This window comes from Triturus cristatus, chromosome 8 (assembly GCF_964204655.1).
Source record: "Triturus cristatus chromosome 8, aTriCri1.1, whole genome shotgun sequence".
NCBI classification, from domain to species: Eukaryota; Metazoa; Chordata; class Amphibia; order Caudata; family Salamandridae; genus Triturus; species Triturus cristatus.
This window is the reverse complement of record NC_140591.1, coordinates 569,772,918-569,845,006: the sequence shown is the minus strand read 5'-3', so window position 1 is coordinate 569,845,006 and position 72,089 is coordinate 569,772,918.

Genomic DNA, 72,089 nt, shown 5'->3' with positions numbered 1-72,089 from the left:
TGTAGTAATTAAATATGTACTCACCAAGCCCCAGGACCTCCACTCCTAGCAGGTCCAGCAGGTCCTGCTCACGGTCCAGGATGTCGGACCACCGGTGCGTCAGCTGTGCCTGGGTGCGCCGGACCCCAGAGATGCGCGACACTTCCCGGCGCACCTTCCCCCACCGCTGCCGACGCTCCCGGAGGCCGTACCCGGACCCAGGCCTGCCACCTGCTGCCAGGGTGGAGGGGAGGTGGCGCTGCACAAAGAAAATTAGTGCAGCCAACTCCTCCTCCCCAAATAAGGCCCGTGCCTGCACCCCTTGTGGGCGCCGCCTTCTGCAAGGAAGGCGGTCGCGGCTCTGGCTGCGCCGGCGAACAGCCCTACCCTTGGACATGGTTCTGGGGACGGGGCGGGAAAGAAAAGGTAAAATAAATAAAGGAGTAAAGGAAATAAATAGCAGGCAATAGAAAGAGAAAAAGTAGCTAAAAAACAAAAAAAAAGTAGACAAAAACCAAAAATATAGAAGCAGGAAAATAGTTAGAGAAATAATAAGTAATAAAGATAAAAAAAAGTGGCTATAAACAAAGGATTGAAAGGATTTTGGGAGGATTGAAAATCAGGCCCCAGAACAATGCAATAGAGTGAAAAACAAGATGGCCGCGCCCATTGCGACCACGTGCGCAAGTTTGCGCGATATTTTCTCTCCGAGCAAGCAAAAAGCAACGCGATCAAGTAAAAGCGGTCGCGAACAGGAAATTTCGACCGCGAACGGGCGCGAACATGCTTTGCGCGACCCGGAACAGGAAGTAAGCATAGCGAGAGGGCGGGACAAGTTAAAACAAGATGGCTGTGCCCTTGCGCAACCGCATGGGTAAGTTGGCGACCCGCGATCACGCAAAACATACCGCGAACAGGCGGGAAAAAAACTTCCGCGTCTTCGCGATGTTTCCGGCGTGTTTGCGGAGATTTTTAGCATTTTCGCGACAATTTGCGAATGTTAATTTCGCAAATTCCGCCCACCCCTAGTATGTGGGCCCTTTTTATTGGTCCATTTGTGGGTGTGGCTGGGTTTGAATTTGTGGTGGATGTGTTATAAGAGGTGGTTGTGATTTAGGGCCTCTGTTTGCCTGGTTGGATGTGCCAGGTCAGTCATAGAGATGTATTTTGTCATGTTGACGTGTTTTGTGGTGTTGTGAGAGTCGAATTGACCCTCCTTGTGCTGTTTTACAGTGTCCTGGTTCGGTATGAGTCTTTTTCGCGTAGGTAAGGTCCGTACATACGCGATGCTGGGTGAGGGTGCTGGGGTACGGTGTTGGGGTACGGTGCGTACAGGTACGGGGCTGGGGTACGAGCCTGGGGTGCGTCGGGTACAGGTGGGGGGCTGTGCTACGGTGTTGGGGTACGGTGCATACAGGTGCGGGGCTGTGCTACGGTGTTGGGGTAGGGTGCGTACAGGTGCGGGGCTGTGCTACGGTGTTGGGGTACGGTGCGTACAGGTGCGGGCCTGCGCTACGGTGTTGGGGTATGGTGCGTACAGGCACGGGGCTGGGCTATGGTGTTGGGGTACGGTGCATACAGGTATGGGGCTGGGCTACGGTGTTGGAGTACGGTGTGTACTGGTGCGGGGCTGTGCAACGGTGTTGGGGTACGGTGCGTACAGGTGCGGGGCTGTGCTACGGTGTTGAGGTACGGTGCGTACAGGTGCGGGGCTGTGCTACGGTGTTGGGGTATGGTGCGTACTGATGCGGGGATGTGCAACGGTGTTGGGGTACGGTGCGTACAGGTGCGTGGCTGTGCTACGGTGTAGGGGTACGGTGTGTACAGGTGCAGGGATGTGCTAGGGTGTTGGGGTACGGTGCGTACAGGTGCGGGGCTGTGCTACGGTGTTGGGGTACGGTGCATACAGGTACGGGGCTGGGCTACGGTGTTGGGGTACGGTGCGTACAGGTATGGGGCTGGGAGACGGGCCTGGGGTGCGGTGCGTACAGGTGGGGGGCTGGGGTACAGTCTTGGGGTATGGGGCGTACAGGTGCGGGGCTGGGTTACGGTCCTGGGGTGCAGCGCGTACAGGAGCGGAGCTGTGCTACGGTGTTGGGGTACGGTGCGGAGGGGGGGTACGGTGCTGACATACGGGGGTACTGTGCTGACTTGTGCGGGGTGAGGGGGGCTGTACGACTCGTATCCGGGCACAAGTTTACCCGTGTACATGTAGGCTACAGCGTTCGCTCCGTACGGGGCCTTTTACATGCGGTTGTGTATTCGGACGGGCGGTACGGATCGTCCTTGCGCGCTCGGACTTCTGTTTTACGATTTGCACGTAAAAATGTCCGGCTCCCTATCGGACACTTTTCCCGACGCTATTCGGACGTAAAAATTTACGGCTCCCTCTCGGACCATTTTCCCGACGCAATTCGTATGTATTTTTCACGTACGAATCGTACTTCGCAGTTTGTACGGTACTTGTACAATTCGTACGTGAAAATATACGGATACGAGTCGTACGCAAAAAAAAATTCCCGGATCGGAATCGGCCCCTTAATGTTTCAGTATCTTCTGCTATATCTATTTCTTCTCCTACAAACACATTTCTATAGTACTCATTATTTTTTATCAGATACCATGATGCCTTTTGCACTTTTCTAACATCCACTAACTCTTGCCAGATTTTCTTATTCTTAGTAGGAACACCATTAACTAAAATGACTAGTGGTTCATTTTCTGCATGGTCTACACCAATAGTTTCAATGTTTTTTTTTAAATCTAACAGTAAATACACAACTCATCATTTCAATCCTCTTTGTAACTCTGATGGATGTAATTTACCTGTTTTAGGCTCCATACGAACAATAGCCTGAAACGGGTGCACACATTGAATGAGAATAGACTCATACGTATTAAAATCTATCAGCTCTGGAGGAATAGCAACCAACTCTAGATTATTATGAACAGCTCTAGCAGGCATTTTATTCTCACCTAATTTGTTTTAACAATATTTGCAAATACGCTGCTCAGATCCCAAATCAAAACAAATAAGTTGCAAATTCCTTCCACTTATCATTATTTTCTATTTCACTTTTTAAATACAGATTGACACTCCTAGTCCGATTTTTATAGTGACTTCGCCGACAACAAATACAAGAAACATTTGGTCTTTCACCTGAAATTACCTTAAACTTTGTGATTTGATCTTCAAAATGTTTTGTAATCACGTGTTCTACATTGACTTCAACATTTTGTTCTACTAATGTGTCAGTTTCTGCACTCTCTTGCTGAGGACCAAAGTAACAAAACTCAATATCATCACAAACCTTTTCACGTCTGATAATTACCCACGCAAAAGAGCACTGTTCAACTCATATAACTTTAGTGCTGGACTTTTTGCATAATACAATCTTCTCACTAACTTCCGCATTTGAGTATGATGTACTGCCAACATCCTGAAATGGTGAAAAACACTTTGACAAACTTTCCTAGAAAGTCAAGCCAGAGAATGACATTGCAAACCAGTATTCTTTCTCATTCAGCAAGGGTCTAGTCCTTGCAACACCTTAATCTTTTGTTTAACACTTTTTTTTACTATATGCTCGTAAAAAACTACCTAAATTATCAATAGATTCTTGTCGTACAATACAAATACTACTGCAATCACAGGGTGTTTAGGACGTCTCTCCCTAGAACTTCGTCAGCTATCACTTCTTCTGCATTTCTTTCAACCATTTTCTCTTTCTCAATTGGACAACCATCTCTAACCTCATAACCTCGACCACTGGTGTCAACTGCATGCAATAAGTTATTGCTCTGTAAATAACTCTCTTCATTAAAGAAAGGCTCTGAACTGGAACTGTGTTTCCATTCTCCCCAAAAAACATCACAAAAGTGTGTTCTATTAATTACTCTTTTCCTCCTACTTTTGGCCTTCATTAAATGGATTGGTTTATCTAGTGGTCGAATTCTGTTTAATACTAAAATAAATAGTTTCCTTTTTACTTCAAAAGCCTTTTCAACAATGGTTTCAATATGCTTCTTCATTTTATAAAATATAGCTCTCTTTTTATATTTCTTCACATCTTTCAGCAAATTATGTACTACTCTCTTGTAAAATATTATTTTTGCGTATTTCCTTATACTGATTTTGCCTTCTTTTACCATACTTCGTCTCCTTTGACTGTCCATTTGCTTTTTTGCTTTTCCTATTATTTTGAATATTTTTCTAGTTTAAGCATTCTCACAGGTTTTACTATTCTGTACATTCTGTCTGGTCCTACAAACATTTTTAATAAATTGCATTGTGATCTTACCAGAAGATTTTTTCTTTTTAGCCACATTATGTTCAATATTTGTGGTTGATTTTTCTTCAAATAGCTCTCCTTTCTCTGTTCTTTTCTTTTTCTTTTTTTTCTGGCATGATTTCTCTATTTTAATGGTGAAAAACAGATCTGTAAAAAATAATCACAAATAAATATATATTAATAACTTTAAAATGTATACTTTTCTATTACTATACAAACACATTTTCTATAAATACTGACTAAGAAATTATAGCCCTGAAGCACAAGTGTTACGATGGTTAAAACACTACATGCATACTGCAAACTACTTTGAAGCAGTTCATGCCCTAAAGACTGCCTCACTGAAAGACTACATGCTTACTGACTGAATGATTACAGTACTATAAGGAGAGACACTGGGAGAGTGACAGGGTGTTTGCTATAAGTGTATGGATACTGACTGGGATATTGATGGTGTGAAAGACAAGTGTGTAGGTGATTTCTGACCTACATGCATAGTGGATAGGCGTTTGAATCAATCCATGTGCTAAGGCCTGCCTCACTCCAATAGTACTTAAATGCTGACTGAATGTTTTTTGTATTGTAAGGAGAGTGCCTGAATGAATTTATAAGTATTTGTTTTTTGGCGCAGTAAATACATTAGTACATGGTGCTGAATGAGTCACTGGAGAAGTATAAGGGGAGTGACAGGGTGTTTGCAGGAACTGTGTGAATACTGACTGGGGTATTGAAGGTGTGAAAGACAAGTGTGTAGGTGGCTAGAGACCTGCATGCATAGTGGATAGACGTTTGAAACAGTCCATCGAGTAACACCTGGATCATTGCAAAACTACCTGGGTAATCACTGAATCATTAGAGTGCGTGGGTGAATCTTTTTAAGTTTTTGGGTTTTGGCGCAGTGAATAGATTAGTACATAGTGCCAAATGAGTCAGTGGAAGTTTGCGATTGAAGTGACAGGGTGTTTATTGGAGTTTATAGATACTGACTGGGAAATTGAAGGTCTGAAAGACAATTGTGTTGGTAGTTAGAGACTCCATGCATAGTGGAAACACATTTGAATCAATCCATGTGCTAAGGCCTGCCTCACTCCATTAGTACTTGGGTACTGACTAAATGATTAGACTATTGCAAGAACAGTGCCTGGGTGAATTTATAAGTGTTTCTCTGTTTTGGCACAGTGAATGCATTACTACATGGTGCTGAATAAGTCACTGAAAGAGTGCAAGGGGAGTGACAGGGTGTTTGCTGGATGTAAATGGATACTGACTGGGGAATTCAAGCTGTTGAAGACAAGTGACTGAATCATAAAACTACTGCTAGGAGACTGCCAGGGTGAAACTTTTACGTTTTTCGGTTTTGGCGCAGTGAATAGATTAGTACATGGTACTGAATCAGTCACTGGAGGAGTGCAAGATGAGTGACAGAGTGTTTATTGAAGTATATAGATACTGACTAGTTAATTGAAGAACTGAAAGACAGGTGTGTAGGCGACTAGAGGCCTCCATGCATAGTGCATAGACGTTTAAAAAGTCCATGAGCTAAGACCTCGGACACTGCATGATTACCTGGGTACTGACTGAATCATTACACTAGGAGAGTGCCTGGGTTAATCTTTTTAAGTTTGTGTGTTTTGGTGCAGTGAATAGATTACCACATAATGCCAGATGAGTCACTAGAGGTGTGCAAGTGGACTAAAAGAGTTTTTACTGGAGTTCATAGATACTGAGTAGTTAATTGAAGAAGTGAAAGACAAGTGTGCAGGTAACTATAGGCCTGCATGCATACTGGACAGACGTTTAAAGCACTCCATGGGCTAAGGTGTGGGTCACTGCATGAGTACCTGGGTACTGACTGAATCATTAGAGTACTGCAAGAAGAGTGCCTGGATGAATCTTTTACGTTTTTGGGTTTTGGCGCAGTGAATAGATTAGTACATGGTGCTGGATGAGTCACTGGAGGTGTGCAAGGGGAGTGACAGAGTGTTTATTGGACTATATAGATACTGACTGGGCAATTGAAGGTGTGAAAGACAATTGTGTAGGTGGTTAGAGGCCTGCATGCATAGTGGATAGACATTTGAAGTAGTCCATATGCTAAGGCCGGGTTCACTACATAAGTACCTGGGTACTGACTGAATCATTAGAGTACTACAAGGAGAGTGCCTTGGTGAATTTATAAGTGCTTGGGATTTGATGCGGACAATGGATTAGTACATGGAGCTGAATGGGTCACTGGAGAAGTGTAAAGAGAGTGACAGGGTGTTTGCAGGAACTGTATGAATACTGACTGGGGTATTGAAGGTGTGAAAGACAAGTGTGTAGGTGGTTAGAGGCCTGCATGAATACTGGACAGACGTTTGAAGCAGTCCATGATCTAAGGCCTGCGTCACTGCATGAGTACCTGGGTACTGACTGAATCATGAGAGTACTGCAAGGAGAGTGCCTGGATGAATCTTTTAAGTTTTTGGATTTTGGTGCAGTGAATAGATTAGTACATGGTGGTGAATGAATTACTGGAGGTGTGCAAGGGGAGTGACAGGGTGTTTATTGGAGTATATAGATACTGACTGGGAAATTTAAGGTTTGAAAGACAATTGTGTAGGTGGTTAGAGGCAAGCATGCATAGTGGATAGACGTTTAAAGTAGTCCATGTGCTATGTCCAGGTTCACTACATAAGTATCTGGGTACTGACTGAATCATTAGAGCACTACAAGGAGAGTGCCTCAGTGAATTTATAAGTGGGTGGGCTTTAGTGCAGTCAATGGATTAGTACATGGTGCTGAATGGGTCACTAGAGGAGTGCAAGGGGAGTGACAGGATGTTTGCTGGAAGTGTATGGATAGTGACTGAGGAATTGCAGGTATGAAAGACAAGTGTGTAAATGGTTAGAGGACTGCCTGCATAGTGAGTAGGAGTTTGAAGCAGTCCATGTGCTAAGGCCTGGTCACTGAATGAGTACTTGGGTACTGACTGAATAATTAGGGTACTGCAAGGACAGTGCCCGGATGAATTTATAAGTGGTTCGGTTTACGCACAGTGAATGGATTAGTACATGGTGCTGAATGGATCAGTAGAGGAGTGCAAGGCCAGTGACAGGGTGTTTCCTGGAAGTGTATGGATTTTGACTGGGAAATTGAAGGTGTGAAAGACAACTGTGTAGATGGTTAGAGGACTGCATGCATAGTGGATAGGTGTTTGAATCAATGCATGTGCTAAGGCCTGCCTCACTCCGTTACTACTTGGATATTAACTGAATGTTGCAGTATTGCAAGGAGAGTTCCTGGGTGAATACATAAGCAATGACTGGCTTCTAATTCTACCAAAACTTGAGAACAGGAAAGGTTTTTAAGCAGTTATGTCTATGCAAAGATATGAAGTACCCAATTGCTTCTCTCACACTGGTTCCCAAATGCACACAGACTCACAGTGTGATTCTAGACAACCAACACTATCCCTTGGACTTTACCAAAACTCATTCACTACTCTGGAAGGGGTAAGGGGACTGCACACAATCTACATATTTCAGTACTGCACTTTAGTGTCAAAGCCTGACTCATTTTATGAATGCATAAGCAATAACTGGCTTCTAATGGTACTAAAACTTGACAACATGACAGGTTTTAAAGCAGTTATCTGTCAGCAAATACACGATGTTACCAAATGCTTCTCTCACAATGGTGACCCAAATGCACACAGACTCACAGTGTGATTCTAGACACTCAACACTATCCCTTGGACTTTACCAAAACACATTCACTACTCTGGAAGGAGTAAGGGGACTGCACACAATCTACATATTTCAGTACTGTACTTTAGTGTCAAAGCCTGACTCATTTTATGAATGCATAAGCAAACACTGGCTTCTAATGCAACTAAAACGTGACAACATAGCAGCTTTTAAAACAGTTATCTGTCAGCAAATACGTGATGTTACCAAATGCTTCTCTCACAATGGTTACCCAAATGCACACAGACTCACAGTGTGATTCTAGACAAGCAGCACTATCCCTAGGAGTTTACCAAAACTCCTTCACTATTGCTGAAGGAGTAAGGGGACTGCACACAATCTGCATATTTCAGTACTGCACTCTAGTGTCAAAGCCTGACTCATTTTATCAATGCATAAGCAAAGACTGGCATCTAATGCTACTAAAACTTGACAATATGACAGGTTTTAAAACACTTATCTGTCAGCAAATACACAATGTTACCAAATGCTTCTCTCATAATGCTTACCCAAATGCACACAGACTCACAGTGTGATTCTAGACAAGCAACACTATCCCTAGGACTTTACCAAAAGTCATTCAGTACTCTGGAAGGGGTAAGGTGACTGCACACATTCTACATATTTTAATACTGCACACTACTATGAAAGCCTGACTCATTTTGCAATTGCATAAGCAATGACTGGCCTCTAATGCTACTCAAACTTGACAACAAACCAAATTTTAAAGCAGTAATCTGCAAGCAAATACATGATGTTACCAAATTCTTTTCTCAAAAATAATTGTCCAAATGCACACAGACTCACAGTGCGATAGTAGACAACCAACTATCCCTTGTACAAAATAAATTCACTAGTCTACAAGATGTAAAGTGACTGCACACATTGCAGAACATTTTCTACTACACATTAGTACCGAAATGTTTCTCTCAAAATGATTCCTAAATGCACACAGACTAACTTTGTGATTCTAGGCAAACAACACTATCCCTTGCACTGTACCAAAACACATTTCTTAATCTAGAAGAAGTACTACATTTTAGTGTGGAAACATGACTCATTTTACAAATACATAAACAATGACTGGTTTCTAATTCTACCAAAACATAAAAACAGCACAGTTATATGTCTGCAAACACATGAAAAACACAAATGCTAATCACAGAATGGTTTCTACATTACTCACACACTGTCAATAAGATTGTAGACAAAAAAAGTACTCCCTGCACTTTAGCAGGAGACATACATTAGTCTGATTAAAATCAAAATAGACCACATACATCCCCTCACAATTAAATAACTCACCTTTCAAGTTGTTTTGTAGATTAAGAAGTATGTCAGTCACACACCAGATTTTCTCTGCACTGTGCACCTGTCAGCAAAACCAAAGAATGGCAAAGTTCCCCTCTCATTTTGCACACATATACATGTAAACATCAAATCACATTCCTTCCCACATTAATTCAAAAGCCAACACATATTTCTATTGGTTAAACATTTCAACCCTTTCCAAATGACATAAATTTGAACCCTACCCCCAAACTGCCTTCTGCCTGTTACCATAGAAACAGGTCATGGAACACTTAACTGAGCACACAGGTCACAAGTTCAGCACACAATGTTGCTAATCAAAACAGCAAGTGTGCTTGACTTTTCAACATATCAGCTTATCGTATATAATGTTCCTTTCAATCAGTTTTTCTTAACCAATAAGAATCATGCGTTTAAAAAACTGAAACATGCACCCTAGTTTTCAGTGTAGAAGGTTGTCAAACAACCAATCATTTCTTTTCTTTTTTCAAAACTGTATCTTATCCACCGTTTTAGAAAAATCTTCCTTTTCAAACTGCCATTTCATTTACAGAGACCATCAGAGTGCATCCAGACCTCCCTTCAAGATGCTTAGAGTGTGGATTGTGGGACACAGCTATATTTTCTGGAGCCAAAGGTATGCAGAAAACAAAGGCATTCACAAAGACCTGGGTTTGCCAAATGTAGACATTAAATGGATTGAACAGAGAGGGTTAAAGTGGCACCAATTAATGCCATTGGTAAAATCCTTTATGCATCTCCAACACCCTGACCTCATAATAGTGCACTGTGGTGGCAATGACCTAGGCACTTTGACTGGGGTAGGTCTGGAAGTGCTTATGAAGGACACCTTTGCAGAATTGATTTCACTTTTTCCCCAAACTGCCTTTGTGTATTCTAACATATGCCAAAGGCAGAAATGGAACTGGTCCAATCATTTTTGTCCACAGATTGAGAAAGCTAGGAAACATGTGAATAAATCTGTTTCTGCTTTTCTCCGAGACTATAGAATGGGGTCCATTTACAAAAACACATCTGCGCTTTCATATGCAAGAGATGTATAGGAGAGATGGAGTACACTTTACTGACGAAGGAAACAGAGTCTTCCTCAACAACTTTAGACTCTGTATAGGTACTTACTAATAAGTACCAAAAACTCTCAATGAACACAACAGCTCTTTTTAGAGCCACTCAAGAACAAAACACTTAAGCTTGATGTTTATCTCCCAAAAATTTCAGTTTTTTTGCCTTGGATTCGTGCACCCAACGCGCTAGCAACCGCGCACCCTACGCGAGAGAAACCGTGCACCCAACGCATGAATACTGGACAGACGTTTGAAGCAGTCCATGATCTAAGGCCTGCGTCACTGCATGAGTACCTGGGTACTGACTGAATCATTAGAGTACTGCAAGGAGAGTGCCTGGATGAATCTTTTAAGTTTTTGGATTTTGGTGCAGTGAATAGATGAGTACATGGTGGTGAATGAATCACTGGAGGTGTGCAAGGGGAGTGACAGGGTGTTTATTGGAGTATATAGATACTGACTGGGCAATTGAAGGTTTGAAAGACAATTGTGTAGGTGGTTAGAGGCAAGCATGCATAGTGGATAGACGTTTAAAGTAGTCCATGTGCTATGTCCAGGTTCACTACATAAGTACCTGGGTACTGACTGAATCATTAGAGTACTGCAAGGAGAGTGCCTGGAGGAATCTTTTAAGTTTTTGGATTTTGGTGCAGCTAAAAGCTCTAGAAAACTATCTGCCAACACCCCGAATAAAGATCTAGGAGTAAGTCCATTACGTAAATGGGTCTCTACTAAAGGCGAGGTGAAATCCCTGGTTGCCAGACTTTCCAATATCGGCTTACCTGCCAGACAGAGCCATCTATCAACAGGATCGGCAGGATCGGCAACTAGGCTTGAGAAGTCTAGCTCAGCTCCTGCTACCCCGGACTCCTCGGTAGCACTTTGCTCTCCGACAGATGACCAACTTAGCAACGACGTCACTGATGGTGTATCACCCCCTACCTATTGCGCAGAACCGAAAGTGATAGGCCTCCTGCTGCTCCCCTACAACGAAAAGAAGATCAGCTGAACGAAGCAATAGCACTACAACTTTCCTCTACCACCTTAATTACTCCCGGCCTATCACCTGCGTGTCTGGCGGCGGTCCTTGGACCAACCAAGGACTCTAGTGGTGCCGTATCGGATTGTTTGACAACCCCGCAACCGGAGCCTACTCTCTCTACTGTTCTCTCAGTACTGGCAGCTCAACATGAGGAGACACAGCAATACTTTCAACAGGCCAGTACAGACAGGCAGGAGATCAAACATGCCCTGGAAGAGGTTGTCACGAAAGTCTCTAACCTTGGTATTGAAGTAACAGACCTTCAACAACGGGTCGCTGAAGTGGAGGAGGTTAATATCGCTACATGCGCCTCAATTAAAGCTCAGGAGCAGCTGATGTTGACCATGCAATCCAAAGTCGAGGATTTGGAGAACCGGCAGAGACGTCAAAACCTGAGGGTTTTTGGGGTACCTGAGGGGAGAGAGGGAAATGACGCTCGGGCATTTATTGTCAACCTCTTTTCTAAAGTATTTACAGATCTCACTGACTGGGACATGGATTCGCAAGTACAAAGAGCGCACCGGCTCTCTCTCTCAGCAAGCACTTCCCGGTCCTCAAAATTTCCTCGACCAATCTTGGTTTATATAGGGAACTTTTTGTTGAGGCAAGCCATTTTCTTTAAGGCTAGACCAACTACTCCAATACAATATGAATCCATGTCGATTTTTGTCCGCTCCGACCTGTGTAAACAAACTATGGACAGAAGGTGGCAGTTAAGGCAGCTCATGGATCCATTTAAGGCTGTCGGTGCGTCAGTGTTTTTGCAGGATCCTGCCCGCCTCAAAGTGATCAAAGATGGTCACTCGCACATTTTCTTTAATGAACAGGAGGCTAGAATAAGTTTACTCAAGTGGCAACATCCCTCGAAGAAATGAAAGTGGGATTTGTAATGGTTAATGCATATGGGGGGGTTCTTTTTCTGGATCTCGCCCTCATGAGTTAAGATATATGTGGTACTTTTTTGGTGGGGACTCTTGTAATACACATTTAGTTTTATGTTTGGATGTCGGTTCTCGGTTGGATGCGGGGGGGGGGGGCCTGACGACAGCGGGGAGCCTCTTGGGTGTCCAGCCACTGCGGCTGCCCTTCCAGCGGCAGCTGTTACTCAAGGGCAGTTCCTCCCCGGCGGGGGTAGGAACCAGGGGGGGGGAGGGTGGGAGGGGGGGAGGTTGGGGGGTGGAGGAAACACATTAAAAAAAGGTATGCAGGCTGACGAAGATGGATTTTGTGAATTTATATCAGTTCTTTTCTTTTCTTCTCTATTTTTGTTCATATTACAAGTAATAGGAAATGTATCGGGGTATCTCATGCCTGATCTTGCGCTGGAAGGTAGGCTTTGCTCTTCTCTTAAACAATGAATGAAATAAAGTGTTTAGCCTGGAATGTAGCAGGACTGAATAGCAGAAATAAGAGATCCCTAATCACAGAAGAATTAAAATTACACAACCCTCATATCGTTCTTCTTTCTGAGACACATATAGCCGGGAAAGACAAGAAACTACTTAATCAGTTGGGTTATGATACTGTGACCTATTCGAGCCTGGGAGATTCTATTAGAGGAGTGGCTATTCTAAAGGATAAACGCTTCAGAGCTGAGGTATTACAGACTCTTAGTGACAATGAGGGTAGATGGGCGATTGCCCAGCTTTGTTTCGAGAATTTTAAATATGTCCTATGTGTGGTCTATGGCTCTAATACAGATGAACCAAGGGTTTTTGATCATTTGAATATTAAACTCTTGGACTGGGAGGGAGAACTTATCGTTATGGGTGATTTTAATTGCATAATGGATTATAAAATAGACACAACTAGGCCCGGCTCCTTTCAAAGGATGCGTAAAACTAGGTCATCTATTCTTGACCTATGTCGTATCCATAACATCAAAGATGCTTGGCGACACTTATACCCAAAATTACCAGGTTACACATATTACTCAGCACCCCACAAAATGTGCTCAAGATTGGACATGGCACTAATAAGTGATAATTTGTTAAAGATTACCACTATGATTTTATGCCCTCGCATCTCCTCTGATCACAATGCGATAATTCTTACAATTGCCAAACCACACAATAAGACTCTACCTAGACCGTTCTCTTTCCCAGATATTTGATCTCAGACTCGCAATATTTGACACAGCTTAAACTACATCTCATAGAATTCATAGACATTAATATAGACTCAGCCTCGTGCAGTACGGTATGGGATGCTTGTAAAGCAAGTATTAGGGGCTTCACTCAAGCATATACATTTAGACAAAATTTGGAACGTAAAAATCGTAACGCCCAACTTATATTAAAAATAACCACCCAAGAAGAATTATTGGCTTCAGCGCTTCAATCAAACTCACCACTGACTACAGAAGTAGGACTAAAACTTGGAATTTTAAAAAATGAAGCTAAAACTAAGCTCATTCAAAAGAGCAGCATTAATATACATAAATTTAAAATAGCACAATATGAGGGAGGGGACAAAATCGGGAAAATTTTGGCTTATAAAGTTGCTGAGGACAGAGCCCGTACTCTGATTACTGGAATTCGAGGGGATGATAATAAGATTTATAATCAACCAACAGATATAATAAAACAATTTGCTGACTATTATAGAAAGTTATATACTCCAGAAAACACCCCCAACCCAGATGCAATTAGGGACTATCTGGACAAACATATAATTAACTTACAACTCATACCGGGGATTGACTCTCTGTCGGACAGCATCACAATGGCAGAACTACACCAGGCTATATCTGTGCTACCCGCAGGGAAGGCGACGGGGGAGGACTTAATACCTCTGGAAATATACAAAGTATGCTTAGCTGAACTGGAGTGTCTCTTTTTGAAGGTATTGCAATCAGTTGGGCTCAATGGGAAAACACCTAAGTCATGGAATAGGGCGAAAATCATTTTTTTTCTAAAGAAAGATAAACCAAAGGAGGAGAGGAGGTCATACCGACCCATATCCTTGATAAACTCTGACGCAAAAATATATGCTAAAATTCTGGCACTGAGACTGGCCCCTATTCTCCCCAAAATTATCAATCCACAACAACACGGATTTATAACTGGGAGAGACACTACCATACATGTTAATATGGCTATCACGGCATTTGATGTAGCAGAGCAGGAGTCCACCCCACTCGGTATGATCCTGCTAGACGCGGAGAAAGCTTTTGACCGAGTGGGGTGGGACTACTTATGGTCCGTCTTGTCTAAGATGGGGTTCAGGGGTCAATTTCTAAGGGGTGTACAGGCTTTATATGACAACCCAACGGCCTGTATTGGATACGGGGGTTTGACCTCTTCAGAGTTTTTAATACTTCGTGGCACACGGCAGGGATGCCCTCTATCACCTCTGCTATTCGCCCTTTCATTGGAACCGTTTTTGTCTGCTCTTCAGTCCCAAACCCAAATTGCACCTTTTAATTCCGGCTTACAAACGCTTAAAATAACCGCATACGCAGATGATATCGCAGTTTACTCACAAGATATTAAGGAAGCATTAAAAGGTATTGTTTTCGAGGCTAATACATTTGGGGATATATCTGGGTATAAACTTAACTATCAAAAGACTCAGGTTATCGCTAATTACACCCCAGCCTCTTCGGTCCCCGAGATTTGCAAAAATGCTACATACCTAGGTGTTAAACTCACAGCTAAAATTCAAGAAATCAACAATTTGAATTATAATACACTTACAAAATCGACTATCTTATTACTAAAAAAATGGCACAGATTACCCTTGAATCTAATTGGGAGAATCAATTTGATAAAGATGAAAATATTACCTAAATATTTGTATTTATTTCGTTCTATTCCACTGATTTTAAATAATATGTTCTTTAAACAATTAGATGCTGCATTTAGTAGATTTATTTGGGGCTTTAAAAAAGCAAGAAGATCGCTGAATCTTCTGAAAAACAACTTAAACATGGGAGGTCTTGACTTTCCTGATTTTAAGATGTATTTTTGGTCCGCTTTTGTGTTGCGTATTCGCTCTCTACTTAAAAAAGAAGGAACACTTTTTTTTCACACTTTTATGTTAAAACAAGATTCAAATATGTTTCTGCTACGAGCTAACGACCCGAATTACTACAAAAGAGTGAAATTTAAGACTGCTAAAGCTCTAATAAAGATTTGGGGCAATATATCAAAATACTGTAAAATCACCTATTTTCATTCAAAGTTACCATTATGGGGCAACCCGGGTCTGCCGGGAATATTCAATGATAACAGTGCTTATAGCTGGGCTAGGGCGGGTATCAGTGTCTTAGGAGACCTTTATGGTACACATGGGTTTTTAGATTTTAATACCCTTAAGATGCTATATGATATTCCTGAAACTATGAGATATAAACATTTACAGATACATGACTACTTGATTAATAAAAACATCTTACGACGGTCTTAGATAGCGATATATTGAACTACCTATATTCAGCTAAAAATAAATCAGTAATAAGTGACACTTATCGTCTTCTAACCAGCTTTAAAGCAAATGACTGCTCTAAATTAGCTGATAAATGGGGAAAGTTAATAGGCGTAAATATTACACCGAGGGAGATAGAGTGTTCCTTGTCAAATATCAATAAAAGGGTCCGCTCATCTAGTTTAAGACTTCAACAGTTCAGAACGAGCTGTATGTTATATTACACGCCCAAAATAATAGCTAAGTGGTCTCACAACAATTTATATAGCGATCGAACAAAATGCCCTAAATGCTCGGCCGAGGCCGTTGATCTGGTACACATGCTGTTCTCATGCCCTACTTTTGGGACCTTTTGGGGGGACATTCAAAGAGTTTTAAAAATCAAGATGGTTCAACTACCCTCATTCAACGCTGCCTCGGTCTTGCCGGATATATATCCCATCTCTTTTCCACAGGCAGGCCTGGCCTCAATCCTCATGTCTTGCGCTAAGTTAACATTGGCAAGAGCTTGGACTCGCCCTGATCCACCTACGGTATGGGATTGGTGGACATTGGTAACTGAGACTCACTCGATGGAGTTAGCATTAGCAAATTTAAGAGGGATAAGCTCCTTGAGCAAATACGAAAAGAATTGGGGAACTTTTATGGAATGATCCGGCTATTGTGATTTGTTTAGTACTACGAAACATTCTTCTTTATTTATTTATTTTTTGTTATATTTACAAATGTATGCATCCATGTATATTGTCTCTTTTGCCTTTTGTCAGCCTGTTTACAAATAAAACAAAAAAAAAAAAAAAAAAAGGATTTTGGTGCAGTGAATAGATGAGTACATGGTGGTGAATAAATCACTGGAGGTGTGCAAGGGGAGTGACAGGGTGTTTATTGGAGTATATGGATACTGACTGGGCAATTGAAGGTTTGAAAGACAATTGTGTAGGTGGTTAGAGGCAAGCATGCATAGTGGATAGACATTTAAAGTAGTCCATGTGCTATGTCCAGGTTCACTACATAAGTATCTGGGTACTGACTGAATCATTAGAGTACTACAAGGAGAGTGCCTTGGTGAATTTATAAGTGGTTGGGCTTTAGTGCAGTCAATGGATTAGTACATGGTGCTGAATGGGTCACTAGAGGAGTGCAAGGGGAGTGACAGGATGTTTGCTGGAAGTGTATGGATAGTGACTGAGGAATTGCAGGTATGAAAGACAAGTGTGTAAATGGTTAGAGGACTGCCTGCATAGTGGGTAGGAGTTTGAAGCAGTCCATGTGCTAAGGCCTGGTCACTGAATGAGTACTTGGGTACTGACTGAATAATTAGAGTACTGCAAGGACAGTGCCTGGATGAATTTATAAGTGGTTGGGTTTACGCACAGTGAATGGATTAGTACATGGTGCTGAATGGATCAGTAGAGGAGTGCAAGGCCAGTGACAGGGTGTTTCCTGGAAGTGTATGGATTTTGACTGGGGAATTGAAGGTGTGAAAGACAACTGTGTAGATGGTTAGAGGACTGCATGCATAGTGGATAGGCGTTTGAATCAATGCATGTGCTAAGGCCTGCCTCACTCCGTTACTACTTGGATATTAACTGAATGTTGCAGTATTGCAAGGAGAGTTCCTGGGTGAATACATAAGCAATGACTGGCTTCTAATTCTACCAAAACTTAAGAACAGGAAAGGTTTTTAAGCAGTTATGTCTATGCAAAGATATGAAGTTCCCAATTGCTTCTCTCACACTGGTTCCCAAATGCACACAGACTCACAGTGTGATTCTAGACAACCAACACTATCCCTTGGACTTTACCAAAACTCATTCACTACTCTGGAAGGGGTAAGGGGACTGCACACAATCTACATATTTCAGTACTGCACTTTAGTGTCAAAGCCTGACTCATTTTATGAATGCATAAGCAATAACTGGCTTCTAATACTACTCAAACTTGACAACATGACAGGTTTTAAAGCAGTTATCTGTCAGCAAATACACAATGTTACCAAATGCTTCTCTCACAATGGTGACCCAAATGCACACAGACTCACAGTGTGATTCTAGACACTCAACACTATCCCTTGGACTTTACCAAAACACATTCACTACTCTGGAAGGAGTAAGGGGACTGCACACAATCTACATATTTCAGTACTGTACTTTAGTGTCAACGCCTGACTCATTTTATGAATGCATAAGCAAACACTGGCTTCTAATGCTACTAAAACGTGACAACATAGCAGCTTTTAAAACAGTTATCTGTCAGCAAATACGTGATGTTACCAAATGCTTCTCTCACAATGGTTACCCAAATGCACACAGACTCACAGTGTGATTCTAGACAAGCAGCACTATCCCTAGGAGTTTACCAAAACTCATTCACTACTGTTGAAGGAGTAAGGGGACTGCATACAATCTGCATATTTCAGTACTGCATTTTAGTGTCAAAGCCTGACTCATTTTATCAATGCATAAGCAAAGATTGGCATCTAATGCTACTAAAACTTGACAACATGACAGGTTTTAAAACACTTATCTGTCAGCAAATACACAATGTTACCAAATGCTTCTCTCATAAGGCTTACCCAATTGCACACAGACTCACAGTGTTATGTTATGTTATGTTACGAGGTATTTGTTAAGCGCGCGGATACTCCCAGGAGTGTCCCGGCGCTGACCACAGGACCTGTAACACAAGCCAAAGAACTGCTAGCTGAAAGGAAAGACAACCTTAAGAGAGATTAAAACAGCAGTGTCTTGAGTTCGCGACGGAAGCAGAAAAGATCTTTTTCCTGGCGCATCTTGACAGGGAGCTTGTTCCATAAGGAAGAAGCCAAGACCTGAAAAGAGCGACCGCCCTGTCGTGAAAGGTAAAACCTGGGCGTGATGAGCAAGTGTGCAGAAGAGGACCGAAGCGAACGTGTAGGAACGTAGTGAAGACAGCGGGCTCTCAAATAAGGTGCACCGATATTATGAGAGGCCTTAAAAGCAAGGACCAAGGCCTTGAAGTGAATTCTTTTCCGGATTGGCAGCCAATGGAGTGTTCTGAGAAGAGGGGAAGTGTGTGTACGTCGATCAGCAAGAAAGATCGCTCGTGCAGCAGCATTTTGGGCCACTTGAAGACGGTTAAAAAGAAATTCTGGAATGCCCAGATAAAGGACATTGACATAGTCAAGTCGAGACAGGATTAAAGCCTGGACCACTGTCCTTCTGTGGGGTTGCGAGAGCAGAGGGAGAAAATTACGTAGCATCCGGAGCAGGGCAAAACAGGTACCCACCACAGATTGTACCTGAGTGCTCATAGAAAGTTTACTGTCTAGTTTGACCCCAAGATTCTTCACAGTAGTAGCCAGTTGTGTGGGTGAAAGCATGTTAGATGGCCACCAGGCACGCCAGTTTTCATCTGGTGGACCGCCAAAAAAAATCATTTCAGATTTATCTGAATTGTATTTCAGGTGGTTGGTGTTAAGCCAGCTAAAAACTGCTGAAAGGCAGAGCTTGATCTTGTTACCGTCCAGGACTTCATCTCTGGCACACGTAAAAAGTAATTGAGTATCGTCTGCATATGAGACGATTTTGGCATCAAAAGATTCAGCCAGTGATGCCAGGGGTGCCACAAACACATTAAAAAGAGTGGGGCTCAGAATGGAGCCCTGGGGGACGGTATCAAAGGCCGCTGATAGATCAAGAAGGACCAGCACTGCTCGGCCGCCCCTGTCCATAGTGGCCTTGATTAGTTCAGAGACCTCAAGGAGAGCCGTTTCAGTGCTAAAATTAGCCCGAAAACCAGACTGGCTCGGGTGAAGGATGTTATTAGATTCCAGGAAGTCTCCGAGGATGTTATTAACATATTTCTCCAAGGTTTTGGATAGGGCGGGGAGCAGTGAGATAGGTCTGTAGTTACTTGCGATCAAAGGATCAGCGGAAGATTTTTTCAGTAGAGGGAGAATTTTTCCCACTGTCCATTGCTCCGGAACAGTCCCTGTAGACAGTGAAAGATTTAATATTTTGTTGACAGCTGGGTTGATAATCTCAGCAATAGATGCCAGAATTTTTGCAGGACATGGATCGGTCGGGGAACCGGATTTCAAGGCACGGAGAAGGAGTAGAGATTTCTCCAGAGAGATGACGGGAAAGTGAGCAAGATGATTGGGAGTGGGAGGAGGTTGTTCGAGCAGCTCATCCAGCTCAGAGACATTATTAAGACGTGATAAGTCAAATGAAGTTTGTATAGTTGAGATTTTAGTAAAGAAAAATTCTGCAATGGCGTCAGTCCAAGCCTTGGTGGGGGAGAAAGGATTTTTTATAACATTAGGGGAAGTAAAGTCTTTCACTACTTTAAAAAGTTCGGCACATTTATTACCAGCAAGCTCGATTTTATGGTTCAAATAGCTGGTTTTAGCTAAGCGGATGTTGTGGTGATAGGTTTTTAGAGCCTTTTTGTAGGTTAGCTTAGCACAAATGTCATAACCCTGACGCCATGACCTTTCAAGTTGTTTACAGTGGGATTTGGTTTTCCTAAGGTCAGCCGTGAACCACGGTGCAGTGGGTCTTCCTTTAATGGCAGCACGGCTTTGAAGAGGGGCCAGGTTATTGACACAGGAATTGAGCCAATTATCAAAAGAAGAGACATCGTCGACCAGATTATCCGTGAGTGAAAGGGGATAAAGTTTCAGAAAAGAATCTACGGCCGCAGGGGTCATAGAATTAAAAGATCTGAAACTATTGGTGCGAGATGTATAAGTTTTGGCTGTTGTGGCAGTCAGGTCATTAATGCTAAAAGTTAGTAAAAAATGGTCAGACCAGACTACGGGGGATGGGGAATCCATTTCAATAGATTTGTTTGAAAAGACTTGGTCTAATATGTGACCCTTATCATGTGTAGGATATGTCACATAAGGAGTAAGATGAAGCATATTCATGGAGTCGAACAATTTGATCGCCTCCGAGTTAAGGGGAGTATCCATATGGATGTTAAAGTCCCCCAAAACTAAGCAGTTTTCGTATTTGGTGATCATGGGAGAGATAGCCGACTGTAGGCCTTCCAGAAAACAGTTTGCAGGGCCCGGCGGCCGGTAGATTAGAACTCCAGCAATGGATGACTGTGGGGAGATCTTAAGAAGAAAACTCAGATTCTCCGAATTCTCCATAGTCAGTTTGGGGAGTAAGGAGCAGGAGAGAGAGTTATTGTAAATGATCGCAACCCCACCGCCACGTCCTTTCAAACGGTCATTTCTTATAATATGATAATTGGAAGGAATAGCATTAGTGATAGTAGGGTTTGAGCCTTCATGAAACCATGTTTCAGTGAGAAACAAAACGTCAGGTTTGGAATCTGTAAGAAGATCCAAAATTTGATACTCATGTTGTTTAACAGAGCGAGTGTTAAGAAGCATCATGTGAACTGTAGAAGCCGTGTGGAGTGTCGAGCAGGTAGATGAAACAGAAGGCCTCAGTGTGATTCTAGACAAGCAACACTATCCCAAGGACTTTACCAAAAGTCATTCAGTACTCTGGAAGGGGTAAGGTGACTGCACACATTCTACATATTTCAATACTGCACACTACTATGAAAGCCTGACTCATTTTGCAGTTGCATAAGCAATGACTGGCCTCTAATGCTACTCAAACTTGACAACAAACCAAATTTTAAAGCAGTAATCTGCAAGCAAATACATGATGTTACCAAATTCTTTTCTCAAAAATAATTGCCCAAATGCACACAGACTCACAGTGCGATTGTAGACAACCAACTATCCCTTGTACAAAATAAACTCACTAGTCTACAAGATGTAAAGTGACTGCACACATTGCAGAACATTTTCTACTACACATTAGTACCGAAATGTTTCTCTCAAAATGATTCCTAAATGCACACAGACTAACTGTGTGATTCTCGGCAAACAACACTATCCCTTGCACTGTACCAAAACACATTTCTTAATCTAGAAGAAGTACTACATTTTAATGTAGAAACATGACTCATTTTGCAAATACATAAACAATGACTGGTTTCTAATTCTACCAAAACATAAAAACAGCACAGTTATCTGTCTGCAAACACATGAAAAACACAAATGCTTATCACAGAATGGTTTCTACATTACTCACACACTGTCAATAAGATTGTAGACAAAAAAAGTACTCCCTGCACTTTAGCAGGAGACATACATTAGTCTGATTAAAATCAAAATAGACCACATACATCCCCTCACAATTAAATAACTCACCTTTCAAGTTGTTTTGTAGATTAAGAAGTATGTCAGTCACACACCAGATTTTTTCTGCACTGTGCACCTGTCAGCAAAACCAAAGAATGGCAAAGTTTCCCTCTCATTTTACACACATATACATGTAAACATCAAATCACATTCCTTCCCACATTAATTCAAAAGCCAACACACATTTCTATTGGTTAAACATTTCAACTCTTTCCAAATGACATAAATTTGAACCCTACCCCCAAACTGCCTTCTGCCTGTTACCATAGAAACAGGTCATGGAACACTTAACTGAGCACACAGGTCACAAGTTCAGCACACAATGTTGCTAATCAAAACAGCAAGTGTGCTTGACTTTTCAACATATCAGCTTATCGTATATAATGTTCCTTTCAATCAGTTTTTCTTAGCCAATAAGAATCATGCGTTTAAAAAACAGAAACATGCACCCTAGTTTTCAGTGTAGAAGGTTGTCAAACAACCAATCATTTCTTTTCTTTTTTCAAAACTGTATCTTATCCACCATTTTAGAAAAATCTTCCTTTTCAAACTGCCATTTCATTTACAGAGACCATCTGAGTGCATCCAGACCTCCCTTCAAGATGCTTAGAGTGTGGATTGTGGGACACAGCTATATTTTCTGGAGCCAAAGGTATGCAGAAAACAAAGGCATTCACAAAGACCTAGGTTTGCCAAATGTAAACATTAAATGGATTGACCAGAGAGGGTTAAAGTGGCACCAATTAATGCCATTGGTAAAATCCTTTATGCATCTCCAACACCCTGACCTCATAATAGTGCACTGTGGTGGCAATGACCTAGGCACTTTGACTGGGGTAGGTCTGGAAATGCTTAGGAAGGACACCTTTGCAGAATTGATTTCACTTTTTCCCCAAACTGCCTTTGTGTATTCTAACATATGCCAAAGGCAGAAATGGAACTGGTCCAATCATTTTTGTCCACAGATTGAGAAAGCTAGGAAACATGAATAAATCTGTTTCTGCTTTTCTCAGTGACTATAGAATGGGGTCCATTTACAAAAACAATCTGCGCTTTCATATGCAAGAGATGTATAGGAGAGATGGAGTACACTTTACTGACGAAGAAAACAGAGTCTTCCTCAACAACTTTAGACTCTGTATAGGTACTTACTTATAAGTACCAAAAACTCTCAATGAACACAACAGCTCTTTTTAGAGCCACTCAAGAACAAAACACTTAAGCTTGATGTTTATCTCCCAAAAATGTAAGTTTTTTTTCCTTGGATTCGTGCACCCAACGCGCTAGGAACCGCGCACCCTACGCAAGAGAAACCGTGCACCCACCGCGTTAGGATGCGCGACTCCTAATTTTACCGTAAAAAACAAAAAATAGCCCCTATCAGTAATTCTTATTATCCCCGGGGACCCCATCCCCGGGGCTTATAAAAACACGTTGTCCCAGCCGGCTCCCCGCGTCCTTCGGGAGCCGGCATTGCTTTTCCACATGGGGAGCTGCTGACATACAGCTCCCCCGTGTGGAAAAGCAATATGTTTGGATTTTGAAAGAGAGAGCAGGTTTCCCTGCTCTCTCTTTCAAAATCCAAATGAAGTTTGCTATGGGAGGGCGGGAGACTCCCGCCCTCTCATAGCAAACAACAGTGTCCTGGGGGTGGGCACCCCAGGACACTGTAGGAGCTGGCCCTGGGGGGTGGCGGCCCCCAGGGCCCTCGAGGGCTCCAGGAGGGGGCCACGCAGCCCCCCTCCCTCAATAAATAAAGCCCTGGGGGTGGTGGTCCCGGGGCTTGGGGGGGCCATTCAGCTCCCCCACCCTATTTATTTTGTAGCCCCGGGGATAGCGGTCCCCGGGGCTGGGGGGCCCCCCTTTTAATTTATTATGCATTTTGCCCCCAGGATTTGGCACCCCGGGGGCTAATTATTAAGGAAGCGCGAAAGCCTGCGCTTCGATTTGTTTTTTTTTACGGCCGGATCCACGCACCCTGTGCGCATTTTGCTGTTTAAAAAAAAAAGGGAGCTCTTTCACACACTTATTTCCCTTACTTCCTCAGCCTTGCTTCTACCGAGGCACAAAATGGCTGCCAACAGTTCCTGGTTTCGAATGTTGACAGACACTTGACAGCCATTTAGCATTCAGCGCATGATTGGGAGGGTGCGTGCACGGTTCGCAGAGGGTGCGCTCAGGATGCGCATAGGGTGCGGGGATCCTCCGAGGACATAGATATATATGTACTTTTAACTCTAATTTTCTCAGGAACTACTGAACGGATATACACCATTTAAGCAAAAGGCACGAGTCTGAACTGAGGACTACATCTTTGCCAAATTTGGTGTAATTCCGTTCAGCATTTCGGGCTGTAGCTGCGTCAAAACTTCCTATGGGAAATTGCATTGGGAAAACGCGTTTTGGGACCCCCCCTTTTTTCTCAGCCCCTGCTTGACGAATTACCCCGAAACTTTCAGGATAGGAAAGGACCGGAGATGGCCAAAAGTTTTGAAAATTTCACAAAGATTCATCAACCGGCGCCAGACTTATTGGGAATAGAATGTTGCGGATTTCCTATGGAAAATAGGTCCTAACTATAACTACCTAGGTAGCTAGGTAATATATATATATATATATATATATATATATATATATATATATATATATATATATATATATATATATATATATATATATTCACTTAAAAAACCATAGGTTTCACACATGTTATAGTTAGCTGGACATTTCCTGATATTACATCACTGTATTTAGACACCTATTTACCCATGTCTTCTTCCATTAATCTTTAGCTATACATATATTACAAATATTTATTTTTCAGAAAGACACATATTTAATCAGTGATGTAATATCTGACATCATCAGCAGAGGATTGCGGTCGCGTGAGTTATAGTTGCCTGCACTAACTATAACGGGGGAATTTCATTGGTTTTTTACGATGGAAATGTCCAGCTAACTATAACATGTGTGAAACCTATGGTTTTTTAAGTGAATTTGCAAGGTTTTTTAAATGCTAATTCCTAACTATAACATGTGTGAAACCTATCAACATCTCCCACAGCCCAACCTTATTATTGTGCACTGTGGTGAAAATGACGTAGGCACTTTAACTGGGGTAGGTCTGGAAATGCTTATTAAGGACACCTTTGTGCAATTGATGTCACTTTTTCCACAAACTGCCTTTGTATATTCTAATATATGCCAAAGGCAAAAGTGGAACTGGTCCAACCAATTTTGTCCGCAGATTGACAAAGCAAAAAAGCACGTCAATAAGTCTGTTTCTGCTTTCCTCAGAGACTATGGTATGGGTTCTATATACCACAACAACTTGCGTTACAACATGCAAGACATTTATAGAGGAGACGGTGTACATTTCAATGATGAAGGGAACAGAGTCTTCCTCTTGAACTTTAGACTCTGCATCGGTACTTACTTGTAGGTACCAAAAAACACTCAATGAACACAAGGGCTCTTTTTAGAGCCACTTAATATCTAAACACTTAAAAGTGATTTTTATTTCTATTTTTTTTTAAGGCTTTTTTTTGGGTGCGCGCTCAGTGCGCGCACCTCGTGATGTTTTTAAGGTTTTTTCGGGTACGCGTAGAGTGCGCGCACCTCGCAATGTTTTGTAAAAAATTAAAATCTTTGTTTTTGCCCTTCGTGGTCCTACTGTGCCCCCCTGACAATGGCTAGGGGGTCTAGAACTCCCTACCCTGCCCCCTATTCACGGTCTCCACCTTTTCTTTTTAGTGCGACAGACAAAATGGCGGCCGACACTTCCTGATTTCGACCGATTCGAATGTTTACTGACATGTAACAACCAATCACAATTACGCTCGCGCACGGCAGGGTGCGCGCACAGGGCTTGCTCAGTGCGCGCACGCTGCGCGCGTATAGATATTGATATGCTTTCAAATGCTATTTTCTCAGGAAATACTGAACAGATTTACACCAGACCTGCAAAAGGCACTTCCTTGACCCTATGGCTACCTCTCTGCCAAATTTCAAGTAATTCTGTTCAGCCGTTCGGGCTGTAGCTGTGTCTAAAGGTCCTATGGAAAAATGCATGGGGAAAACACGTTTTTGGACCCCCCTTTTTTCTCAGCCCCTGCTTGACGAATCACCCCGAGACTTTCAGGGTAGGAGCTGAACGGAGCGCCCCATTAGTTTTGAAAATTGCTTGAGGATTCATCTACCAGCGCCAATGTTATTCAAAATAGAATTTTGAGATTTCCTATGGAAACTCGGTCCTAACTATAACTATCTACTGGCAACCGCCAGTAGATAATATATATATATATATATATATATATATATATATACATCCCAAGTTGCTCCGTGAAAGGGGCCGCATTCTGCAGTGTATAAAATCCTTACACACATTGCAAAATGTACTTTTTTAATCAGCCAATTCAGTGCACACATTTAAATGTTCTATTAACCAAAAGGCAGGCAACCCATTGCACGATAATACCATTGCGTCTTTTTCACCTATAATCCATGAGCCAGAAGGGCATTTCAGCTCACCTCCCTTACTCATTCGTATTCACTGGCATTAATCTCGGGCAATCCCTTCTTTTCCAGTGAAATAGACAAGTGAGTTGGGCCTCTTCTAGCAACAAATCCATCCAAAGTTGCTCCGTGAAAGTGGAGTGGGAATAGAAACTTTTACCCCTTCGACATCCACAGTTTCCCGACTGTTGCATTTACTGTAGTGAAACTTGTAAATGTTACACCTCCTGAGTTAGACACTTTGTTTACTATTTATAAGTTGGAGTGGGAATAGTACATGTATTCATTTTAGAATTCTGTAGTTTACTTTATATTGTTTACATTTAAATTATGTGTTTGTTTATTTAACATTATCATATTTATACTTATTAATGTTTTAATATATTATTTATTTTTAGTAAGTTTTTCATTTTTATTTGTTTTTGGTTTTCATTTGTAATTACAATGGTTTGTTTCTTAAATATTTTATGGTATTGGATATATATATATATATATGTATCCATCCAAAGGTTCTCCGTGAAAGGGGCCACATACTCTGACAGGGCAGCTTAAGTGTGGCAAGCACGGAGCTTCCAGCCATAAATTCAAAATCTATCTTTTTCCCAAAAGAAAAAGCCACTGCTGCCAGGATTCGTGGAGTTTTAGAGCTGTATTCACATAATTATTCATAAGGTTGCCAGTCACAACTCAGTCTAGGGTGATGGTGTTCCAGCCCATATGACTTGTTATTATGCAAGACACTCGCTCACGGCACTTTGGTTTTTGAAGTCGTCCGCTATGAGTGGCGATACTTATAAACTGTGATGTTTCAATGTAAAACAGAGCAGATAGAAGCAAAAAAGCCTTATTTGAATAATGAACTTTGAGACATTGGGTGCGCAATCTGTTTTCACTTTTTATGAATTTGAATGTCACATGGCTCTGTATATAACTTTATTGTTTTTCATTTGCCCACTACTCGTGAACAAGTTGGGTGACTTTTTCCATGAAAATAAATTTCATGCTTGAAGCAAGTATGGGCTAAGGCTTGTTGTCTTGAGATGCTGTAAGACGACTTTGTGTGTATGGATTTACAGGGGTTGGCGACCCTTCCACAGCCCGCCGTTGTAAGCGGCACAGATCCTTCGCCACTGCTCGCGTTGGATATATATATATATATATATATATTTTTTTTATATGATTACATTTAAAAAGTATGAAAAATTATATACATATTAATTTAATGTATTTCAATTAGATATATGTAAATATGTATATATATATTATCTACTGGCGGTCGCCAGTAGATAGTTATAGTTAGGACCGTGTTTCCATAGGAAATCTGAAAATTCTATTTTGAATAACTTTGGCGCCGGTTGACGAATCCTCGCAAAATTTTCAAAATTAATGGGGCGCTCCGCTCAGCTCCTACCCTGAAAGTCTCGGGTCGATTCGTCAAGTGGGGGCCGAGAAAAAAGGGGGTCCCAAAACGCGTTTTCCCCATGCATTTTCCCACAGGACCTTTAGTCGAAGGTACAGCCCGAACAGCTGAACAGAATTACTTGAAATTGGGCAGAGAGGTAGTCCTCAGGTCAGGGAAGTGCCTTTTGCAGGTCTGGTGTCAATCGGTTCAGTAGTTCCTGAGAAAATAGCATTTAAAAGCATATAAATATCTATAAGCGCGTACCGTGCGCGCACCGTGCGAGCACCGTGCGAGCACCCTAACGTGCGCGAGCGTGATTCTGATTGGTGGTTACATGTTAGTCAACGTTCGAATCGGTCGAAATCAGGAAGTGTCGACCGCCATTTTGGTTGTTTTCAGTGCGAGAGTGAAAAATGAAGGTGGCAAACGTGAAAAGGGGGCAGGGTAGAGAGTTCCTGACCCCCTAGCCTTTGTCAGGGGGTCCCTGAAGGACCCCGAAGGCAGAAACATTTTTTTTTTAAAAAATCGCGGAGGTGCGCGCACTGTGCGCGCACCAGTAAAAAACCAAAAAAAATTAAAAATGTAATACGTAGTTTATTGTAAAATAAATATATATAAAAAAATAATAATACATACATAACTTAGCATTTAAAAAACCGTACAAATTCACTGAAAAAGCCATAGGTTTCATACACGTTATAGTTAGGAATTAGCATTTAAAAATCCTTGCAAATTCACTTAAAAAACCATAGGTTTCACACATGTTATAGTTAGGTGGATATTTCACTCGTAAAAAACCAATGAAATTCCCCCGTTATAGTTAGTTCAGATAACTATAACTCGCGCGACCACCACTCTATCACAAGGATGATGTCATCAGTGATGTCATGAGTGATGCCACTGACCATGTCATGAGTGATGTAATATGTGACGTCATCAGCAGTGCATTGCGGGCGCACTAGTTATAGTTATCTGAACTAACTATAACGGGGAATTTCATTGGTTTTTTACGAGTGAAATATCCACCTAACTATAACATGTGTGAAACCTATGGTTTTTTAAGTGAATATATATATACAATATATATGTTAATTGATACATTTTACATAAACATTATTAAATATATTTTATTTTTGATTATATTAGTATATATTTAATTAAATTAATGTTTATTATTTAAATATATATGTAAAAATTTATATTTTAGACTTCTATATTAGTGAAAACGATATTTTTTTCCCATATTTTTGTAATTTTAATTACATATATAGGGAGTTGATGTTTTTAAAATTGATATTTTTCACTCAATATTTTTGTATGTGTCAGTGAACCATTAATACAGCAGAGATGGGCAAACAGTACCTGAGATAATCCAAGCTACATGTTGACAAGAAGCGCTTAATGAGGTCCACCAATAAGGACCTGAATCAGTAGACCTCTCAGATATGGCTACCTGTAAATTATGCTTTAGAGCAAGACTTAGGCTGTTTACTGAGTGAAATGAAACAAAGTCTAGTCATGATTACCTCCAGAAGAAGTACTTTTATGGACAGGCTCGACCGCAAGAAAGCGAGAATACAAAAAAAAACAGACTGACCTGATCAGACACTAAGAACATCATGTATGAGATGTGGAAGATGACTCTACAAATCACAACAAATAATTTCTGCATATGGAACAGGTCTTAGAGGTCACAAATGCAAACAATGAAGCCTGCACTCACTAGAACAACATGTGAAGTGCATTCTAAGCTTCTGGAATCTAGAGCTATGAGTTTCATGGAAAAATAAGTGGAAACGATGCTGCAATCTATGTTCGAGGGACTTACACTGACTCCTGTGTTTCAGTGGAGCATGCTCACTGCTCCTTGGGCATATGGTCCTCTGTGTGCCCTGGCCTGCTACATCATTGCCTGGCTGTTGAATTTCACGGATTGCAACACTCTCCTGAGGCTGGTGAGAAAGAGACATCTATTATGCCAAGGTAACCGCATTGCAATTAAAATTAAAATGAAAATATTGCCTTGCTGTACTCCTATGGATCCCAGGAAGATCCCCTGAATGGTCCAGCTGGATTCCCACCAGATCACAAGGGGGCTGCATTTTGTAGCGTGGAACCAGTAAAAAGGGTAAAAAAAAAACAACTCATGTGTGCACAAGTAGTGGAGAGCCCACTACCTCTAGACACGTGAGCTTGCTTAAGTGCCCAATCCCCTACTTCACCCAGTGTCTTTCCTGTATCGAAGTCTTCATGGGTGGTCCATCTCTTGTGATCAATCAGTGAGATCCAGGCAGTCAAAGCCTTGCTATGCACAGCCTTTGCGTTGTACAGGCATCTTTATAGAGAGCCTAGTGCCTGCAGTAACCCAAGCCCCTTTAGGAGACCAAGCCCCAACTACACAAAGCATTTACTCAGCACCAGTTTCTTTGTGGTTCAGGGACATCTGTGGGCAATCAATGAGATATGGGTCGTCAAACCCATACTACACACCACCTTCACCTTGTTTAGATGTCTTCACAGAGAGCCCACTCCCTCCAGACATCCAAGCCCAATTTGGTTGCCAAGCCTTTACCACACACATCCTTTACTTAGTATTAGACCATTTGCAGGGCGTTATTTTTTTCTGGTTGTACGCACCCCTAATTTTGGTGGGGATTTCGAGGGAAGCCCCAGGGCCCCCACGGCCCACAAGCTCCCTGCAAGCTGCCCTATTCCAGGGGGCAGCTGAATAGCTTCCAGCAGTTCCTTTTTTTCATTTTTATGTTAAGGACGACTTGCTGTAGAGCCCCAGGGGCTCCACAGCAAGTGGTCCCATTCTATGCTGGATACTTTCGTTTTTACTTTGGTGTGCTCCACACTATATCCACCTTGGAAGACTGTGAGGAGAGCCCCAAGGACCTCACAACCCTGTCAGCTTCCCTAGAAGCAGCCATCCCTGGTGCTAATGGGAGTCGGTATTGCTCCCACCTGTCAGGAGCAGCTTAGTTTTTTTGCTCCCACCAGACAAAAACAATTGTATTTTTCTTTGTCTGAGAATGCAGGAAGGGGAATTGTTTGTGCTCTCACACAGTGGGAGCAGCTTTCTGACAGAAACATTGTATTTATATAATCCTTCTTGATGTGAGCATAACATTTTGCTGGTGTCTGTTTCAGCTTTGCTGGCAAATGTGACAGGTTTGCAGTGTTTATTGCCTACCGTTGCATCAGAACAGCTCCTAGGTCGATTGGCCTAGCATTAACCATCAACTCAGACTCCTTCACAGGGTTGAAGTAGGCCAAGATTGTATCTTGGAAGAGAGGAAGGCATCATCTTCAGTTTTCCTCCATGCACATGGGGTTGATGTTTTGGTGAGGACTCTCAGACAGCCTGCTAGCATTGCCAAGTTGAGAATGAACCTCCCACAGAATGTCACGAGGCTGAGGAAGCTCCTAACTTCAGCTGCAGAAGGGAGCATTGATATTGATACCCTTGGTTGGATTGACTTTGATTCTCTTGTTGAAAAAGGTGTAGCTGAAGACCACTATCTAGTAGTGGAAAAACTGACACTTTGCTTGTTTGAGGATCAATCTTCCAAGCAGCAGCGATGGCTGTCAAGTGTAAGTGTAAGTGCATGGATGAGGATGTCATAGATGACTTGGATGACTCCTTCAAGCCCCGCAAGGACTTCCCAAATCACGTTTTGAGACACTTCCGCCACTGATGAAATTCAAAAGTTGAGTCTCATGAGGAGGGCAAAATGAGTGGAAAACGTTGTGATATACTTGTTATCCTCATGAAGTTCAAGGTGATGGTAACGTCAGTTCAGGTCGAGGTTCAAGAACCAATTCGAGCAATTGATGTTGTCAATCAGGTCATCAATTGTGGGGGATATGTGCCATTCCCTCTTTATAGCGTTATTAGGGTGCCACATGTTAATGCAATATGGATTCATCCTGGATGTTTGGGTTTGTTCACTACTACCATGGGAGATACCAATGGAGTAGGACCAAACACTCTTTCAATTATACCTGCATCATCGACCTTCTGTAGCTCTGCCTCTACTGCTGGAAAAAGGTGAAATAGAATCCTTCTGGGACTGAGCATAACTGGGCAGACTGTGGGATCGATGTTAAGAGAGATTGAGAACAGTTTGGGTGACACAGGCCTGTGAAAGGAATGGGTAATTGAGAAGCAGGCCATCAATGTCACTTGAGAGGTCTCCAATAGGGGGGGCAAAGTGAAAATGTTGCAGGCACTCCACCATGTCACACTTGAGGAGCGTCTCTGAGTCTACTGAGGTGACACAGAATTTTGTCCAGATGGAGTGAGTGTCATAGGACACTGAAGCAGTGAAGGTTGCTGCCAACAGGATGGGTGTTGATCTCCCATAGACAAATGTACTGACTGTTATAGGCAGCAGAGGAGATCACTGGTCAAGGATGTTGAACTGTACCAGGCCAACAACATTCACTGATACTCCTGTTTCAATGAGAAATGTGACTGATGTGCAGCCAATCTGAATTTGCCATGTGGGCCGGGTACGTCTTGTTGGTTGTCCTTCTGCCAAGGCATAAGAAATCAAGGGGCCCGATTCACAGAACAAACTTAAGACAAAATCCTAAACTTAGTACCATTTTGGTATTCACAGAATGCACTTACTACGTCTGGTATTCACAGAATGAACTTACTACTTTTGCGATTCACAGAATAAACTTATTACTTTTGCTATTCACAGAATGGATTTAAGACTACTAACTTTACGTCCGCACTCGGGCCGGAAATTCCGGCCCGGAGGCGGAGCTTCCGGCCCGGAGGCGGGGCTTCCGGGCCGGAGGCGGAGCTTCCGGCCCGGAGGTGGGGATTCCGGCCAGAGGTGGAGACCACTGGCCGGAATCCCCACCTCCGGGCCGGAAGCTCCGCCTCCGGCCCGGAAGCTCCGCCTCCGGGCCGGAATTTCCGGCCCGAGTGCGGACGTAAAGTTAGTAGTCTTAAATCCATTCTGTGAATAGCAAAAGTAGTAAGTTTATTCTGTGAATCGCAAAAGTAGTAAGTTCATTCTGTGAATACCAGAAGTAGTAAGTGCATTCTGTGAATACCAAAATGGTACTAAGTTTAGGATTTTGTCTTAAGTTTGTTCTGTGAATCGGGCCCCACGAAGATTTCTTTATCATCTTCTTCTGTAGTGGTGTACCCTGGGCTGGTGGTGGCAGCTGTTGCACTCTCTGGTTCTGGTGACTGATCATGTGTGATTGCTCTCATTCCTTGGTGTCTGGGCATACCATCGTCGAGGGTGGTCGACGTCCCACTCAGCAGACTTAGGCAAAGTGGGTGGTGAGATGATGTTGAGCAAGTCTGATCTCTGGCTGGGCACACAGGAAGTGGATGTAGTTCTAGCCAGCAGAAGCCACAGAAGTATATGTAGAGTACACCTACGACGTTGGGTCTGTGAGCGTTTTAGCCTGGGAGCCTTTTTGACACAGCAGCTGTGGTTTCAGTCTTAAAGGGTCATGAAATTGTTTTTGCTGTGGCAGAGAGACTCTGGAATGCCATTTTGACCTGGTCAGGTCGGTCGTTAGATAGTTTATGAGCACAAGAGAACGTCAGGATTTCATCCAGTGGCATGTTGAGCCAGTGGAGGATATGGTGGTGGAGGGCCACAGACTGGCGACCCTCGATGATCAGGGCATGCACCTTCTTCTGCAGATCATCGTTTGTGCAGGTGTTGGCCAGCTCGTTGGGCTGGCATAGAACCGTTTGTTGGATTCTCCCTCATACTGAAGGGCTTGTTGCAGTTTGAAACTTTCAAAATCTGGATTCCTCTGTGGATTAAAATATGCATTGAGCACTGCAAGGCGCTGTCGTAGTCGTCATCAGAGCCAGTAGTGGAGAGGTTGCGGAAGTGTTTGAAGATACAGAAGGTGTCCTTGGGTGCAGATTATCTTTCTGCCTCAGATGCGTGCTGGGTGCATAGGCCCAGGTCTCCCAGCCCGGGCCCAACATCTGTCTCAGTGGACCACATCCCAGCGCAGGCCTGCACTCCAAGGCTGCCCCATCCGCCGGCAGTCTTCGCTAGTCCCAATCACCTCAGGTCTCCCAGGGACTGACCAACCTTTGATATTTTGATATTTGTGGGGTATTTATAGAGCGCAGCGTTCGCTCCGAAGGGAGCATCTTGGCGCTAAAGATCCTATGAGAACCAGTCCAGGAGGATTAGATAGCTGCTTTGGAATAATTGTCCGGGAGAGTGAAAATCCAGGTTTTAAGATGTTTTCTAAAAGGTTTTTCCTGGGTGAGTTGTCTGAGGGTTTTGGGCAGTTTGTTCCAGGCTTTGGTAGCAAGGAAACTGAGGGTTTTTCCACCTTTGGTTATCAAATTATATTTGGAAGGAAGAATGAGATTGTCATCAGTTGAGCGAAGGTGGCGACTAGGGGTGTAGTGGGGAAAGCGCCTGTTAAGATATTTAGGGCCTGTTTTGTTGTAGGCCCGGAAGGCTATGATCAAAATTTTAAAGAGAATTCTTTTGTGAAGAGGTAGCCAGTGGAGGGATCGGAGTGCTGCGGTGATGGAAGATCTGCGGGGTAGTCCAAGGACTAAACGCGCGGCTGTATGTAGTACGCTCTGTAGCTTCATGATCGTGCTCTATTTTGCCCCTGCGAGCAGGCCATTACAATAATCCAGGCGTGAGATTATGAGAGCCACTGTCACCGTTTTTCTGGCGTCGAGAGGGGGAAAGTCGAAAAACTTTCTGAGGGATTTGATCAATCCGATGCATTTGCCTGCGACAGTTCTGGCATGCTGATCAAAGGAGAGATCGGAGTCGAAGATTACGCCAAGATTCCTGGCTGATGACACTGTCTGGGGGGGGGCAACTGAATTATCTGGCCACCAGCGTGCAGGGCAGAAGGAGATGTTTTTACCTATCGGAAGGATCTCCGTTTTACTCGAGTTGCATTTTAGGTGATTGTTGTCCATCCATCGGAAGACTTCGGTCAAGCAATGTTTAAGGTTGAGTTCTGCTTCAGTAGAATTAGCCTCTAGTGGCACAATGAGTTGAGTATCATCGGCATACGAGGTGACAGGTATGCCGAATGATTCAATCAGGGTCAGAAGGGGGATAAGGTAAATATTAAAGAGGAGGGGGCTCAGGATGGACCCCTGCGGGACACCAGAGAGTACTGGCTTTTCTTTGGAGTGGAAGGGGCCCAGAGCGACAATTTGAGATCGGTCAGAGAGGAAGGATTGTATCCAAGATAGGGCGGAATCGGAGATGCCAATGTCCATGAGTCTACTGATAAGGATGGGGTGGGAGACGGTGTCAAACGCTGCCGTTAGGTCAAGAAGAATGAGAATGGAGTTTTTCCTCTGATCTTGTAAGGTTTTTATGGTGTCTGACAGTTCAATTAGCGCGGTTTCGGTCGAGTGTTTAGGCCGAAAGCCCGATTGTTGGGGGTGAAGAATATTGTTGTCGTCCAGGTAGCGTTTTAGCTCACTATGAACTAGTTGTTCCGATATTTTTCCCAAGGCTGGGAGCAGCGAAATCGGGCAAAGGTTGGTAAGGTCTGTCGGGGGTTTGTGAGCCTTTGTCATAAGGGGTTTGACTATTCCCTTTTTCCAACGGCTGGGTACTAAGCCTGTGCTGAGCGATGTGTTGATTAGATTGTTAATGGTCGGGTTGACCACGTCAATTAGTTGGTGAAGTATTTTGGGGGGACAAGGATCGGACGGGGAGCCCGATTTGCAAGCCAGAATGGCTTCTCTAGTTTGGTCTAATGTAACCGGGGAGAAGCTGCTAAAAGGGCCACCTTGAGGGTCCGGTGGGAGGGCCACAGGAGGAGTAGCTGGGGGGGGAAAGTTGATTTGAATAGAGGCAATTTTGTCCTCAAAGTAGTCGGAGATTTGGTCGCAGAACTTCTGAGAAGGGGGAATTTCAGGCAAAAGTGCCTTGGGCTGCGTAAATGATTTTACTATCGCGAATAGTGCCTTTTGTTTTTGGCAGGAGTTTTTGATGGCGTTTACGTAGTAGTTTTTTTTGGCCGTTTTGATTTCAGAGAGATAGTTTTTCCTTGTCGCGATATATGAAAGACGATTTGTCGCCTCGTATGTCTTTCGCCATTTACGTTCTGCCTTTTTGCATAACAAATGAGCATTGGCTAGCTCAGGTGTAAACCAAGGGGCATTTGTTTTGGATTTACACTGGGAGGTGCGGGAGCGTGAAGGTGGGATTCTGGAAATCATTTCCTGTGTGATCCAGTTGTGGAAGAGGTCTGCGTCGGTGTCGATGTTACCAGATAGAATGGGAGCTTGAGTTTGTATTGGAGGTTTAAGGATGAGGTTATCTTGGACCTTTTTCCAGTTGATGTGGTTGTTAGGGAAGGAATTAGCTTTACTGCAGGCAGACGGATTTGTACTCGTAATGTGGAAAGTGATTAGGGAGTGATCAGACCAGATCTGTGGCGAAGGGGGCGATATGAATAGTGAGGAAGAGTTAGTACAAACTCCGTCAAGGGTGTGACCCAGGGAGTGAGTGGGTGAAGTAACAAGTTGCCTAAAATTGAACATATCAAGGGTTTGAGTGAAGTTAATAGTTTGTGCATCGGATTTTGATTCGAGATGTAGATTAAAATCCCCTAGGAGGGTGAAGGATGGGTATCTAAGTGAAAGTTGTCTTAAAGAATCGCACAAGGAGTCGAGGAACTCAGTAGCATTACCGGGAGGGCGGTAGATAAGTCCACCTGAAAAAGAAGTGTGTTCGTTCAGTTTAATAGAAAAACCTAGACCTTCTGTCTTTTTTAAGAGCTCCAAGCTGAAGGTATGACAAGGGAGGGTGTCTTTGAGTATAATTGCAACACCTCCGCCTCGGCCCTTAACTCTATCTTGCCTGAAAAGCGAGTAGCCCTGAGGTAGGGCGACAGCAATGTCAGCCATGTTTCCGTTATCATAAGGCAGTCAAAATTGGACTCCAAGATGAGGTCATGTATGTCTTGGTTGTGCTTGCACATTGAGCGTGCGTTGATCAGACCTCCTTTGAAGGAGGGTTGGGGGGCCTGAGGGGGTGGAGCCTTGACCGAAGAAAGGGCTGAGTGTTGATCAATGGTCCAGTGGCAGAACTTGCAGCTAAATGGGCCTGGCAACACGGCTGAGTCAAGTATGCAGGGGCAATGCTTAGTGACCTGTAGTTGGCGGAGGTCGTTGGGCAGGTAAGAAATGTTGGGGGACGGACGGGCAGAGTTTCCTGCGCCTGTCGCGGTCTTGTCGCGGACGGGCGCAGACGGGCTTGTCTTTGGCGCGTCTTCGGCGCGCAGACGGCGCTCCCGCTGCGCTCGTCCGCTGCGCTTCCTCCAGTGACACATATTATAATGTGGGGAGGCGGGGGGGCGTGGCCTCGTTGCACGCCGTGAATGGCGGCGGCCAGAGGGCGTTAGCCCAGAGTGAGAGGGGGCAGTGCTAGCAATCAGCAGGCTCCCGGGGAATGCAAATGACACACAGGTGAGTCAGAACACACAAAGGTTACTTTAAAAATGGTTTAAAACAGTTTAAAATCGTAGAGCAAGCTCCCGGCTTTCCGCCTCAGGAGTGGGGATCTTTGTGGCAAAAGCGCTCGTAGTCAGCGCCTATGTACTCGGTGAGGGGGCGTGGCCAGCGAGGGGGCGTGGCTAGCGAGGGGGCGTGGCCTCGTTGCACGCCGTGAATGGCGGCGGCCAGAGGGCGTTAGCCCAGAGTGAGAGGGGGCAGTGCTAGCAATCAGCAGGCTCCCGGGGAATGCAAATGACACACAGGTGAGTCAGTACACACAAAGGTTACTTTAAAAATGGTTTAAAACAGTTTAAAATCGTAGAGCAAGCTCCCGGCTTTCCGCCTCAGGAGTGGGGATCTTTGTGGCAAAAGCGCTCGTAGTCAGCGCCTATGTACTCGGCAAGGGGGCGTGGCCAGCGAGGGGGCGTGGCTAGCGAGGGGGCGTGGCCTCGTTGCACGCCGTGAATGGCGGCGGCCAGAGGGCGTTAGCCCAGAGTGAGAGGGGGCAGTGCTAGCAATCAGCAGGCTCCCGGGGAATGCAAATGACACACAGGTGAGTCAGTACACACAAAGGTTACTTTAAAAATGGTTTAAAACAGTTTAAAATCGTAGAGCAAGCTCCCGGCTTTCCGCCTCAGGAGTGGGGATCTTTGTGGCAATAGCGCTCGTAGTCAGCGCCTATGTACTCGGCGAGGGGGCGTGGCCAGCGAGGGGGCGTGGCTAGCGAGGGGGCGTGGCCTCGTTGCGCGCCGTGAATGGCGGCGGCCAGAGGGCGTTAGCCCAGAGTGAGAGGGGGCAGTGCTAGCAATCAGCAGGCTCCCGGGGAATGCAAATGACACACAGGTGAGTCAGTACACACAAAGGTTACTTTAAAAATGGTTTAAAACAGTTTAAAATCGTAGAGCAAGCTCCCGGCTTTCCGCCTCAGGAGTGGGGATCTTTGTGGCAAAAGCGCTCGTAGTCAGCGCCTATGTACTCGGTGAGGGGGCGTGGCCAGCGAGGGGGCGTGGCTAGCGAGGGGGCGTGGCCTCGTTGCACGCCGTGAATGGCGGCGGCCAGAGGGCGTTAGCCCAGAGTGAGAGGGGGCAGTGCTAGCAATCAGCAGGCTCCCGGGGAATGCAAATGACACACAGGTGAGTCAGTACACACAAAGGTTACTTTAAAAATGGTTTAAAACAGTTTAAAATCGTAGAGCAAGCTCCCGGCTTTCCGCCTCAGGAGTGGGGATCTTTGTGGCAAAAGCGCTCGTAGTCAGCGCCTATGTACTCGGCGAGGGGGCGTGGCCAGCGAGGGGGCGTGGCTAGCGAGGGGGCGTGGCCTCGTTGCACGCCGTGAATGGCGGCGGCCAGAGGGCGTTAGCCCAGAGTGAGAGGGGGCAGTGCTAGCAATCAGCAGGCTCCCGGGGAATGCAAATGACACACAGGTGAGTCAGTACACACAAAGGTTACTTTAAAAATGGTTTAAAACAGTTTAAAATCGTAGAGCAAGCTCCCGGCTTTCCGCCTCAGGAGTGGGGATCTTTGTGGCAAAAGCGCTCGTAGTCAGCGCCTATGTACTCGGCGAGGGGGCGTGGCCAGCGAGGGGGCGTGGCTAGCGAGAGGGCGTGGCCTCGTTGCACGCCGTGAATGGCGGCGGCCAGAGGGCGTTAGCCCAGAGTGAGAGGGGGCAGTGCTAGCAATCAGCAGGCTCCCGGGGAATGCAAATGACACACAGGTGAGTCAGTACACACAAAGGTTACTTTAAAAATGGTTTAAAACAGTTTAAAATCGTAGAGCAAGCTCCCGGCTTTCCGCCTCAGGAGTGGGGATCTTTGTGGCAAAAGCACTCGTAGTCAGCGCCTATGTACTCGGCGAGGGGGCGTGGCCAGCGAGGGGGCGTGGCTAGCGAGGGGGCGTGGCCTCGTTGCACGCCGTGAATGGCGGCGGCCAGAGGGCGTTAGCCCAGAGTGAGAGGGGGCAGTGCTAGCAATCAGCAGGCTCCCGGGGAATGCAAATGACACACAGGTGAGTCAGTACACACAAAGGTTACTTTAAAAATGGTTTAAAACAGTTTAAAATCGTAGAGCAAGCTCCCGGCTTTCCGCCTCAGGAGTGGGGATCTTTGTGGCAAAAGCGCTCGTAGTCAGCGCCTATGTACTCGGCGAGGGGGCGTGGCCAGCGAGGGGGCGTGGCTAGCGAGGGGACGTGGCCTCGTTGCACGCCGTGAATGGCGGCGGCCAGAGGGCGTTAGCCCAGAGTGAGAGGGGGCAGTGCTAGCAATCAGCAGGCTCCCGGGGAATGCAAATGACACACAGGTGAGTCAGTACACACAAAGGTTACTTTAAAAATGGTTTAAAACAGTTTAAAATCGTAGAGCAAGCTCCCGGCTTTCCGCCTCAGGAGTGGGGATCTTTGTGGCAAAAGCGCTCGTAGTCAGCGCCTATGTACTCGGCGAGGGGGCTTGGCCAGCGAGGGGGCGTGGCTAACGAGGGGGCGTGGCCTCGTTGCACGCCGTGAATGGCGGCGGCCAGAGGGCGTTAGCCCAGAGTGAGAGGGGGCAGTGCTAGCAATCAGCAGGCTCCCGGGGAATGCAAATGACACACAGGTGAGTCAGTACACACAAAGGTTACTTTAAAAATGGTTTAAAACAGTTTAAAATCGTAGAGCAAGCTCCCGGCTTTCCGCCTCAGGAGTGGGGATCTTTGTGGCAAAAGCGCTCGTAGTCAGCGCCTATGTACTCGGCGAGGGGGCGTGGCCAGCGAGGGGGCGTGGCTAGCGAGGGGCCGTGGCCTCGTTGCACGCCGTGAATGGCGGCGGCCAGAGGGCGTTAGCCCAGAGTGAGAGGGGGCAGTGCTAGCAATCAGCAGGCTCCCGGGGAATGCAAATGACACACAGGTGAGTCAGTACACACAAAGGTTACTTTAAAAATGGTTTAAAACAGTTTAAAATCGTAGAGCAAGCTCCCGGCTTTCCGCCTCAGGAGTGGGGATCTTTGTGGCAAAAGCGCTCGTAGTCAGCGCCTATGTACTCGGCGAGGGGGCGTGGCCAGCGAGGGGGCGTGGCTAGCGAGGGGGCGTGGCCTCGTTGCACGCCGTGAATGGCGGCGGCCAGAGGGCGTTAGCCCAGAGTGAGAGGGGGCAGTGCTAGCAATCAGCAGGCTCCCGGGGAATGCAAATGACACACAGGTGAGTCAGTACACACAAAGGTTACTTTAAAAATGGTTTAAAACAGTTTAAAATCGTAGAGCAAGCTCCCGGCTTTCCGCCTCAGGAGTGGGGATCTTTGTGGCAAAAGCGCTCGTAGTCAGCACCTATGTACTCGGCGAGGGGGCTTGGCCAGCGAGGGGGCGTGGCTAACGAGGGGGCGTGGCCTCGTTGCACGCCGTGAATGGCGGCGGCCAGAGGGCGTTAGCCCAGAGTGAGAGGGGGCAGTGCTAGCAATCAGCAGGCTCCCGGGGAATGCAAATGACACACAGGTGAGTCAGTACACACAAAGGTTACTTTAAAAATGGTTTAAAACAGTTTAAAATCGTAGAGCAAGCTCCCGGCTTTCCGCCTCAGGAGTGGGGATCTTTGTGGCAAAAGCGCTCGTAGTCAGCGCCTATGTACTCGGCGAGGGGGCGTGGCCAGCGAGGGGGCGTGGCTAGCGAGGGGCCGTGGCCTCGTTGCACGCCGTGAATGGCGGCGGCCAGAGGGCGTTAGCCCAGAGTGAGAGGGGGCAGTGCTAGCAATCAGCAGGCTCCCGGGGAATGCAAATGACACACAGGTGAGTCAGTACACACAAAGGTTACTTTAAAAATGGTTTAAAACAGTTTAAAATCGTAGAGCAAGCTCCCGGCTTTCCGCCTCAGGAGTGGGGATCTTTGTGGCAAAAGCGCTCGTAGTCAGCGCCTATGTACTCGGCGAGGGGGCGTGGCCAGCGAGGGGGCGTGGCTAGCGAGGGGGCGTGGCCTCGTTGCACGCCGTGAATGGCGGCGGCCAGAGGGCGTTAGCCCAGAGTGAGAGGGGGCAGTGCTAGCAATCAGCAGGCTCCCGGGGAATGCAAATGACACACAGGTGAGTCAGTACACACAAAGGTTACTTTAAAAATGGTTTAAAACAGTTTAAAATCGTAGAGCAAGCTCCCGGCTTTCCGCCTCAGGAGTGGGGATCTTTGTGGCAAAAGCGCTCGTAGTCAGCGCCTATGTACTCGGCGAGGGGGCGTGGCCAGCGAGGGGGCGTGGCTAGCGAGGGGGCGTGGCCTCGTTGCACGCCGTGAATGGCGGCGGCCAGAGGGCGTTAGCCCAGAGTGAGAGGGGGCAGTGCTAGCAATCAGCAGGCTCCCGGGGAATGCAAATGACACACAGGTGAGTCAGTACACACAAAGGTTACTTTAAAAATGGTTTAAAACAGTTTAAAATCGTAGAGCAAGCTCCCGGCTTTCCGCCTCAGGAGTGGGGACCTTTGCATCATGCACCGCAGGCAAGATAGGCAGGCTGCTCACACATTTCACTGGAACCAGTCCAAATCCAGTCTGGGTATTCAACCTGTGGGGGCCACCATCTTGGCCCACATGCGTCCAAGATCTCAGCAGTTGGGCATGGTATTAAAATTCCCCTTTCAGGTCATCAAAAGGGTTCTAATAGTTCTCTGGAACTCTATTGGTATGGACACGTCCTTTAACTTCGGATTTTCAGCCTTGCGCTGCCAAGATTTACAAGGATCCTTGCCCTAGTACAAGGAGCCTCACGCTAGTGTGGGCTTTTTGGGGCAAGACACTCTAACGGCCCCTCAGAGATGCAACTTTTGTTCAAATTAGCAAAGGTAAAACTCCTGTATTTAGAGCACATCATGTAACTATTGATCATTTAATATTGTCCTCTGTGGAATGAGTAAACTGAGCAATCAGGGAGAGGGCACATTATGTGTATAATACAGATGATTTTAAATTCCTCATATTAGATGTCAGATATTGTATGTCATTTATCATGTGAAAACAAGTCCAGCAAAAGTACACATGGAATGGGATATATGTTAAATTGTAAACAAACAAAACTCAAATATAAAAGCATATGTATCTTTTTTTGAAAGTTCAAAATGCTGTTCGTCGATATCACAGGATATATTTTTCCATCAGCCTTTTTGCTAGATTCAGAATATGGCCTCACACTGGTTGCTTTAGAAACAGGGTGGCACATTATCTCTCTGCTTCTGGCAAGTTAAGAGACATGTTTTATGGGGCTTGTGTAATTCCCTATAATGTAAATGGTAAGTGACATGTGGAAATTAAATTTGTGGCTAGAAAACATTATGATCCATCAAAGCATGTTTTCCGTGATAGACAGCCACCTGGGAAAATTCATTTACTGTAATTGTCAAGATTTTAATGCATGTCAGTATTAATGCATTTCTATTTTAAAATGATTATCTGAAAATAAATTCAATAAGTCGGCTGCCGAAAAAAGTAGAATTGCATCGAATAGATAGCAACCTCATATTAAAACAAACCTTCCTGGCTCATCTTTCGCAAATTAAATATCATATAACTGGCTTTATTCCCTTGCAGTGTATCTATGTAGTAGCCGTTTATTATAATTCATATTACATTGTCTATTGTAGGTCATTACAGTGAGCGAGAAGCATGCAACCTTGTCTAAATATACATTTTAGGACTGTCATTCAGTTCTGAATGACTAATAATAGAGACTCGCGGTTTATCTAAAAACGTTCACGTGAAAACTAATCAAGTCCTGAATAACTTTATTTTTACTATTAAGCTATTTACTAATCTGAAATCAGTTTCCTATAGTTCGAAGCCAGAAAAGCAACCGAGGCACAACAAAATTAGATAGAGGTGTGAGGATGAGAATTGAAAAATTATCAGAAAGCCTTAGAGTGAATTACAAACACATTTGCAATATTAATATATGGAAAAATATGTGCTTTTTGGATGGTTCCATATCAAAACAAAGATTCCCCAAGCAAGAATTGTTGACAGTTGGGAAGTTGTTAAGAAACATACCCTTGCGTCGCTTTCGTGAATAATTGTAAGCATTTTACAGATTTCATAATTGCACCTTTTTCCCACATCTGTTCTTATCAAACATGTCAATCTTAAACGGGTGCACATTCTGGGGGCTATATGGTATTCTACTGGATAGTTTTTCATTTCTAATTTGCAGTGCAGCCACTAGGGTATCACATTTTATTGCAGGAGTATGAGTGACTGCAAGTTTGCACCTCACAAGCATTCACGCACACAGTGTACAATTCATAACTAATAAGACATGCATGTTCAGTCGTTATTGGTACAGATGATGCAACACAATAAGGGGATGTGTCTGTACATTAGTAACAGAGAACTGCAGCCCTGTCAAAATCTGAGTCTAGTTATGCTAATGGCAGATTAATCGTATCATATATGATGCCAGATATAAATATATAAGGGTATATATAAGGGATAAATTACCCCCTGCCACACATAATAAGGATATTGCTAGGGGTGGGCGAAATTTGCGAAATTCACTTTCGGAAATTATCGCGAAAATGTTAAAAATCTCCGCAAACACGCGGAAATATCGCGAAGATGCGAAGTTTTTTTCCCGCCCGTTCGTGGTATGTTCTGCGTGGTCGCGGCTCGCCAACTTACCCATGCGGTTGCTCGCGGGCGCGGCCATCTTGTTTTCACTTGTCTCGCGTTGCATGATCGCGAGAAGAAAGACGTGATCGCGCGACGAATGGTGTTACTGCGGGCGCGAACTGTCGCGAAACAGCGCAAATGGCTACCAACAATCCAACATCTCGTGGAGAACGCGACCGGATCGGGAAAACTTGTCGGCAAACGCGGGGATTCAGGTAAGGCGATCGTGCGCACGCAAGAATGTATTATTTTACAGCGCGACCAAGCAAAAAATTTCCGGTAAAATGCGGATTGCGGAAATTTTGACATTTTCGCACTCTCCGCGGAAGGCGAAAATGTCAAATTATCGCAATTTCCGCGAGCAGAACGGATTTTTAGCCCAGGCCTAGATATTGCAAGTCATCAAGGATTTTCAAACCATATAGAGGAATTGGATTGAAGGCAGAGTTCCTTTATAAGGATATGGAGCTCTGAGGTGGCTTGCAATATCCTTGTCATGTAGGCCAGAGGATATTTCCCACAAACCACTAAAAACCTTGGTGCATAGCTTTTTCATGTAAAAGAGTGAGCATGTTTGCAAACATGAAGAATACAAATAAAACCTCTAGTGCAAAATTAAGCACATCAAAAAACTGTTAGCTATTAGAACCAGTTTAATACAAGTCAGTTTGAAAAACAAGAAAAAGAAGCTGCTGTAGCTTAGAACATGTAGAACATGCGGAAAGATTCTAGCTTTTCTCTATAAGGAGTGCAAAAAATAAACATATTCTGTCTGCTTGTCATTATAAGCTGTTGTATTGAGAAGAAGAAATAAAGAAACTGTCTGTTTGCTGCTTTGAAGAGCTGCTGTAATTATGTTCCATGACCGGACCTGCCTTTCGCTTTGGCTCTGACAACTTTTCTTTATAATCAGCAACTTGGTGCATCACAAGTCACTGATTATAAAGAAATGAGTGACTGCTATTTATACAGGTATTACAGAATCCCAAGTATTATACACACATATGTTTGCATGACAAAAAAGTGGAAATGCAATTGCTTTTTTTTCCTTCTTTATTCTCCTCGTGGAGTACCCTTCTACATGCTTCCCCTACATTTTGGGGATGCACCTTTTTTTCTTTTCCTTCCCCTTTCCCCCTTTTCCTCTTCCCCTTTCCCCGTTCTCCTTCCCCTACCCCTTCCCTGGATTTCCTCCGGACATTGACTGGTTTATTCCTTAGCTGTTACCATGGTGCTCCAAGACGAAATGGCTAATTGTAATTGCTTTTCCAGCTTTGAAACAACAGTCTATGACAGTAGACATGACATTGCGGAGACCCGTGAATTACAGAAAGGAACTCTGTCTTCTGTAGTTGAAAACAAAGCACATTACATTACACTACAGCAATCTATTATACCAGCAAACTAACATGTTTCTGGCCCTCCCCTTGTATAGAAAAAGCCAGTCTGGAATATATTGTATCAAAACCTTTTTAGAAAGGGCATGCAAATGTTCAGATCCAAATAGTATTTCTTGCTATATTACATGAACTATTTAGATGTTATTACGGGGAATTAATTAGGTATATATTGGAAGCACCACAAGAGATTTAAAAATTAGAACACAGGCGCATCAGAAGGGCACAGAGATCCCAGTCTCAAATCACCTCTTATCTCAGCATTTATCTACGTATCAACATAATAAATAAGGATTAATCTTTCATTTGGAGTCCTCTGCTCCCCCGGTGGCAGTGAAGTGTTCCCCCCGCTGCAGGAGCCTCGAGCTACAGATGAAGTGCCTCCTGGCATGCTGGTAACGGTGGTGGCATGCGTCTGCCACAAGGAAGGCTGGGGTTTGGAGTACTCCGCTCCCCTGGTGGCTGGGAAGGGCTCCCACACTTCGGAAGCCCTGAGCTACAGATGAATTGCCTCCTAGTTCATTTTCCTTATTACAGCAGAACTTTGCAGCCCATGACTGCCCTATGTTGTGACCTAGTGTGACTATGACCAATTTTTTTTTTGCATCGATTGCTCCTATACCCACCATAGAACTGGAAAACGTCATTTAATCTTCACCTTAGATGCTGGCCTAAAATCGTAAAAGTTGCTGTCCCTATCCTCCTTCATGTTTTTCTACATACCAAGTCCATATCGGACCAGTTTTTGAGCCTCCTGATAACTGTGACAAGCCAGCTGCTAGCATTGCATCTGCTTTGATGATGTACCACTCTGACCATCCCTTGTGTTGTCTTGGAATGTGACTAAATGTGGCTTTCCTTATGAAGGTTCTCTGTTCGCTGAAATGTGCATTGACATTATGAAGATTCATCAATGAATTAAAAAGCCACCAAACTGTATCTTCATACTTTATGTTTTTTTGTTTTTTCTATATGTATTGTCCAGTTGATCATAGTCCTTATAACTTTGTATGTAGTTAACCCATTGATCGAATATAAATTTTAACCTATATGAACCATGTCTTTAGGACGTACAGCTTTGCCTGTTGTATGAGGTATCGGGAAAACAATTTTTTTGTCAAAACTGTTGTTGTTATTGTGATGTCATTGTCTACCATTTATTGATTTAAACAGAATCAATTGAAGCCTTTTAAGTGATTGTGTTTGAATACAAAATATTTTATAATGATAACTGTGGTACACTGAGTCTTCCCCTATCATGTGGGAATAGTGGTCTCGTATATTCAATAGACCAATAGTTGCCTAGGGAATTTTACTTCAACACTCATTGTTGCCACCTGCTGATACTGACTATGTACTTAAGTATAGAGTTCTTACAGAGTTGACTTCTTGTTGATAGTTAGGACCAGGCACATTGAACTGATTAACCATATGTCCACTTAAAGAATAGATAAGTTGACTACTTACATTACCACACCCACCACTATGATTTTTTAATTATCTTTGTGGGTGTCTCAGTTCCATGTGGGAAAGCCACCTCTGTGTTTTCTTGGGTGTTGCAGAGGGAGTCCCAAGGCCTCCTCTGCCACTACTGGCTCTCTGGCAGCACTTAATGTGGGTGCAGGAGATAGCTGTCCACTTCTAGGTTCTGATGGGTGCCCCAGTGACCACTGTGGGTGTCAATATGTTATAAATGAATTGAGGGTCGCGGCAGGAGCCCCAAGTCCCCCATGGCCCCTGCCAGCTCACCGTCAACTAAAGTATACAAAAAGCAATGGCTGGTATGCTTAAATTAATCTCAGCCACTGGCAGTTACTTAGACCATGTCCCAGTTCATCGTTATTTTGCATACCATGCCACCTCACTTGGGACCCTGACATATGCAAATCAGTCTTGATCCTGCCCCAATGGTAACAGTACAGCCCAAAATGCAAGGCCAGGTCCTACCTGAACTGGAACACAGCAACTACGGACTGGTTTCACCATTGTGGGGGCTCATTAGCCAGGTATAACCTGACTCCATTTATACAGTGTGCACAGACTTACAGCTAGGCATACCTGTCCCACTAAGGGCAACTTTAAGAAATTAGGTTGTAGGTTTACTGTGGTGTGCTCCCTGGTCAAGCAGAAGCCACAATCCTTTTCAGGGTAAGGAACAAGCAGATCCCCACATTAGCCTGTGCTCAACCCCCTGGCAGAGAGCAGTTAGGCTTATTTTAGATGCAATGTGTAAAGCATTTTTGCAATACTTCAAACAGTAACTTAGTGAAAACACAGCACAAAAGAAAGGAAGGGGAGCGCAAAAGGGGAGAGGTTGTAGCCTTACAGCTAGAACGGTCGACCTCGAAGCTGGGGAACCAGATTTGAGTCTTGGCAACGACCCTCAATATCCTATGATTATGGGCAAATCACTTAATATCCCCATGCCTAACAAAAATTAATGTGTCATCTGTAAACTAAACTGGTGCTCATGTAAAGCGCTCTGATACCTGATATCTTCGGGACTAGTTTCCGCTATGTAAAACTGTGAATAAACAAACCCCTAGTTTGTGGAGCTTTGCGAGGATCCGCATCAAAAGATCTGTCTGTTCTGAGGTATGGTGGGGCTGCGATGTGAGGTACTGCATGGCCATAGAGGATCCCGCTGACTTAAAGACTGGTATCGAAGATGCGTCAAGTAGTTGAGGCGCTGCAATGGTTCCAAGGATCTGCGAGGCTGCGATGTGGAGTCCGGTGTTGCTATAAACGCTGCCATCAACAAAGAATCCGAGCGCATGCTCCGAGGTTTCATAGGACAGCGGTAGTTCCAAACAGAATGCAGAGGCAGTACTGGTCTTTGTGATGGTTCCGATCCACACAGCAGCGGAGATGCATTAGTTCTACTCATGGTTACAGAGTACATTAAATCCACTTCCAAGGGTCCAAGACTGGGGTAGCACCACTTGGCAGGGTAGACTGACAGGCCTGGGACATGTTTAACCCCTTCGACGCGCATGACGGAACGGTTCCGTCATGCACGTCGGTTGCGCTGTGCGCATGACGGAACCGTTCCGTCATGGCTCCGCCCGCGCACGGAACCTTCAGCGTGGCGCGGAAATCCGCGCCGCGCTGAAGGGGTTAAACTGCTACTTAAATGGGTGGCACAATCAGTGCTGCAGGCCCACTAGTAGCTTTTAATTTCCAACCCCTCGACACAAGTAGTGCTGATTTACTAGGGAGTTACAAGTAAATTAAAGATGCTAATTGGGTATAAGCCAATGTTATCATGCTTTAATGAGTGAGCACATGCACTTTAGCACAGGTTAACAGTGGTAACCTGCCCAGAGTCTAAGTGTAACTGCAACAAAAGATGGACTGACTGCTGAATGATTCAAACATTCTCCCCCAGTCAAGTGATCTGGGTTAAATCCATTGTTCTATTGCCCGCTCTGCCACCCCAGTTTGGAGCAAGCCATATGCATATCATTCTTGACCCTGTGCCTGCAAAAAAGGCCATCAAAAAGAGATCAGCAAAAACAGTGGGAGTGGAGGTATAAATTGTGAAAAGACCTCATAACTGTAGCATGGTTCCAGTGACACTTAAGGTGATCCACTAAAGTATACAAAAAAAGAGATGGGTGGAATGCTTGAATTATTCTCAGCCACTGGTAATTACTCAGGGATACATATTTTGCATTCATTCATTCATTCTCTTGACATTACCTTTGAATATTGTGCTTATAAGAGAAGATGGCAAATCTATTAGTAAGCGTCTAGTCTTGTGCTTAAAATTGGCACGGTGTTTGCTCTTATATCCTAAACCAGTTGTTCGTGATTTCTTTTCCCAACTTTCCTCTTGACTTCTAAAACAGTACTTGTCAATCGCAGTTTACTTTCTATTTCAATATTCCCCAAAATGAGTTCTTTGTTAGTGCTGCTCAGTTCAGTAACCAATCAGCTTTTAATTTTACTATCGGAAACCTAGAAAAAAAGAAACAATGAACAGTTGACATCATTAGTTAGTTGCAAGAACTGTAAAATAAATGATGCGCAAAATAAATAAACAAACCCGGTGCTATTAAGGCTAAAAGAATTTCAAAAAACAGAGATAGAGGAGGAGGAAGAGAAATGACAAATAGGTCTGTCTGTTGGGTAGCGAGGGAAGGCAGTTTCAGTATATTTAAGAAGACTGCATAAATATTTAAACAGCATTAGATCCCCTTTACTATTTCTAAAAAGTCTCTCGAGATTAATGAACTGAAGGCAGGAAAAGCTCTCTGTGAAATGAGCGCATCTTTTATTTCGGATCGGCGCTACAGAAACATTAAAAGGTAAACATGTTTCACATCTTGGCAGAGGCAGCAGACAGACCGTCTATTGCTGTTAATGGCTACTAACTTGAAAAGGACAGAATGAAAAACTAATTGTAGGGCACAGAGGATTTGTAGCCTTTCACTTTCCAAGCCCCGAGCTGAGTCTCTTGTTTAGCAATTACATTGTTAAACCTCTTAGCTACATCCCCTTGCTGCAGGGCTAAACATTGGCAATTAATGCACCAGCAACCTCTTAACACATGTAATTCTTCAAATGCAAGTTGTAAGTACTCTTTTCAATCTTGCGATTTCTCCTGAGTACCTGCACATCTGAGGGAACGAGTAAAGACTTGTGGAAAGAAGGCACTTAACTAGCCTTTCAAAAGAAAAGATGGTAGCTCAAAAAGCTGTAATCAAGAAATACTAATTCTTCACAAATCTGAAGGGTCACCATAACACAGAATGACACAAGAGGAAAGCATGGGGTTGCATAGGGATGGATGAAAGTGCTTTCTTTTCATTACTTCAAATAAAACTTGTATTCTATAAAGTTTGGGCGTGACGCTTGCTTTGTTACATATGTTGTTAATATTCGGCTTCACACTACTTCAGTTCTCTGCTGTGAAATTACTACCACTAATACATTAAAATGCAATGAGATATAATGGTTTTTGGTGTTGACTGGGTGCCTTTCTAGTCTGTTAAATTTTCCTCCTTCTTATGTAAGAACTTTCATATCTATTCTTTCTTTGTCTCGCCACGAAAGCATTTCTTCTTTGGTTTGTTCTGATGACTTGTTTCCTTCCACTGCTTGAGTTCAGGAAACTACTTTTTTTCTTTTTCTTTAAGAACTCCATGAGAGTGAACGTGTCTTCTTGCTCTCTCCTTGCTTCCTGTCACAAATACCCATCTTCGGGGCGTTTATACATAAAAATGTCGGAGCGTGAAGCTGTGCGAAATTCAGCATTTGTTGCCCTCCGACATTTTTGAAATGCAGGGATATGCTGTATTCACAAGAATACGGTGCATCTCTGAGTTTCCCCTAGCGCTAGTGCAAAAAAAGCTGCCTAGCACCAGCGCAGGCACCCTGCCACAATGTTGCAAGGGTGGTTGCGCTGCAGGGGGCGATTGTTTTATGTGCAGGAAGTTACACTTTCCTGAAATAAACAATAATTCATGGTGATTTGCTCTTTCTATGTATGCTCATGGAAAGAGCACAAAATTAGTAGCAAGTAATAATTTCTCCTTGTATTGCCATTCTAACACCTGGTAATCCATGGCATTAGAATAACACTGTTATTGGCTGTGACTCAGCCTTGTAAATCTGGGGCAGCATCAAAAAGCGGTGAAATGCCCACAGCGACATCCATTGCACCCCCCTTTGCAGCACAGAACTGCGAGCGGAAAAGGGTATATTTATAAGGTGGCATTAAGCCAAGTTTAGTGGCTTAGCACCACCTTGTAAATATAGGAAATGGTACTAGGCCACCGGAGAATCAAAACATTGATGCTTAAATGGCGATAGGGGCTTGTACAAATGTCTCCATTTTCATTCTATGTTGTTCTGAATTAATTGATTATTTTATAACCCACTTCAATATGATGTTGTATGACCTATTTTATCTGTTTTAATTTGTGAACCTACTTTGCAACTCTCTTTCAAATATGATTAAACGGAAATTGTGGTGCTGTATTGTTTACGTCTGTTTTTCATTCTATTTGATTCTGGTATGATGTCTGATAATACTTTAATGTTGTACAAAACACTTCAAATGGAGGGTGTTATGAGATACACTTGACAGTTATCAAAGATCAAGCATTGTAATGTATTGAGATGCAAGGCGTGGTATGTGTCATTTATTGTCACTGGTGAGTGTAGGAAGAGGCCACAACTCAGGCAAATCCTCCTCTGAACCATGATACTCCTTGCCTCCCTCAATAATGGTAGTTTACTAAATACTGTGTTAGTCTCTGTGCATCTTTACATATGGTTTATGACAATAAATATATTTATTCATATACTTTATTTCACCTGAGAGCCATAATAGTATTGCACCCAATACATTAAACCACATAAGATACATCCAACTGGTCGTCTATAGACGACACACATCAAAGTGCAGGTAAAATCAAGACATATAAAACAATCTCACTTAAATTCTGTGTTAAAATCCGTTTTCCTTATGTTGCCAAAGCTAGACATGCAATCAGTAAAATATTATTTTAAATCAAAAATAAATCTAGCTTACCACATATCATCTAGAGTGCATTCACAACCATGGCTAATTTCTGTTTAATGTTAAAAACATTATTAGAAATTGAGAAAGGAGACAAATATATGTGCTTTGATGCGTTAACTGGAATGCATCCACAATCATTAGTGCTTAATGCCTATTACAAAGAGATATACAAAATTACTACATCATTTTCTATATCAGATCAAAAATTGAGGCGTAAGCGGTGATAATATACAGCCTATTGCCTGAACTGGTTTAAGATTCATTAGGAAACAGAGCTCTCAGTCTGATTTTCCAAGCCCTTAGGAAACGAGATACAGCAAATACTATTTGTTCTTTGGTGTCACTTTTCAATATTCGTAATGCCTCCCAGTAGTGCTTCACACCCTCAAGCTTCCACACTGCAATAGTCCATTTCTTGCGAGGTTTTAAATAACTAGGGCAGAAGAAGAGGAGATGTTACTCTGATTCTTTAAACTGGGCAAAATGTGGGCAATAGTTTACAGAGAGGCCTGTTTTATCCCACTTGGATGTAACTGTTTATAGTGGTAACACACCACATATGAATTGTACATACAGGCATTATGCCTGGAAGGGGAACATTCTGTCCATATGTGGTTAGAATTTAGAGCTGATTTTGTGATTCAGGAACTGCCAATTGGACTACCATTGGTCTGGTACCTCCTTGCCTGTACCAAATTATTTTCCCAATAAGTTCCTTTTAGTTATGCAGTTTCTTCTTTTATGATTCTTGCAGGGAATGCTCAGAGCTCTTTCATGCTAAGATCTTCACACATCTTTCTATGTTTTTTCAAACACGAGGAGCAAACTTGTTTGTCGCATTCCAATAGATCTGATAAAGGTTTCCAATAGGGAGTCATGTCCAAGGTTGACTAAATTCGTACCCAATATAACAATGGTTTTACCAACATTAACTAATTGATGCACTTTAGAGCTAAATCGAATCGCAGAGGTGTGAAAGGTAAATTAAACAAGGCCCTGATCAAATTATTTTCTGCTTGCATGAGGTAGATGAATCAACATATCCCAAAATCTCTGCCTCATATTTGGCTGCAGTCACTGCCGTAGATTTGTATACATATAGGCCAGGTGACTCAGAACCCCCGGACATTTCCTTGCATTTTCTCAAAATTGCAGATGTCCTCTGTTGGAGAATAGTTTTATCCTTCCTCAATTGTGGCCTCCAAGACAGATTATCTGATAGTCTTACTCCTCAGTAGTCAAAGTTTTTTACCTTTTCGATCGGGTGCCCTCAATAGTCATCCCTCCTCTAAAGGAACAATGGGGATTAATAACCATATACTTGGACTTTATATGATTAAGTTCTAGGCCCCTACTTGAGCAAGAGGTTAAGAAGGAGTCCAGTTCCTCCTGAAGGCCCATAGGGGTTCTAGAGATAAGGAGAGTATTGTCTGCAAACATGAGGAGTGGAATGGATGTTCCTGCAGATTTGGGGACATCATGTTTGCATTGTCTTAGCCATTTTACTGCTCCATTGATGCAGAGGCAAAACAATTCTGCGTGTCCACATGCATCCCTGTCAGACTCCCTGATTAATGGGGATCTCATCCATGAGGTCCCCTTCTATTTTATACCTTACCTTAGCATAGGTTTCAGTGTGGAGAGTTCTAAGAATTGAAAGGAGGTCTCTAGGGACTCCATAATCCTCCAGGAACCTCCATAAGTTATCCCTGGGGACCAGGTCAAATGTCACTATCAGGTCTTTGAAAGCAACATGCTTCAACGTAACATGCTTCCAGCATTGTACATTGAAGTGGAAGAGCTGGTCAGTGGTATAAATATTACTTCTGAAGCCCGCCTGTGTGTCTTCGAGGATGTGGTGTTAACATAGCCAAGATTGGAGTCCAGCTAGAACCTGGCTAAAGAAATTATTTTGGCTCTTATCCAGTAGGTCTGCAGTTTCCTGATACATCCCTGCTCCTCTTTTATAGATTATGGTGGCTCTGCACCACGACAGAGGGATAGCCTCACCCTTCATTTTATGGTTTTATGGTATTACTCAAGGCATTTAGGTAAGGGATCAAAACTTCAGTCTGTGATAGGTACAGATTGCTGGGGATTACATCCATTCTGGATCTATTTCTTTGTCTGCTTTAAGGCAAGGTAAGTTTCAGGTAACTTAAAGCTGGAGCTAGCAGCCCTACCTTCAGTAGCTTCCAGCTTATCAATACAGGTTGTTTAAAGATGCTCTACTGCAGAGCCCTTCTGCTGTGACCTAGCTTGTGGCATATCCTTGTCCCACTCACCATAGAGGGTCCTAAAGTGTGATACACACTTGTCCTGGTTGAACTATTACTTCCAAATGGTTATCAATTTTACTGGAACCAGCTGAGAGGAGCCTCCAGAAGGGCTTTGGGTGCCTATTTTGAAAGGCATCTGTTGAAGCTGACCATTGTTCTGATTCCCAGTTCCTTTTGGTCTTGGTCATAATGGTCTTATATCGCTTCCAAGCCATGCTTATTTTAGTACAACAGCCCATCTTTATAGCTTCTAGTAACCGTTTTTTTTCATAGTGGCACTCTGTAGAGAAACAGCTAGGTAGGTTTTAAGGCGGTTCCTCACTTGGTCGTATAACTGGAAATGCAAAATAACAAAATTATTATCAGTTACTAAGGAGGATTCAACGAGGGACGATTGCCCCACAAATTGTTCATAGATTTAGGTCTGTGTCGAAACGTTAGTTGCCACTTCTGACCATTTAATATTTGTTCTGTTATTTGTTGTCACAATCAATGGCTTGCATATGAGGAGTGCCATGGTTGTGCATGCAAATGGGCTCACATCAAACCTGGCGCTCAAAGCTTAATGGTCGCTGTTGACTACTGGAATTGTTTCCATATTAATCAAAAAGGGCCATAATATGTGATCCAAAAATATGTAATCTATGAAACTGGTTGACAGACCCCTTTTGAATGGTGGATGCTTGGGGAATCTGACCTTGTGTTGCCATTCACTATATTAATCTGTGTGTTACGGTCAGCTCCACTAGCTGCATTGCAACTCCTGATGGTTTACTCCTCATGTTACCATCAGGACCATGGATCTTATTATAGGTTTGAATGTTTGGGTCACCTGACCTGCTTTCATCTGATCACGGGGAAGATGGATGCTACAGTCACTGGCTACAATCGTTTAGGCATTCTAGTAAAAAAATCTCAACAATTATAATAAATGATTAACTGTTGCATATTGCATGTTTTGGGTTCAGGAAAGGGATCTAATATACAGATTTACTTTACCGATATGTCTGGCCTCTGATGGAGTAATAATTTTAATTTCCAGGGCCAGCAGATCCTTACTATTATTAGGAATTGTTTTTACTACAGGGAATTTTCCAGTCTCAGACAAATCAGTAAGCCGCCCGATGTTCTTCCCAAGACAGATCCCAACGCGTTGACACTAAATGTAAGATAACGACATCTATAAACTGGCTTCATCGCCCAAGTTTTCTGTAGTAGGACAATATGTTAATGATCAATAAATGCTCCCCAACCCGGGTCCCCGAGCTTAGTTCTAATGACAGCCACATTCAATGACAGCATTGTAAGAGCCTCTTCCTGAATCTCCCCCTTTGCTAGCTTATGGGATTTTGCATGACAACCCAATCCTCTTAAATCTAACATGCGGTTTGCCGTGTTCACGGGGTTGCAGGGGTTTTTCTCAGGGTTACCAGAAGGGTCTGATTTTTTCGGTTTCCTGATCTAGAGAGATTGCTTGATTCTTTGCCAAGGCATTTTACAGAAATTAAAGTACTCCCACAGTATTTTGCAGTCAGTTGTGTTCGGATACATCTGAGTACTCAAAGATTCCAGAAGGATTTTGGGTGGTTTTGGGAGGAACTGGATTTTTACAGGCCTTAGGTGCAGTTTGAATGGTGAGATTTGGAGTGTTTAATTCAAGTCTGATTTGTAACTGTTTGGCTGTCCTGAACCTCAATGTAAGAGCAATTAGCCCATCTACCATATTCTGGTTCTCTAATTTCAAGCCTATACAATCATGTGTTATATACTACTAAATTGCGTGGTGTGCAAGATATCTTCCCTTATGATGGATCTGCAGCCTCTGATATGCCTCAACCCGTGGATGAATTTATTGACCAATGAGTCCTGCAATTCCATAGCACTATTAATATTTTTAAGGACATTGACCATCAAGATACCATGGCGCTTGCTTAAAGGGTTCAGTATAAGTCGTGCTGCTGTCCGCCAAATAGTTGCTCTATATCTGACGCTCTCTTTGTCGATGGGGGAATTTGAAATCAGCCTGTACTGTGGATTATAGAGGTAGCTTGGGGCACCTGATTGGCCTCTTTAGCTTGTGTTTGTAGTTGAATACCTAGATTCAGATCTAGGGCAAGTGTGAGTGCTTATGTTATCTGCTTTCACCTCATGTGTTCGTATAGGATGACCAGGATGATATGTGGCATAGTTTGGGGGAGCGTTGGACTTGCTATCCAGTAGTGTGTTGTTAATATTTGCTACCATGGCAGACAGGTTATCCAGGTTTTCAATTAGGACCTTTGCCAGTCCACCCGTGGAGTCACGCAGGGATGCAATCTCTCCCTTTAAGGCATTTATCTGTGCTATCAACACCTCCTTAATGATAAGTAACATCTGGTAATTTAGGCCCTTTATTTTTGCTATATGGGAAATTTTCTATGATGCCGAAAAAACTGTAAATCGATTACAGCAGTCAATGTGGGATAGTGGGTAGGTGGTTGTAATCACTTGCTCTGGCATGGGAGTCTGCATGGAGGAGTCAGGTGGACTTGCAAGAGGAACAGGAGTGCTAGTATGTTTACTCTTACAGGGAGCTCCCAGGGCATTTCCAGGTTCTGTGTTACTAAAATATGACCTTATGCCCTTTTGGGCTTTCCCCCTTTCCCTGGTTGGTCTCCCTTTTCTTTTGGGGCAAGTAGACCCTCCACTTTTGCAATCAAACCATTAATCTTTCCCAGGGTTCAATTCTCTGTGGGGTGTTTGCAAAGTTTCCTAGATCCTCCTGCTCCAGGTATTTTATCTGAGGCCTTTTGTTTCACCATCTGTGCAAATGACACTATGCAATTACTGTTAACATGAACCCATTTCAAAGAAAATGTTTCAAAATGACTTAGGGCATTTCAGGCAAGTTGCAAATGACCAGGCACTTTAAGTATTTAGGGATCCAGATGTTAGCGGATAAACAGTTGAAGACTAGGTGCCACTATCTGTGTGCCTGTTTCTAAGATCAATAGGGAAAAACAGTCAGTGCCCACCACTCCAATGACACTCTAACAGGATGTCTCACTCCTAGTATGGGATTCAAACAAGACACCTATACTTAAAGCAGCCGGAGGCCCTCGTGTTCTACAGGGCAGTTGAAATCAGACAGATAATAGGTTTACAGGCCTTTAACAGGTGTGATGTTGTTTAGAAGTTAGGGCCAAGGGGGGTAGCTCTGCCCTGCCTCTTCCTGTCGCTGGTGGGTGCAGGACGGGCCCACCCTTGGACTGCATGTGTCCTGTGTTGCTGGGCGGCAGCGTATTTAAATAGTGCCTGCTTGATGTAAATGGCCCAAGGGGATTGTGGGACTTCGAGTCCCCAGCAGCAGCACAATGGTGGTAGCTCACCAGAGAATCAGCCCTGGATGCCAGGTAGCGTGACGGTAATGTCTCCAATATGGCCAGTTGTCGCAATCAGCCCCAAATATTAGGAAACATGAAGGCAATGTCACTAGCACAGCAAGAAGTTTTAGCAGGCTGTTAAAGTGTGTGTTTCCGACTGGCAGGTCCATACAATGAACTGGTCAAGAGTTACAATCCCACAAGGCAGCAGGCAGCAGTGTGTTTAAATAGCGCCTGCCTGATGAAAGCGCCCAGCGGGATTGTGGAATTTCAAGTCCCTAACGGCAGCACAATGACAGCTGCTCACCCGAAAGTCAGCCTGGCAGGCCTGGTAGTGTGAGGGTAATATCTCCTAAATTGCCAGTTGTCGTAATTAACCCCATAGAGCAGGAAACTTGAAGAGAATGTCCCCAGCACAGCACAGCGAGAAGTTTTAGCAGGCTGTTGAAATCTGTGTTCCCGTGGAAGGTCCATACAATGCACTGGTCAAGAGTTCATGCCGAAATATTTTTGTAATTTGTATTAGTTTTAGTAACTGTTATTCAACCAGGTTGCAATGGGCTAAGTTAAAAGCACATGCATGCGGCATTCTATCTATCTATCCATCTATCTATCCATCTATCTATCTATCTATCTATCTATCTATCTATCTATCTATCTATCTATCTATCTATCTATCTATCTATCTATCTATCTATCTATCTATCTATCTATCTATCTATCTATCTATCTATCTATCTATCTATCTATCTATCTATCTATCTATCTATCTATCTATCTATCTATCTACTGAAAGTTGGTATGATCAGGACCACTATCTGAAACTCGCTCAACAAACAGGAAAACCATAATTCACACAACAAATGAAGGGATTATGACCTCACCCTTAATGCATTGTATTGTATTTTATTGCAGCATTATATAGCGCTTACTATGCCTAAGCACTTGCCTACATGAAAAGCATGCTACATCATGTACTCCATTTTGGAAGGATGTTGTTTTGTTCTGATCCTATGTGGGAAGTGTTTCCATGTTGTGTGTGATGAGCACTGAAGTGTGGTTATCATGTTATGGGACACAGTGTTTGAGGCAGGTGCGGTTTTATTTTATTCAGTATGCTGTTAGCTTAGTACAGCTCTGCAGGTCCTTCTATGATATTTCCTGTGCTATAGTCTGCTTAGCTGGGTACTGCACTGGGCTGACCTATCTGAGATTTTGTGAATAGTTGTGGTTCTGAGCTGGAATGGTTGAAGGGAGAGAGAAGTGGAGAGATCTGTAGGGATAGGTATTTTTTTTAGCATCCCATATCTGAGTCTCTATGTGAGGCATAAAGAAGCAGTCAGAATCTATAGATATTTGTGACCTGAAGTGAATGTACTATATTAAAATCCTCCAAAATTGTCCGGTAATGTGTGACCATGCTCTTCAGTTATTCCTTTCTTGTTCATTTGGTGATGTTTGGTTTGTTGGCTGTACAGTGCTGGTGATGGACAACCCTCAGAGCAGATATGTATTATGTTAATTTAATAGGTATTAGTTACAATTTGTTACTGACCACTGTGTATTATTGTTTTGGTGTTATTGTGAGCCATTACAATTGTATATGGAAGTACACAACTGTATAATACCACGATGAACTATAGGTCAACCCTTTTTTGCTTACCTGTATAATTAAAGCAGTATATTGATTTAGTTGTTTGCTTTTGAGGGATGTAAAATGAGGATTGAGCTTGAGAGTGTAACTGTTTTCTGGGCTCTGTTGCCTGCATGCAGGTGGTACCATTATTATGGAAATAGCAAAGTTTTCAACTGTCTTCGAAAGTGTATATGCTTCTGGGTGCTTCTAGTGCTGGCTGATAGGGAGTTCCAGAGCATAGTAGTTTGCACTGAGAAATGAGTGCTTCCTACTGATTTCAAATGGTAAGGTGGTTTGATGCTAAGTGGTGCAGAGCTGGAGTGCAGTGTTCTGTTTGGTTTATATTGCTTACATGTAACTTGTAGGTATAGCACGCCTTGTCCTTTGGGTGGGTCTGTAGGCAATGCAGAGTACCTTGCACATTGCCCTTCTAGCCATAGGTAGCTAGGGGTTTGATTGCAGTATTGGGGTCATACATTCTCTTGGGTGAAGGTGGAGAAGAAGACTTGCAGCAGCAATTTGGATGTGTTGTATTTTGCATATGAAGGAGCGGGAATCTTTGAACCTGTCTCTTTGTAAAAACATCAAACAGTATCTCCCACTGGTCTTAGGGATCATTGGTTGTAAACTTGAAGCATTGAGAGGGAACTTACTTCGGAAAAACATTTCAAATTCATAGTCATGACTGAGAGGAAGGAAAGATTTATTTTTCAGATTATTAATCAATCATCAATCAACAAATTTGAAAGTGGTTAAGGAAGTATATCAAAACAGCCACACAATCAAAGTGCTCCAGTATACTGCATTTAAATGTTACGAAGTACAGAACAGTAACAAACAAAATGTAAAGGATGCAAAATATCCAAATAAAGTGTTCCATAAAGAAACCCACTCTGTATAAATGAAGAGAATAAAGGTCAGGTTTTTCTCAGGACAGCTTGACCTAAAAGGGTTGGATTGGCCTGCATGGAACCCCATTCAAACTCTGTATCTTGCTGCGTCGGATTGCACCCGTAGCTCGAACTCCCACTTGTGTTGCGTTGATGTCTGTACTTCTGCTAGTAATTCCTTTTCGCGTTTTTAGCCAGCTCAAAAACTTTTGTTCTGTGATTGTGTGAGACAATGGTGCCTCTGGAAAGTTTACTATTGTTGGTGGTGTCGCAATAGCTAATAGACCCAATTTCTGATTACAATCGACGAATGGCTAGGCTGGACCCGGTGGAAAGCTAGAGTCCAGCTGCAGCTGTCACTTCCACGCAGGAGGGGTAGACACTGGACCCTGACTCCCCACATGCTCCGTATCCTGGCGGTGGTCTTCCCTGACCTGTGATAGGTAGTTGAAGGCCAGACAGCAGCAGGAAGGGAGTGAGTCCATGTCTGATCTGTGTACTATGTCTGACATGCAAATAGCAGTCTTTTGTCCTGGTCACACTTCCACATTACGTAGTTCTTGTAGTCCTAAACTCAAGTCCCTCATTTGTGTGATGCACCCTCCTCATCTGTTCCACAGGTTTGGCCCCTCCAGTCTGTTGCTTGTGTCACTAGGGCACTGTGTCCCTGCAGTCAGCTATGCTTCAGGTACCGGTCAGCATCAGTTCCCGTGAATCTGTTGTGTGTTTCTTGGGTGGGTCAATTGTTTACACAATGCCTGAGACATGACATGTGATCTGTGTGTGCCATTGAGATGTGAACCAATTGCTGGTCTGACTCGCAACATGTGGCTGGGGTATTCCAAACAAACCCATGCAGCAGGGGACTCCAATTTTTGGACCTCAGGAGTATGTATATCAAGTATGTCACACTTGCTTAGCCACCTGACTACTGTCCGGGGCCAAACACTGTTTCACTTAGTCCTGGCCAGTCATGCCCCCTCAAGGGCATTCAGAAACACTCTGTAATCCCACTCCTGTGTATGAAATTGCAGGTTGTGCTTAGTGACATGTGCCCTCAGGTGTCTGCCTCTGTGTCATTAGGGTGTGGCTTGTTGCTACGTACAACTGGGGTGTCCATGATTCAGAGGGTCAGCATGACATCTGCGATGTGACTGTGAGAGACAAGACCTGTGTGACATATAGGTGTGTGATCATCTGACAGCGCACAATGGTGTCTGCAACTGTGTCCTTCATGCATCTGGGTTACATGCATGGCAGACTGTGATGTGTTAATGTACAGGGATTTGTGTTTGCTGAGACTCATATGAATGATTTGCATGATGTGGGGTCTTATGGGTCCTGGATATGTTGTTTGCATGGGATGGGCAAGTGCGCCGGTCATCTGCAGAGTTAGCTTAACCCCTGAGCTAGGATTGTGAGTCAGTGCATATTGTTGTTGTCTGGATGCCCTGCCCTGTGACAGGAGACAGTGTTGACTGACTTTCAGGGCATCCCAGTGCCATGGCATTTAGCTTGCTATGAGTGAGCCTGCATTGTGTTCAAGTGTGCACCATGCAACCCATTGTGGCATTGCCAATCAGGACATGAGTACATCATAGTGTGTGTTGCTGGCAAGCATCCCAAGCATGTGAAATGAGTCTCTGCCCATCCCTTCATCCGGACACCTGTACTGAGTCAGTAGCAAGAGATGTGCTGTGTGTATAGTGACATACTCCTACATGTTCACTTGCATGTACAACTAATGTGTGGGTGGTGCATGTTGGCACATTGGGGTGTTAGCCTCCAACATGCAACAGACATATGTGTGAAAGTCAAGGAGGGATATGTGTGCCATGGTTGATGTTGAGAATGGCAATTGTCTTATCCTAAACAGTGTTGGCACTTTGAGCTGTGTTCAGCTGATGATGCCAGGGCTTGCCCTGTGATGTGATGTACTCACTCTGGTGTGTGCAGTCGGTGCAGGTGACTGATGTAGTTCTGTTACTTCCTATTCCTATCCAGATACAACCACGGCCACAGGAAGGGACAGCTCCACGGAACAGGAGGAGCCACAGAGCCTTACAGGGACAGAAGAAGAGGAGTCAGGTGGACCCAGTGGCACGGAGGGCGAGTTGAGCCACACAGAGGAGTCGTCAGCAGCATCCCCCCCAGCTGAGGGCCACAGCAGCTCTGTGGATGACTCCCTTGTGGAGGCGGGTGTCAGCAGCCACCAAACCCCAGCTAGTGAGGCTGTCTTCGCCCCCACCACCACCCCCCTCCCATCGGCTCCCATCCCAGAGGTCCCTGTGGGATCCCGTGTTTGTAAGCATGTCTCCTTTGTGCCAGGCACTGCACCCCCTGCCCCTGTGTCCCCTGCTACCCTGAGTGAGGAGTCTGTGGACTTACTTAGACAGATCCATGTAGGGCAGACGTCGATGCTGAAGTTACTCCATGCACACATAGGTCTGTTGACACAACTGGTGTCATCCATGGAGGGCATTTCCTCTGGCATGACTGCCCTACAGAGGACCAATCAGTCCGTGGCCTCCTCTCTGATGGCAGCAGTGTCCCTCCTCCAACAGTCCCGTACCCCTCCTACCCCTGCACCAAGCACCCTACCTGTCCCAAGCACAGAAACCCCCAAACCAAGGTCTTGATGCGCACACAAGCAAGCGCAGGGACTGATTCCACACTCACAGGGGCTGGTTTGCTGACATACACACAGTCATCCACAACCACTCCACAGTCCACTGAGACCTCTCCCTCCCAGCCCCCTTCCCTTGCCTCACCTGCAACCCCATCCCCCCAGAAGCTCTTCCTCTGTGAACTTGGCCTCTTCCCCACCGACCCTGAAGATCCTGATTACAAGGTGAAGAGGAAGTCCACACACACAGAAGGGAGTGCCCCTCACACCCGGACACCCTCCCCCAGGCGCAGTCAGACTGAGACGCCCACCCGCAAGTCCCCCCGGAGCCAGAAGAGCAAGACCCCCCTGCTACTACGCATCTCCAAGGCAAAGTCACCATCCTCCATCCCCCAGGCCACCACTCCAGAGGTTCCCCCGCCACTCCCTGCCCCGGGTTCCCCCACACACAGATACACCATCCCCAAAATGCTAAGGCCATCCCCCCCTAGCACTTGCTCCTCCACACCTGGTCAGACAGTTGGTGCCACTGATGTGGGGACCGTGTCCCCCCTGCCGACATCACATGTTCCCCATTTCGCTCCCATGGATGTAGGCACTGCTTTGGAGTCCACGACCACCCCGTCTGACTTGGGCACTGCAGTGGTAAGCCAATCCACTCCATCTGACCTGCCCACTGGAGTTGTGCCGGCACCCACCCCATCTGACTTGTGCCCCACAGTTGTGACAGCACCCACCACTTCAGTCAGCTCCACTGCAGTTGCAAGTGTCTTGCCTGTATCCACCACCTCCTCACTGCCTCCATCTGCTGCGCCCTGATCCTGTCCCTGCGGTGCCTGGCCTGCCCCCATGTATGCCCCTCCGAGGTGATGACCCCGGTCCTTAGCAGTGCAGGCAAGCAAGGTGTGACAGTTGGTACTCTAGTTCACTCCTTGGCATTTGGACATGGACTTGCCATTGTCCTTTTGTTTGCACAGACTTTTAGATTTTCATATACTGAATTTGTCACTCTAGTTCACTCCTTGGCATTTGGACATGGACTGGCCATTGGCCTTTTGTTAGAACAGACGTTTCACTTTTAATATGCTGAATAAAGCTTTTTTCTTTGTCCCTGTGAACTTGATTTAGCTGTACATTATGTTGATGTTGTTTTACATGCCCTTGCACCTGTAATGCTTGGTTTACAATGTTGAATACTGATGTGTTGATGTGAGGTACTCGCTGTGGTCCATGAGATATGTATCCAATTCTGGGGGGTATCCATGTCATCCTTTGCAGCTACCTGGGTGTGTCAGGATCAACTATTTGTGTACATCTCTCTGTGAGCATTTCATTGGCATGGTCACATCTGTGGCTTGCACCCCTGCACATATGATGTGCTTCCCATTGTCCAATTTGTCACTTCCACATACTTTGTGCTCATCAAGACTGGACCTACAGGTGTCGGCATCACTGTAATAGGAGCAACTGGGGCCTCTGTGCAACTTGCTAGACACGTGTTTTGGGTATGTGCAGATGACTTAGGGGAGACTCACGTACCCAGGCTGTTCTGACTAGAGTCTTCATTGTGTGGTAACTGATGGCTGACTGACCAAGTGTTCTGCAGACATGAGTGCGACTTGCGGTGAATATGTTTGGCACAGCTGGGCTCCCACAGGAGTTGTGTCCCCTCAAGTTAGTGTGTTGTCCAGTGACATGACCCGGGCCCATGGTGTGTGCTGTATGAGCATGTGTGTGTGTCCACATCCCTGTACATACACACACAGTGTTTCCTTGACATGTTCCTGTTGTTGATGCTTGCTGAGTGGTACTGGGTTCATCCCACTACTTTTCCAATGGGCTACCAGATGTGTGGGTGCATGACACACTACTGTTAATTGGTGTATCATCATTGTGATTTTTCAGTTCTGAGTGGTGATGATGTTGTCAGACACAGATGGGACACCGTCAGGGTTCCTCAAGGCACTTGTTTGTTCGCAATATCATGTAGTTGTCCCTAGGCGGTAGTTTTCAGTGATTGAGACATTTGTATGTGTGTGTGACTGCTCCCACTTGTCGAGTTCACAGCTGCGATGCTGGCAGGTGTCAGCATGGGTGCCTTGTGTTTTTCCTTGGCGTCTGCATTGTCCTGGGACTGTGGCAGGGATTCTGAAGGTTACATGAGCTTTGAGGTCATGGCCACGTACCGCATACTGTGTAGTATGTCTGTCATTCCCCAGGGTTGTAAACAGTCCTTGTGTGATGTGTCTGTGCACCTTTGTTCCTCCCAACATTCATGTGTTTGTCATGGGTGCATGTGCAATGTCACCTGTCCATGTGGGCTTCACAGATACACATTGTTGCAGTTCAGGGTGTGTGGTGTTGAGGGTGGACTGATGTGAATGTTTGCATGGATAGTCCCCTAGCTCCCGTTTGTCAATGGATGAGGGGCCATGCTGAGTGATTTGTGTTTGTGTATGTGTGGTGTACGTTTGTGGCACAGGACACATGTCAGGGTTTCCCAGTTTGTACGACATCTGCCTTTGTCATCACAGTGGAGGTGTCATGCATGCTTGTGTCACCCCACTGTCTGGTCCCTGGGGGTAGTGGTGTTGTGTGTCAGTCTCTTGCTGTGTTAGTTGGTGTTCATTCCAGCTTGTGTCACATGTGTCTGTTGTGCTCACTCTCATCTCCCAATGCCTGATTGCCCACTGAAGGTGTCCCAATGATGGTTTACTTTTGTATGGCACTGTGTCCACATCTGTGTCACTGTGGTTCAGCCCCCCTCATGTGTTGTGTAGTTGCCTGGGGATATTGTGACACACACACACACACACATGTTGTGTCTGATGTGCAGTGTGAGTTTGCCTGTTTGTGTTTGTGCATCTGCACCAGTGCATTGGTATTGCGGTTGTGGGCCTTTGTCTGGATGCTGTTTCTGTGATTTTGCATGCTGTCCCTGTGAGTCATTTCACATCATTGTGCACATTCATCCTGGTTGTTGGGTGCCATTGCTGGCATGGAATGTGAGTTTGTGAGCGGACACCTACAGTCTACACATGTTGTTTTGATTGGTGTGTCTATTTTCGAGATGTGTGCATGCTTGGTGATGGCTTCTCTGATGTTGTGTCATTGTACGCTGTATGCATTGTCAGCCCCCATGTGTGGTGCTTATCTGCACATGGCCGAGAGTGTTATGTTTTCACAGCACTGTTAGCCTCACCACATCTCTGTATGTATGGGACACAACCACTAGTTTGCCCCAGAAGTGTTTGATGTGTTGGGAGCAGGGATCATACATGCTGTTTGTTATTTGCGGTACAAAAGGGGGTGGTGATGGACGGAGCATCAGAACCAATCAAACACTCACACCCAGTCAACAGATCTGGGTTGGATCCATCACCATTCTTTAGCCCACTCTGCCACCCCAGTTCAGACATGGCCATATGCAAATCAGTCTGACCCTGTGCCTCATGGGAACAGTCCAGCCCGAACTGCCAAGCCATGCCTTCCCTGGACCGGAAACAAGCTTCCTAGGACCGGTTTCTGGCATTTCAGCCGTCTTCAGCCAGGCTTGCTTGAATCCAGTGGCAAAGTGAGCAAGGGACTCACGTCTGAGCATACCCTGCCAACTTATGGCATGGCTTGGCAGTTCGGGCTGGACTGTTCCCATGAGGCACAGGGTCAGACTGATTTGCATATGGCCATGTCTGAACTGGGGTCTGAACTGGGGTGGCAGAGTGGGCTAAAGAACGGTGATGGATCAAACCCAGATCTGTTGACTGGGTGAGAGTGTTTGATTGGTTCTGATGCTCCGTCCATCACCACCCCCTTTTGTACCGCTTTGTTCGCCATAAGTTGGCAGGGTATGCTCAGACGTGAGTCCCTTGCTCACTTTGCCACTGGATTCAAGCAAGCCTGGCTGAAGACGGCTGAAATGCCAGAAACCGGTCCTAGGAAGCTTGTTTCCGGTCCAGGGAAGGCATGGCTTGGCAGTTCGGGCTGGACTGTTCCCATGAGGCACAGGGTCAGACTGATTTGCATATGGCCATGTCTGAACTGGGGTGGCAGAGTGGGCTAAAGAACGGTGATGGATCAAACCCAGATCTGTTGACTGGGTGTGAGTGTTTGATTGGTTCTGATGCTCCGTCCATCACCACCCCCTTTTGTACCGCTTTGTTCGCCATAATTTGGCAGGGTATGCTCAGACGTGAGTCCCTTGCTCACTTTGCCACTGGATTCAAGCAAGCCTGGCTGAAGACGGCTGAAATGCCAGAAACCGGTCCTAGGAAGCTTGTTTCCGGTCCAGGGAAGGCATGGCTTGGCAGTTCGGGCTGGACTGTTCCCATGAGGCACAGGGTCAGACTGATTTGCATATGGCCATGTCTGAACTGGGGTGGCAGAGTGGGCTAAAGAACGGTGATGGATCAAACCCAGATCTGTTGACTGGGTGTGAGTGTTTGATTGGTTCTGATGCTCCGTCCATCACCACCCCCTTTTGTACCGCTTTGTTCGCCATAAGTTGGCAGGGTATGCTCAGACGTGAGTCCCTTGCTCACTTTGCCACTGGATTCAAGCAAGCCTGGCTGAAGACGGCTGAAATGCCAGAAACCGGTCCTAGGAAGCTTGTTTCCGGTCCAGGGAAGGCATGGCTTGGCAGTTCGGGCTGGACTGTTCCCATGAGGCACAGGGTCAGACTGATTTGCATATGGCCATGTCTGAACTGGGGTGGCAGAGTGGGCTAAAGAACGGTGATGGATCAAACCCAGATCTGTTGACTGGGTGTGAGTGTTTGATTGGTTCTGATGCTCCGTCCATCACCACCCCCTTTTGTACCGGTTTGTTATTTGCAGCTTTGACCATGATGACACTTACCTTTTGGTCACTGTGATGAGGGGGGTTTGGTCCCCATCACCACAATGCTCCACATCTGCTGCATTTTGTGAGCCCCCACTTAACTTCCGTTCTACACAGTGAGGGGGTGTTCTTTTTACATTGCCACACTGCTATGGTGATGCTTGCCTTGTGTGTGTCACACTCATGTGTTGGTCACACATGTGCTGTTACCTACATTGTATGCTCGTAGCCATTATCACTGCTGTGGGCATTTGTCACAGACTACACACTGTTGTCATGATGTTATGGGGGATGTATTTTGCGGACATACCTGATGTTGGAGTATGCTGGATGTGTTGCGCATCACCCATCCTATGGCTGGGGGTGGCACGGGTGCTGGGCAACAGGTACCCTATGGCTGGGGTTGGCAGGGGTGCTGGGCAACAGGTCCCCTATGGCTGGGGGTGGCAGGGGTGATGGGCAACAAGTCCCCTGTGAGTGGGTGTGGCAGGGGTGATGGGCAACAGGTCCCCTGTGAGTGAGGGTGGCAGGGGTGATGGGCAACATAAGCCCTATGGCTGGGGATGGCAGGGGTGCTGGGCAACAGGTCCCCTATGGCTGGGGTGGCAGGGGTGATGGGTAACAGGTCCCCTGTGAGTGGGGGTGGCAGTAGTGATGGGCAACAGGTCCCCTGTGAGTGGGGGTGGCAGGGGTGCTGGGCAACAGGTCCCCTATGGTTGGGGGTGGCAGGGGTGAGGGGCAACAGGTCCCCTGTGAGTGGGGGTGACAGGGGTGCTGGGCAACAGGTCCCCTATGGTTGTGGGTGGCAGGTGTGATGGGCAACAGGTCCCCTATGGCTGGGGGTGGCAGGGGTGATGGGTAACAGGTCCCCTGTGAGTGGGGGTGGCAGGGGTGATGGGCAACAGGTCCCCTGTGAGTGGGGGTGGCAGGGATGATGGGCAACATAAGCCCTAAGGCTGGGGGTGGTAGGGGTGCTGGGCAACAGGTCCCCTATGGCTGGGGGTGGCAGGGGTGATGGGCAACATAAGCCCTATGGCTGGGGGTGGCAGGGGTGCTGGGCAACAGGTCCCCTATGGTTGGGGGTGGCAGGGGTGATGGGCAACAGGTTCCCTCTGGCTGGGGGTGGCAGGGGTGATGGCTAACAGGTCCCCTGTGAGTGGGGGTGGCAGTAGTGATGGGCAACAGGTCCCCTGTGAGTGGGGGTGGCAGGGGTGCTGGGCAACAGGTCCCCTATGGTTGGGGGTGGCAGGGGTGATGGGCAACAGGTCCCCTGTGAGTGCTGGTGGCAGGGATGATGGGCAACATAAGCCCTATGGCTGTGGGTGGCAGGGGTGCTGGGCAACAGGTCCCCTGTGAGTGGGGGTGGCAGGGGTGATGGGCAACAGGTCCCCTGTGAGTGGTGGTGGCAGGGGTGATGGGCAACATAAGCACTATGGGTGGGGTTGGCAGGGATGATGGGCAACATATGCCCTATGGCTGGGGGTGGCAGGGGTGCTGGGCAACAGGTCCCCTATGGCTGGGTGTGGCAGGAGTGATGGGCAACAGGTCCCCTATGGCTGGGGGTGGCAGGGGTGATGGGCAACAGGTCCCCAGGTCCCCTATGAGTGGGGGTGGCAGGGGTGATGGGCAACAGATCCACTATGGGTGGGGGTGTTTGTGGTGCTGGCCATGCAACCCCTATGATGTGAAGAACCAGAACCTTTTGGACCTGGCGGCGCAGGGTATGCCTTAATCTCCTGGGTTCTCCTGCTTAGCTACACAGAGACACGGGGACACTCTGTCGGCGTAAAAGATTAGATTTATTAGCTGCAGCTAGTACAGTTGTCCTAGAAGTAAACACGGTATGTTCTCAGGAGACTGCCACTTCACTCCGTGGCGCACAATCTTATATAGTGTATATGTGACATATACATTAACTAAGAACACACCTAAAACATATAAAAGGAGCCAATAAGGAAAGTTGGAAAACAGAACGGAACCAATAGGAAAGGTTTGAAAATAGAGTATCGAGTAACTCGAAGAAGCCTCTCCTCTAACTGTGTTTGTCACCCCTCCCCACAAACTAATTCATTAACTGACTTGTAGCTGTCTTGCAGGTGACGAGATACGTTTGTGTGTTTTGGAAGATAGTTGTGAAACAAGAGAATACGAGCAGAGGACAGCGAAGGCCAGACGATAAGATAAAATCAGAAGAGAATAGTGTGAACCAACAGATAGTTGAGACAGGGATTAGGAAAACCAGACAGGGATTAGTGTACTCGGCAAGTCTCAAACACCAGCTTTTGTAAACAGAGGCACAAGGTTATTTTAATACACTATTGCAGGAAAAGCAGAAAAAGACTTCGATCGTCGTGCTGCCTGAGTGAGGGCAACACAAAATGGCGGCGGAGTACAAAATGGCGGGTCGATACGATCATGATCGAAAATCGAAGTTCCTCAGGTGGGCTGTTGTTAGTGGCCAGGATGTGGATCCCCTGTGTGTGTGTGCCATTTTGCGGGTACGTGTCATTTGTTTGTGTTGTAGGTGTCTGACTTACCGTCTGCGCCGTCGGCGTCGGTCCCTGATCCGGTCATAGATGTAGAGTACTGGTATGACCTGCGCGGTGGGATTCATGATGTGTTCGTGTCGTATACACTGCTTGTTGCTCCGTCTCGTACCTGCTGCAAGTTGGTCCGTCTCGTAGCCGTGCATTGATTTGTGGCGCGAATCATAGCTGATCTGCTTGTTTTCCGGATGCTGTGACGTCCCGTGCGTGACGACCCGTCCAGCGCGTAGGAAGTACGCATCGTACTTGTCATGCCGGAAACTGCTATGGATACTGCTTCCGGGCGACTCGGTTCATCTTGAGGAGTTACGGCTCAGACGGAGAATGGGGCTTGATTCACAGCCTACGTGTCGGTCGTGTTTTTGGCAGTTATGGGCATTGTACTTACTCGCCAGGACGGACAGGCTCCGGGTACGCGTCGGTCGCACGGTAAGGCTACGGACAGCTGTCCGACCGCCCATCGGAATCGACCCCTCACTGTGTGGTGATGAAGTGAGTTATGAGTTTATTTCTGGTTGATATAACCTGTTACAGGTCTTCTATATTCAATGTGTTGCATATGCATTCTTTAGTTTATTACTCTTTTATTATGAACCTCTTATGGCATCACTAGTTTTGACTGTGCTAAAATGGATATGCATAGATAGTTGTTGCATTGCCTTTGCATTGAGAGTGTTATTTCATAGCTTTAGTGGAGTCTGTATAATCTGATTGAAACTCCTCTGAGTTAGCTAGCTTGGATTGTGATGCATTCACACCTGGGACTCAGTAGATTCATACTACTTTAGTAGATGTCACAAAGGTAAATTTATACATGTAGATTTCCTTATGTTTAAATTTACTCTTGGACTTAGACTTGGGTGCGAGCCTATCATTTTTCAACTATTCACCATTTACAAGTGTAGCTTACACTACAGCAAAGATTTGCAAGTCTTCACACCGTTACTTCAACGGACGAAGACATCTAAGATCGTCGGGTCCTCCAGGGGCAGGGTATCCAAATTGGGGCCATGGAACATATTGTATCTCTGTATGCAGATGATGCACTGGTATATCTACGGGAGCCAGAGCGCACGCTCCCGGTGCTGATGGCAACTCTGGGTCAGTTTGCAGAGGCCTCGGGACTCTATGTCAATAACACTAAATCACAATTATACCTGGTGGGTCGGAGCGGGGTTCCCCTCCCAGAGTTGGGACTTCCATGGGATGCACTAAGCTATATCGGGATCTGGATCCGTAGGGATAGGGATGTCTTTTACCAACATAATATGGGGAGGGTCCTTAGAGGTCTCCGAGGCAGCATTGCCTTCTGGAGCACACTCGGGCTCTCGCTGATGGGGAAGATTGCCTTGATTAAAATGGTGGTGCTACCACGATGTCTCTTCACAATCCAGGGCTCCTTCTTTGAACTACCGCATCAGGTCTTTCGGGATCTTGATGCAATGCTTCTACAATTATTATGGGATGGAAAACGTTGCCGGGTAGGCTTAGAAATCATGAAACGCACCTGGGGTAGGGGCGGTCTGGGAATCCCGGACCTTGAACTTTATTATTTTGCGTCCCAACTACAGCATGCAGTAGCCTGGCTCGATACAGACCCCTCATGGGAGCGATCGCTCCTGGCAAACACATACGGGGATCAACAGCTGGGAGCGCTTCTCTAACATGCAAAACGACGACAGGACCAATGCCCCCCACTGGGCAGGTTGTTGGCTGCTATCTGGGCCAGAGTGGTTCGACGACTTATACGGGTGCGACCGTTTGCCCCAGAGGTGGACTTTTGGCTGATGCCGCCCTTCGCGCTCATTGATCGGGTCATGGCTACTGATAAATGGAGGGCGGGAGGGTGTCTTATGTTGTCTGACCTCTACCCCGCCCAGCGGTTAATTACATATCAAGACGC